Source organism: Grus americana, chromosome Z (genome assembly GCF_028858705.1).
Source record: "Grus americana isolate bGruAme1 chromosome Z, bGruAme1.mat, whole genome shotgun sequence".
In the NCBI taxonomy this organism is placed as follows: domain Eukaryota; kingdom Metazoa; phylum Chordata; class Aves; order Gruiformes; family Gruidae; genus Grus; species Grus americana.
The window spans coordinates 29037500-29098447 of NC_072891.1; the positions used below are offsets into that span (position 1 = coordinate 29037500).

General features: G+C 44.3%; 2 protein-coding genes and 1 long non-coding RNA gene across 3 annotated transcripts; 1 reads left to right on the plus strand and 2 right to left on the minus strand.

The window, feature by feature from the left end:
• Nucleotides 1–28775: 28775 nt before the first annotated feature.
• TMEM174 (transmembrane protein 174) lies at nucleotides 28776–36357 on the minus strand. Its single transcript, XM_054810896.1, has 3 exons — nucleotides 36042–36357; nucleotides 33542–34193; nucleotides 28776–32587 (listed from the first exon to the last, which is right to left on the minus strand). Exons 2-3 carry the CDS (start codon nucleotides 34171–34173, stop codon nucleotides 32497–32499), a joined length of 723 nt encoding a protein of 240 aa, XP_054666871.1. The 5' UTR covers nucleotides 34174–34193; nucleotides 36042–36357; the 3' UTR covers nucleotides 28776–32496.
• A 5258-nt stretch (nucleotides 36358–41615) lies between these two features.
• Nucleotides 41616–55603, minus strand: TMEM171 (transmembrane protein 171). Its single transcript, XM_054808887.1, has 5 exons — nucleotides 55477–55603; nucleotides 49590–49680; nucleotides 48399–49116; nucleotides 46565–46706; nucleotides 41616–42191 (listed from the first exon to the last, which is right to left on the minus strand). Exons 3-5 carry the CDS (start codon nucleotides 49027–49029, stop codon nucleotides 41963–41965), a joined length of 1002 nt encoding a protein of 333 aa, XP_054664862.1. The 5' UTR covers nucleotides 49030–49116; nucleotides 49590–49680; nucleotides 55477–55603; the 3' UTR covers nucleotides 41616–41962.
• A 72-nt stretch (nucleotides 55604–55675) lies between these two features.
• LOC129199091 (uncharacterized) lies at nucleotides 55676–57992 on the plus strand. Its single transcript, XR_008574582.1, has 3 exons — nucleotides 55676–55977; nucleotides 56343–56462; nucleotides 56945–57992. It is a non-coding gene; the product is annotated as an uncharacterized LOC129199091 (long non-coding RNA).
• Nucleotides 57993–60948: the final 2956 nt, after the last annotated feature.

Genomic DNA, 60948 nt, shown 5'->3' on the forward strand with positions numbered 1-60948 from the left:
TGCTCTCAAGTAGCACAGAGAATGTTTTTACTTTTTGTTGCTTGCTGTCAGATTTTTATTATATGACACCATTTCATAGAATCATCATAGAATCATAGAGTGGTTTGGGTTGGAAGGGACCTCAAAAATCATCTAGTTCCAAACCCCCTGCCATGGGCAGGGACACCCTCCACTAGACCACGTTGCCCAAAGCCCCATCCAACCTGGCCTTGAACACTTCCAGGGAGGGGGCAGCCACAGCTTCTCTGGGCAACCTGTTCCAGTGCCTCACCACCTTCATAGTAAAGAGTTTCTTCCTTATATCTAACCTAAATCCACCTTCCTTCAGCTTAAACCCATTACCCCTTGTCCTGTCACTCCATGCCCTTGTAAACAGTCCCTCTCCATCTTTCCTGTAGGCCCCCTGGAGGTACTGGAAGGCTGCTCTACAGTCTCCCCAGCGCATTCTCTTCTCCAGGCTGAACAACCCCAACTCTCTCAGCCTGTCCTCATAGGAGAGGTGCTCCAGCCCTCTGATCAGCTTTGTGGCCTTCCTCTGGACTCTTTCCAACAGCTCCATGTCTTTCTTGTACTGGGGCCCCCAGAGCTGGACGCAGTACTCCAGGTGGGGTCTCATGAGAGTGGAGTAGAGGGGCAGGATCACCTCCCTTGACCTGTTGGTCACACTTCTTTTGATGCAGCCCAGGACACGGTTGGCTTTCTGGGCTGCAAGTGCACATTGCTGGGTCACGTTGAGCTTCTCATCCACCAGCATCCCCAAGTCCTTCTTCTCAGGACTGCTCTCAATCCATTCTCTGCCCAGCCTGTAGTTGTGCTTGGGATTGCGCTGACCCATGTGCAGGACCTTGCACTTGGCCTTGTTGAACTTCATGCGGTTTGCATGGGTCCACCTCTCCAGCCTGTCAAGGTCCATCTGGATGGCATCCCTTCCCTCCAGTGTGTTGAATGCACCGCACAACTTGATGTCATCAGCAAACTTGGTGAGGGTGCGCTCAATCCAACTATCCATGTCACCGACAAAGATGCTGAACAGCGCTGGTCCCAATACTGATCCCTAAGGAATGTCACTCATCACTGGTGTCCACTAGGACAACGAGCTGTTGACCACAACTCTTTGAGTGTGACTGTCCAGCCAATTCCTTATCCACTGACTTGTCCATCCATCATGTCCACATCTCTCCAATTTAGGGACAAGGATGTCATGCAGGATAGTGTCAAATGCTTTGCACAAGTCCAGGTAGTTGACATCAGTTGCTTTTCCCTTATACACTGGTGCTGTGACCCCGTCATAGGAGGCCACCAGATTTGCCAGGGATGATTTGCCCTTAATGAAGCCATGTTGGCTGTCACCAGTCATCTTATTTTCCATGTGCCTGAGCATAGTTTCCAGGAGGATCTGCTCCATTATCTTCCTGGGCACAGAGGTGAGACTGACTGGTCGGTAGTTCCCTGTGTCTTCCTTTTTTTTCCCTTTTTAAAAATGTGTGTTTTGTTTCCCTTTTTCTAGTCAGTGGTAACTTCACCAGGCTGCCACAACTTCTCAAGTATGATGGATAGTGGCTTAGCAACTGCATCTGCCAGTTCCTTCAGGACCCATGGATGCATCTCGTCAGGTCCCATGGACTTGTGCACCTTCAGGTTCCTTAGATAGTTTTGAACCTGTTCTTCTCCTACAGTGGGAGGTTCTTCATTCTCCCAGTTCCTGCCTTTGCTTTCTGCAACTGGGGCGGTGTGGCTTGAGCACCTGCCAGTGACGATTGAGGAAAAAAAGTCGTGGAGCACCTCAGCCTTCTCCATATCCTGGGTAACCAGGTCTCCCGTTTCCTTCTGGAGAGGTCCCACATTTTCTGTAGTCTTCCTTTTATCACTGACATACCTATAGAAGGTTTTCTTGTTGCCCTTGTGATCCTGGCCAGATTTAATTCTATCAGAGCTTTAGCTTTCCTAACCTGATCCATGGCTGCTTGGATACAATTTCTCTGTATTCCTCCCAGGCTACCTGCTCTTGCTTCCAGCCTCTGTAGGCTTCCTTTTTGTGTATGAATTTGTCCAGGAGCTCCTTGTTCATCCATGCACACCTCCTGGCATTTTGCCTGACTTCAGGCATCCAATTTAAGATCCAGAGGAAACTATCAGGCTAATTTGTCAGACATATTAAGACTCTATTCCTTGCTTTTCTGCAGGGAATACAGATTGCCATGTCTCCATAAGAAAGTCAAAGCCTCTCAAGCCCGTGCTCCAAACTTTAAGCCAGGGATGAACACCATCTCATACAACAAGCTGTATGCCAGGATATTCAGGGACTGCGAGATGAAAGACTTAAATCACATGTTTCTGCAAAGAGGGAAACAGAGAGCACTGGAGATAGGACGAAGATTAGCTGAGGTCCCACTGCTCCACTGGGAGACATGGCTAGGCTGCATATGATGCTACATCACAAGATGACCTGACGGTTTTAGGCTCTTTAGCACCTATTGCCTTGCAGTTCATGGGAGATTTGGCCACAGCCTGCCACAGAGTATGAGGCACAGGAGATGCGCTTGCTGCTCACAAACTGCACAGTTTGTGAGTCACAGATTGGTCACTCTGCTAGGAAGCCATTGGTTTCCAAAGTCTCTCTTGTTTTTTCAAGCAATGTTATAATCAGAGAGAGCTGATGTCTATGACCTCCTTCTGTGTTTCTAAGTTGTCATTTCTGTGGGTAGGAAACCCTGGTGCAGACATCATCTTGATTTCAAAGCTGCACCAGAATAATTGCGTGCACAAATGTATTTCTTTGCCTAACTCAGCTAGCTGCGTAAGCTTGCAAAGTTCAGCTCCACTTGCTGTCATTCAGCCAGAATTCAGGCAAACATTTCAATAAATATTACACCCATTTAAAAAAAAAAAAAAAAAAAAAAATCAAACAAAAAACAAAGGAAAAATGTCTCCTACAGCCCTGGTGATTTTGAACTGAAAGTGCTTGTTGTCCTCCCAGCTTTTAAAAAGCAAAAGACTGCTTTGCCCTGTTAATCACTGAACAGGTTAGAATGAATCTCTGAGAAAGCTAAAGCCCTCATGGTGGCAAACTACTGAAAACACCAGCCAATGAGTAAGATTCCTTTTAATAAATCCTTTAAATATGTGTCCCTGTTTGCATCTTCATCCATCTCTGTATGGCCAGTACAGACAGTATGTTTGGAGCTGAAAGGAAGGCCATGAGTTGATACGAGTTCTGCAGTTGAATGTACAGGAGTGTCTGGGAGATCTGTATAGCCAAGCTATGTATTGCATTTGGGGTAAAAGGCAGGCTTTGGGGAAGATCTGTAGCTTTGTGCTGGGAAATGAGCATATTCTTTATAGTGTGCAAGAGGAAGAGATTTGATTTTTAAGAAATATGTACTTAAATAGAGGTATTTAAAAAACAGTACTGTTTCACACAGAACAACAGTGGAATAATAAGTGAAACAATTGGTAAAAATAATATAAAGAATATAATGCGTTTAATTAAGCTATATGTAAGGGACATTAAGCAAAAGATTCTGTACTAAGGTTACCTTCTGATATGGCTATAGAAAGCAGAATAGTAAAAGTGAGTTAATCTAAGCTTCTGCCTCTGTGAAGAACACACAATTTTGTACACATTACCCTGTGTCTTAGAAAGATACCCCATGGACAGGGACAGTGTGCCAGAAGGAAATAAGTACCCAACATCATGTCAGCAAAGGGTCTTTTAGCCACTGAGTAATGTCTGAGCCCATTGCTGTGCATCTTAACTTGCCTTTGCCTGTATTTTTTCAACATCATTAAACTCTACTGGCTAGCATTTCTTTCCCTTGCAGTATTTGCATATAATTACTTTTTGTGATTTCTTCTCTGCACCTGCTACAGGCTAGAATATTTCTGCTTTTGGGTCTCATAAGCCATAAAAAATAGTCTGCTAGAAAAGGCCTCTCTTAAGTGTTTGCAGATTTCCTTGAGATTATTTTTTTCAAATCCTGCTACATTATATCAAGATATACAGAAACATAATTATCTTACCTAGGAAAACTTTTGTTAAACAAGTAATAGCATTCCAAATATTTATCTTCACTTTAAAAAAGCCCTTATTATTAAAAAGCAAATGTAAGTCAAAAGCCAGAATTAACTTATAGCTAAAAAAGGTTTAATGCTTGGCAACTAGGTTCCGAATACAAACATTGCTCTGTCTTTGCAACACCATATATGTTGAATACTTGACAGAGCATGTATGGTTAAGTATTCCCACTATTTTTCATCCTTTGATGGTAATAAATGTTGAAAACAATTGCAGGGACCAATAGAAATATTCACAAGTAAGTAGCGTGTATAAAAATATGGACTGTGGGATTTGGCCCATACAATACTTTAACAGAAGAGTTCCCCTTTGTTCCTGCTGAGCAACAACTGAAGTCTAATTCTACATGGTCTAGTTATTGCTTTGAAGAATGAAGCATTTGTTGACCTATGGCAAAGAATAATGCAGTGGAGGGGACTGGACTATATAGCTGTTTGTATGTGATTAGATGGCAAATCTGTATGAGGAGAGAGAATAGTTATAGCGATGTTGGTTTCTGCTACTTAAGGGCTGGACAAAAACATGTTCAAACTCTTTCTGGGTTGGTTAGTTGGTCTGTGTGACCAACAGTGATCCTGTGATGTGTGGAGTTTATTTGGGAAATACCTGAATAGGAAATATTAATACGGCCTCCTTCCTTTAGGGTCTCTTTTGCTGAGTCTGGAGAGTGAGAGCTAAGACACTGGAAGTCCTGGAGTGAATGGGATGGAGATGTATAAGTTATTTATTTTTATATCAAGAATTTGGCCAGAGGTTGCTAGAGGCAAAACTCTTCCACATGTCAAGACCACAGAAGCTACTGAGTCAAAATACCTTTCTGAACCCAAGAACCTCAGAAGCTCCATCATTGTATGAGATACTGTGGGTCTCTCTCCTTTGGTGAAAGAGACTACATCTGCCTGGGATGTTAGTCTGTAACCATGGCTGAGAGCTGGTGTGCCACAGCTGCTGCTGGGACTGATAAAGGTGTTGCTGTTACACCACATTTCCACTGTCTGCTTGTTGGATCCAAGTGCTGCTTCTCACTGAGTATATAAATGTTAAGATCTTTGGGGCTGAACCCACCCCTTTAATTTTACAAATTGGATGCACACTATTTTATGTGGCAAACTTTCGAACCGTTCGGGACTTGCGGGCATTTCTGAAGTAGCAATGAAACAGCCTTGGCCCCAGATGTCTCGTCAGAGTTGCCAAATATATATATAAAGCCACTCTATCTACTCTAACAGGTTATTTTCATCCTATGTAAGCTATAAAATCCACATTGCAGCTGTTTGCTTCTATGGAGAGTATAAACCCTGCAAGTACTTGACAAGCTTTGCAACAGTTTAGTGATGACTCAGGCACTTCACCAAAGATGAAGAGATCCCATGCAATGTATAAATTCTACTGAGACCCTGCACAGCCTGTGAATTCTCTAGGATCCCTTGCAGAACACCCCAACAACCAAAACAGTCGGAACATTTAAAGCTATTATTATTCTTCCCAGAATCTCCATAATCCTCACAGGCCCAGTCAACAGTAAGAACTGAGTAAGTCAAAATGTGCATTTTGTAATTCCAGTTGTTGTTGAGATACTGTTTGACAAAAGCAAACAAAAAAACTCTACCAATTTTCAACTCAAAAACGTATTTTCCAATTACTATCAAGCCTCCCACTAAACAGTCTGCTGGCAAGAAACTTCCATGATACAATACAAGCTGATTCGATCCCAAACAACTTGGATTTTTGAGGCAATTTAATGTCACTTAAAAAGTAAAGGTTACTGTTCTGGCGCTCGTACTGCCTATGCAATTGCACAGGCAATTGCAGTTTAATCATAATATTTTAATAATTATAGCTCAAGCTTCTAAAAGGGAAAAAAAAAAAAAAAGATTACGTGTTTGTGTCCTGGCAAACACTTACAGGCATTAAAAAGCTCAAGCTTGGATCAGGAGCTGGGAACCCAAGGCATACCAGTAAGCAGCAGAGCACTCTAAAACCAACAATGTTCCTTCACAGGCAAAGATTTTAAACAAAGGACTTCAAATACATGCAACATTATTGGAGAGAAAAGGCAAATGTAATTAACTGGGTTGTGTGACTACCAGCATGCAGCGCACACTTCCCATAGCTCTGAACCCAGGCTTCCTCCTACAGCTGGAGCATCGTCCGAGGCAGCTAGCTGTAATGCCTCCATAGGTCGCTGCCTATGTTTACAGCAATCCAGCTCCCGGCCATGCTGATCTCTTCCCTCTAAGGCAGTTTCCAGCTGTTTTACCATCAAACTGTTTGCCTATCACCATATTGCCGCTACTTACACTGCTTCTTCATTACCATTGCAGGCTACTGTGTTGGAGGTGGTAATCTTTTACTGTCCACAGCTCTCACACATAAAATTATTTTATTCATATGTTTCTGGACCTTGAAATCAATTTTTTATTTCCTCAACATCCAGCTGACATGTCCTTTTAATAAGAATGTCCCAAAGTCCTATGTAATACCCATACAAATAAAGCTTGGCCCAAGCAAACATCTCTCCTTACCTGCCAGCAGATACTGATGCAGAGCTAAGGGTTTTTCCAGCTCAACAGCTTTCTGCAGTGGGTGCCACACTCTTGTCAGCATTTCTCTTGAAGTGGATTGTCTGTCTGATGGAAAACACTTATCTCCTCCTCTACTCCCCGGAAGATTTTCTTGTCTTAGGTCTTAGCCTTCCACAAGTAAATTCAGAACCACATCCATTGTCCCAGAATTGTCTCTAAACAAACACACATTAATTTATAAAATCCAGGTTGGATTGGAGCACAGAGAATCCCTAAGTCATAAGAGCAGCAGGAGCAGACCACCTTCACTTTTGCACACAGGCTTTTTCAAAGTCCCCATTTTGAGACAGTGGAAGAGAAAATATTCAACTAAATGTGACCCAAATTTTGCAATTACGGTGACTTTTTACCAACATGTGTAATTCTGAAGTCCAGGACACACACTTTGGACAGGTGGAGAAGAAGCAAATTTGAAGAATATGTGGTTCCTGTTTAAAGAGATCTCATTGAGGTTTCTGTTGTTCTTAAATATTACCTAGCTTTTCTTACACACACACATACTCGCGGCTGAAAGATCCGCATAGCCTCTAGCTTTTCTGTGAATTTCCTCATTCTTAATTCTTTTGTATATATGTAAGAAGGTGAATTATCGAGGAAATAACATTGAAGCATGAGTCCATGGATTGCTATTGCAACCCCACAAAAGCAAGAAGCAGACGTACGACAGGAGACAGCAGCAGAACAGGATTTATCTTGCGCTGGCCTGCGTGTTTATGGAGTTCTCCTCTGTGGGATTAAGAAAACGTTCCTCTGGCTTCCCTGTAGTTCTCCGGCTGATGTTGCTCGTCACCCTTGTGCGCATCGGTGTGTACCTCCGAGAGGATTTTCTGTTTTCCTTCTCCCACCCCTGCCAGTAATTACCAACACACAGTACTGGGGAATGAAGAAGAAGGGAGAGCTCTAAAGGGGCCTACCACCAATTCAATGGGGCTTTGATTTAACAGCTCCCAGTCCTTTGAAAACATTTTGCCAAGAAAAGCTTGCCATCAACACGTATAATCTCTTATCAGGGGCCATTGAAAGCCTGGGCTCCGAGGTTAATTCTCCCATCGCAACGAGTTTCAATCAGTTCAAAACTCACATCGAGATGAAAGCTACGAAGCCTTCTCGCCCGGTTTGTCCCGCAAAACCCACTGAGATCAACCGACTGGGGAGGATTAGGGCATGCTCATCTGCTGGCTCTCCAGCAGGACGGGCAGGCTCAAAAGAAAAACAATAATTAGGGATAATTGCTTGTGTCCAAACACAGGCATTAAAGCCCCTTTCCCCTTTGGTACTTTGTGAGCTGGAATGAAAAAGACACCCCCTGTTTTGACAGCTGGGCAGGCGAGCAGAGCTGGTGACAGATGAAGCGAGACGTCCCCGGGCATCGGCGGCCCAGCGGGGCGGGCCCGGGCGGGACGAGGCCGGCAGCGGCTGGGGCGGCCCCGCCTCAGGCCCGTCCCTCCGCGGGCGGAGCCGCCGCACCGCCCCGAGATGGCCGCACCGCCCCGAGATGATGGCCGCGCCCTCGGGCCGGCTCCGCCCGGAGGCGCTGCCGTTGCCCCCAACGGCCGTAACGGCTGCGGGGCTCTGCGGCGCCAGCACCCCGGCACCCGGGCGGTCCCCGGGAGACGTGCAGTCCCCGCGGCGGGGGGTGGCGGCCCTGTAAAGGAGGAGGCTGGGGAAGAAGACGCGGGTTTGTGTGTTGCCCTTCCGCAGCACCGCCGCGCTGCCAGCCCGCCGGGACCCCAGCACCGCGGGCGGGAGGGGGGCGATGGGCTCCGCTCCGGAGGGGGCCGGCCGCGCTGCCGCGGGTAGCGACGGCGGGCGTCCGGAGCCTGCCCGGGGCAGGGGCAGCGCCGCGCACCTTTCTGCCGAGGGGCGGGCTCGAGGGGCGGTATGCGGCCCCGGGGGGCGCGGGACCGGGACGGGGGCGGGGGGTGCCGGGTGCTCGGTGCCGCGGGGAGCCGAGTATCGGGACTCGTATCTACAAGTGTTACGTTTCTTGTACGCTTAATCGACAAATGCAAATCAGATGGGAACTGTAATGCGCTTCAAAACGACTGACTAAAATTACACTCTTGAGCTGTAATGTATACAACGGCATGAGTGATTAATTAGGGAAACCCACATCCGACAAGAAAGATTTTTGAAAGGAATCTTGGAAAACACTGCAAATACAGCTGGGATCCAGATTAATACATTTATCTAATAAAGCTCTTCCCGGTTTCCCTTCTGTCTCTCGCCTGGTCCTGTCTCCTTCTGCCTCACATTAGGGTCGGTTCAGCCAGCACTTCGCTGCCTAATCGGACGAGCTACACTTTTTAACAAGAGATTATGTTTGTGTGTTGATGGTCAATATGATAGCGTTAAGGCGTTGGACATTAAAAGACTGGAAACAAGCAGATGCTTTGCTTTTCCATTTGGGAGGTAAAGCAAGGTTATGATCTCTCCTCTGAAAGCGGTGATGAAAACGGAGCTATATTCCTCCAGAAGAATGAGGCACAGGGAGCATGTTTCGTAAGCGAGATCTTTAGCAGCAGCAGCAGCACTGCTGTGGCAGCGGCGCTTGCGAACATAAATCAAGATGCGTTTTTGAAGCTGTTGTGGCTTAGGTGGTGAGGTACTAATGCAGGCTAACCGAGAATACGGTTTATCATAAAAAACTGGTCTGAAGGGTGACGATAAAACGAGGCACGGAAAACAGTAACATATCTAATTCCAGCAGAGCAGACTCCATTGCCAGAGCTCACTTTGTTAAAAAAAAAAATTAAAGGTAATTTTATATTTTTTTTTTTTTACATCTGCGTAAAATCCCAAACACCGGGAAGCTGGGTGACTTCAGAATACGCCGATAAATAAAATGGATGGGAGGGTTTGAATCTCCCAGTCTTATTTTATCGTATTATGACGACCTTACAAACGATACCAGTTTTCTTCCCATTTATCCTCGACTTTAAGCATTCTTAGCAGCTAATCTAAATCTGTCTGCATAGACAGACTGTTTATACATAGAAAAAAAATATTTTTTTAACATATATAAAAGTGTTAAAGATATATATTAAAAATTACAGTCTGTTTCCATAGCGCCAAAACATAAAGCAAGTAAGTTGCCCACATCCGTGCTGCCGTTCCCCCCGAGCCGAGACAGGCTGGGCAGGCTGCCTCTGTCCCTGCGTTTGTCTACGCGGTCCACGCCGGCAACGCCGTAACCCCGTGCAAAAATCAAGCTTGCAGATAGCAAACTCTGCAAGGAAACACGGTGTATCACACACGGGCAATGCCAGCGAGAGCATCCTCGGGGTTATTTTTTTTTTTGTTGCTCTTTTTCTCAACTGCACAAAAATAATGAGCGGAAGTTTGAATGGAGAAACATTAAAATAAGTACATTACAACACAAAATGCAAGCCTGGTCCCACAGGGAGAGATGGAGCACGTCTCTGTACTTTCTCGAGGCGGTTGCGGATATCTATAGAGCTTTCTCTGTAACTAAATCTCCTGTTACCGGATGGGAAAATGGAAGAATTATTAAACCGAGCAATAATTAAAGTATATCTAAATTGGTTCAAACACAGGGGACACCTCTTTGAGAGCCCCGGGGGTCCCCAGTATATAACAGGTTGTCATTTAAATGCGGTATGTGTGGGTGTGTGGCGTGTGGTTTCTTTTTTCTTTCCCCCCAAGGGTAAAATCTTGACAGCTGTTTCTCACGAGAATCTTTCGGGTGATTTTTATGGATAAAAACTGACAGTGTATCGGCGCTATTTCCTAGCCCAAATGCCCGCTGCAGGCTCACCAGCACTCTGGCATGGGCAAATCCAATTCGAGTCGATCCCTAACCAGTCTCCCAGCTCCAAAGTTACACAGCGAAATCCCAATCCTTTTCCTCCCCACTTTCACTTCCTTTGATTAGACAAGTTTTGACAAGCTGCAGAGCCCTGATAGAGACCGTACCCTGCCTCCCGGGACGCGGAGGAGTCTACCCAAATCTTTTATTATGTTGGCGTATTACGGTGTTCTCTGCTGCTGGAATGATATATTTTACTGGTAGTCGTAGCAATATTCGTGGTTGTGATTATAATGGCAATAATCGTCGGTGACTTGCTGAACGCCGTAGTTCGTTCTGAAAACTCCTAGCAATCATAAGTATAATTACGAAAAATCTAAGAGCAAATAATGCACTAAACTACCTTTCTCCAGATACTCCTGGAAAACCTTCCAACCTGATGCAGGATCAAACCCCAAACAAGAAACGTTGAACTTCGGTGTAGATGGTAATCCGAAGTTTGAATGAGAGACACAAGAGTCATCTCAGTCTGCTGCAAAGCAGCCTCCGAACACGAATGGGAGGACACCACGGGACTGTGCCTTCAGCTCGTCTTTTCCTAAAAAGCTCCTGAATAAATCAGTAAGAAATTAAAAGCAAGGAGGATATACCACGTACACTGGGATAGGATTTGTCTTGTGTGGGCATAATTCTCTCCCGATCTTGTTGTACACATAGATAGAGAGGGGGGAAGTGCTCTTTAAAACGAAATTTGAAAGGATACTTTTACGTTTACTTTTAAAATGAGGTCACTTATTCTTTAACTACAACTGCGTGACAGCCTTCCGCGGCCAGGCGCCTGCACACATCTGATTACAAATATGCTAATCAGAACCCTAGGCTGGACGCGGCATCAGCGCCTGGGGGTTTTATTCTAAATGTTACACTTCGAGCTTTACGTTTTTGTTTGTCTAATACAATTTATGCCAGGTGGTTTTCTTCCAAATTAAGTAAGAGACGCCGATAGCTGTAAGAATTAGCTTGTGTCAATTTTTAGGTGGAAAAGGGAATTTGACTACGCTGCAGTCGAACATTTCAACAGCCATTTACCACTAAAGAGCGCAGCTTCCAGAGTTATATACCTTGTACTACAGTTCATAAACTTGATTTATAATGAAACAGAATTGCTGGGTTTTACTGCTCTGGCCCTCCCAGCTGGTAAGAATTTGACTGCAACATGTGGGATTTACAGTGAGCGAAAACAGCATTATATCGAAAGCTTCCTCTGTATACGAGATCCCAGTCAACAGGTAATGGAAAACTCTGCCTTGCAAAACCACACGCGCATTCAAAACCAGATTTTCGCGGTCAGATGGCGCAGAGGAGGTCTGCGTGCTCCTCCGCTCTCACATCTGCCCGGTGCCGCACCTACAGCAAAAGTGCCCCGGCGGTGCCTTTCAAGGAGCGGAGGGAGCCCACACCGAGGACCCGACTTCCCGGTTCCGGGGGCTACCGCCGGCGATGTGGATGGGAGCAGGAGCAATGCAGGAGGGCGACGGGGAGCCGGCACGGCGATTTTGCGCTCCCCGTTCTCGGGTGCGCACACGCGGCCGCCGGCGGCCGAAGGAAGAATGCAGGCGCTGAATTTTCAGAAACAAATCTTTTCCCGAGCATCCGTGGTTGTCCCGGTGCAATAGCGTGGATGCAGGTCGGGGAACGGAGTGGAATGTGTGCCAGTTTGGCAGGCTAATATTTGTGCCTGAAATAAGCTGTCGATGTAGCCACGTAACGTGATGTGTTTTAATACAACAGGGTGGACAATATTCGGTGTAAAACCCCATCTCCCGGCTCGGTCCCCTCATAAAATCATAGCCCAGCGCAACGATACCGGCAAGGGCGAGTGTGCTGTAACCAACGCATTATTAACAAAACGGTTGAGAAATCAAAATGCTGCCCCATAGGGTTACCTCCGCAGCCCCCCACCTTCCCGGGGGGCGCACGGAGCTCTCTTGGCGCTCGCTTCCCCCGCGGAGCCGTTCGCACCCTCAACCCCGACGTTACCGGCGGCTCCGCCAGCCCCTGCGGGGGCACCGGTCCCAGCGGCTGCCGGGGAAGGGAGCCCCCAGCCCGTCGCTCGTCCCCCCAGCGAGGAGCCCGGCTTTCCCCCAGCTCGACCCCGGGCTCTGGGGCGGCGGATGCTTTAGGAGACCTCGCCGCTGCGGGGCTTCGGCTGTGCCCGCTCTGAGGGCAGCGGGCTTGCAAGGGGACCCGCAGGACTCCCCATGGGCACACCCCTGCTTTTTGTCCTCCTCCGACCCTCTCCTTTCTACTCACGGACCGCTCTGCAGCCCTGTTCTAAAATGTGTGGCGTCTTACCGAGGCGCTTGACAGAGGGCTACCTCTCACCAGGAAAAAAAAATTGTTTTCGAGCCTGTGTGGAGGACACGGGGTGGCCCAGGAGAGCGGCTTTCGCTGCCTGTGCCCCGGAGGGGCTGCGGCCGTGCGGTGCGAGCGGGAGTCTCTGGCACAGCCCCGCTCGCCCGCCGGCTCCGAGCACCGCGAAGCGACACCCAGGGGCATTTTCGTGGGTGATTTGTACAAATCCGTGGAAAGCTCAGGAGAGGGAGGGAAGTGGAGGACATTTGGGATAGTGCAAAACCCGTGCTGGAGAGGGAGAAGTTGGCTTTGGAAGTACGGAACTATATCTTGCCAAGGTGATAATTGGAAAAATATCCCTGCAAGCCAGCGTTTCTATAGGTTTTGGGGTTTTTTTTCTTTCTTTTTTATTTTTCTTTTTTTCCCCTCCCGGTACAGCACAAGTTCATGTAAGCTTTCGACAGCTAGAGCCGTCAGAGTTTCCATCCCTCATCCAGAAAGCCACTAATCTGAGTTGCTTTTGCAGTGGCTATTTACAGGCAATTATAGGACAGGCATTTGTTACCGAAAAGCAGGAATGAATGTGGTCTTTCGTCCTCTTTCGTGCTTTTAACTAAATGGTTCTTTCTGTTGGTGCACACTTAAACACTTCTTTTCTACTTGGCTCCAAAGCTGCTTGCTTAAAAAATACTGCCATACCATAGGTTTTAAAGATTTAAATTTTTTTTACTGCGATCCTCTCTGGGCTAAATGAAAGGTGATGGTTTTACTTTAGACCATTCATACGCTGACAAGAAGAGTCAAATAATGATTAACGAGCGTATTTCACTGCAGGGGGTCCCAGGGAAGGGGAGGTTTTGCTGCGCGGCTGGCCGCAGGCTTGGCTCCCCCCGCTAAGCCCCGGCCCGCTGGGTGGGTGCTCGCGGGCCGTGGGAGTGTCGCAGGGGCGGAAGGTACTGTGGAAATAAAAGGTGGCATTATTATTATTATTATTATCATCATCATCATCATCATCATCATCATTACACTTACTGAGAAGCAATAATGTAAACAGGCACTCGGAGATGGCAGTGAGCAACTTCTAGTTTCAGTGGTTTTGCGGGATATATGGCTTCTCATATGGTCTTGGTATTTTGATTGTTGCTCCTCTCGCTGTAGAGATGTGGTCTTGACACAGCTGAGTTGATAAATCAAGAAGCCAGCAAGAGACAATCACAGGCAGGCTGTCTCCTTCGCTGAGAAATAATAACCGAACACACTGTAAACCCAACGTTATAATCTCAGCAGCAGTTTAATTTATGTTCACCAGTGGTCTTAGCATAGAGACACTATTTGTAAAAAATTCTCCGTAGTAAAATAGTTCGTTTTCGTTTGAGGTCTCCATGCATGCCATTTCCCGATTTTCTGTGGTGTACATTCTTTGTTTCAAGTTCATGAAATTAATAAAACTGGATTTAAATACTCCAGAATAGTCCCTTGCTGAGAATAAGTGTTGTGTTCTCGGGCTAATATCTGCTATTAAAAAATACTGTTCTTTCCCCCACATGAATTGTCCGGGGAACAGGATATCAGGCAACTACCCTTTGTTTGCAGCAACGTGGGGGAGACGAGACTCCCGCTTGATAACACTACCACTAGTGATCAGGACATTCAGAAATCTTGACGCTGCAATTGTGGTTTTTTATCCGAATCTCAGTGACTATCCCCTTCCATCCCACTTCTCCACACCTCTTTTTTCGCTCTTTTTTTCAGCCCAACCTAGCCTTCCCTTCTCTAGACCTAAAAGTTCCTTTTCCCTTAAGCTCTTCAAACCACCCCCCTCTTTTCCCTACACACCTTTAGGACCTTCTCCGTCACTCCTGAAAGACGCTCGTTATTAGAAGACATCCCTCAGGGCGGTGCATTCAGCCTTGACCGCAGCCTGTGTGTCTCCAGTCTGACATACTGAGAATTCAAGAGGCACATGGGATGAAGGTCCAGATCAAAAGGAGATAATCCAAACGACACTGAAGTTTGAGCTTTATCGTTTCCCTCTTCTTTCTAAAATATTTACTGAAGGCAACAGTTCATTAATTGGAGTAAGACATGATAGCTCTATTGATGCCAGTGGTATACCACAATTTATAGCAATTACATATATGTGTCACAGTCAAATGTCAACCTAACAGAGGCAGACACTTCAGCAAAGAAGAAAGCCTGTTATGGGGTTGGAGAGGAAGGGACGAGAACTAGAACTGGGACTTTTTTTTGAAATCTAAAAAAAGGAGGCAGATCTGATTCCATTTGAGGTTTGTGCCATTTCTTATTTTATCCTTGTGGTTCACCAATTCCTTGCTAAACAATAATAGACATTCCTACATAATTTGATATTTAGCTATTAAAATGATTCAACATGTTCCATACATAATTTAATTAAGATCCCACCTTAAATCAAGTGCTCGTGTGTAACAAGCCTAAGTCCAATGTGGGACAATTGCTCTGCTGCTTTGAAACCCCGGTGCGGTGTGTGCCCATGTAACGCAGGGTAATTCCTGGGCTGTTTGCAGCCAGTCCCTGCAGATCTGGGCCTTTCCCTTTGTTAGACATCTGCCATGTAATCTGTGTGGAGGACTGGAAAGGGCAGCCTTGTAACAACATTATTTCAGGAGGATAATAAGTAGCCATCATAAATTCCTTTTTTAATAGTTTATTGCCGGTTGTAGTCTATTGACAGTGCCTGTTTTATAGCATGGAGGAAAACAGTTCCTTGTTGGCACTAGTCACTAAAACTGTTTGATAGCTCTGGCCCTTTTTAGTGCCTTCAGAGAAAACCTAGTGTCTCATGAAATGAATCATAAATAGCTGAGTTGAAGTTGAACAAAAGACGGAAAGAGGGAGGAAAAAACCAGTCTTGCACTTACTGAAATATGTTTACTTTGGACAATAATCTATTAACTAGTTTAACAAAGATACTTTAAGGCTCAGTCCTGCTGTCTTAGCTGGAAGAAAAAATAAATTCCATGAGGATTGTGTCTTGGGCCTCTATGAGGAGACTGTTTAGCAAAGATTGTCTTTCTTCTAGCTCACTGAGTAGTATGTACAAAACTCTTATGTACTAGACTTCACCTTTTTGAAAGCAGAAGCAAAGCAGTCTAATGCTTAGAGCTGTCTTGTCATCACTATCCTGTTGTGTAACATTCGACAATTTAAGCAATCTCTTGGGGTAGGATACAATGAAATATTTAGAGAGGGCTGAGAAAGCACTGGATGCCCAGTGGGTCCCACAAAATCCCAGCTAGGCTGCTGTGTAACTCTCCAGATGTTTACATTTACAGTGCCTACCCTGAATCATTTTAGTCTGAACCCTAAGACAATCACTTATTAAGTCTGTTCAAAATCCAGAAACCTGGATATCCCAGTCAATACTGGACTTTGCTGGTCAAGTAGGAGGACTTACAGTCTTTATGGGCACCATTGTACAATTTTGTTAAAGGTTACCCAGATTTTCTCATCCCCCTTCCCTCTCCAAGGTCTGATGAGTGCAATATAGATCCCCAGACTCCAGTTTCAGCCTGAAATGTTAATTTAAATTTTTGCCAGTTTTCTCCCTAACCTGCCTTCCCCATATCACCTATCTAAGCAGGTGACTTTTAAGCTCATCTAGGACTCATCTAGTCAGCTCACCAGGAATATCTGACTTTGGACCTAATTTATTTTGAATGAAATATTGTGCCGGATGCCAGCTTGAAAGACAGGACTAAATGGTGAAGCCAAATATATATAAAACACTGAGAGAGAAGTGAGAAACTTGGGTTCAATGTCCTTCTCAGCCAGCCTTAGAGGCTGAAAAATCTTAGATGAAATGTATGTTTCTCATTTGTCATGAGAGTATCTAAGCTACTGCCCTTCTTAAACTGAGCTGAACTGCAGAAATTAATCCAAAACTCGGTGCAAAGGAGCACAGGTTTGGATTGTTGGTTTTCAGGCATTCAGTTATGCTTCTGGTACCTGCTCCTGGTCTGCTAATACTTTCAATCTAATACTTTTATTTGTAATTCCTCAGAAGAGGACTCGAAGTCCCAGAACTTCCATGCCTTCCAAGTGATGCTGGTTATGAGGCTAGAGCCATGCTCCTTTACTGTGTCGGTGTAAATTCTTCACTCCATACAGCTACAAGAGGAATGAGGAACATCTATGCTTTTACAAGTAGAACAGATGCAAGCATGAGCCACCAGCCACTGGGCTAAGACAGGAAATGAAGCCATCCTTCCCACTTCCAGAGAAAATGCTGTAATCCGCCTTTTTTTTAAAAAAAAACAAAAAACAAAAAACCAACCAAACAACCCCAACATAGCAAATGGCAACATTTCCTTCACCTGAGATAAACGCCATGGTCTGTGCAGACCATATGATCCAAAGGGGGTACTGGGCCATACTATACATGCAGGTGAAGACAGCTTTCTACAGAGATATCTGTCAGGTGCTTAAACTGCAGAAGATCGGAAGAGATTTCATGTGCTCCCCTGTCCCTAGCATTTTTTCTTAGCCCATACTGTACAGCTCTATGCTCTGTCTCATAACTGATAGGGTCCTCTCCCCAGGTGTGTATGCATTGTAGAGGAAACCTGGGCACTTTAGGCTGAATTCTGGATTTCAGTCCAGACTGACTGGTGTCACTCCTAGTTTGTGACAGTTTTCTTCCTTATCGTATCACACTCTGATGATTTTATGGGATAAGAATCTGTGATTTTTTTTCCAAGTAGGCTAACATTGCCATAGTTATCCCTGTCTTGTTCGTTTCAGGATTAGATTTCTCTTGAACCTGCTTTTTGGACACTCCTCCTGAACACCATCCATTTCAATCTACTTCTCCATCAGACAACATCATGCCTATGACTTATGATTAGCAGTGGTCCTCAGTTTTGTCCTAGGGCCAACACAAAGATTGGCCTTGTCTGATATCTGAAATCTTGTCCCAGTAAATGCCTCTCTCCTCATGTTATCTCTTGAATGTTAGCATGGGCTGAGGAAGAAAATCTAACATCTCTGATTTTGGTGCATGGAGGGATAGGTGCCTTTCTTTAGAACCTTTTAGCAAAGAGTCATGATGGTGGAAATTGTGTACCCCCTGTGGTATGATCTGGGGTAGACTGCTCTGAGGAGTGTACAGAGTCTGATCTGTTATGGAATGTGTTGGAAACCCGAGGAAGGGATAGGGAAGTCCAAGCAGAAGTTAACAGTAAATATCAGATCACTCCTTAATTTCTGGCACTTTTTTTTTTTTTAATTTGCTATATGCTTTGAGTAAGACCTAAGTGCATTAATTAATAAACATTGCCGCAATCCTGTCTGTTATTTGTCAACCATCTGAAACTACAGATGAAAGACATGACTGGTGCCAAAATGAGTATGCAATGCGTATGTTGCCTATTTCTGCTATGCCAAGCATGAGGCTCACATGAATGGATCGTTGCAGCCACACACAGGCCCAGAGAAATGAACTGTGCAGCTGTTTGCATGCAACAGGCTACAGGGTTAGGGCCACAAGTCTTGATTTGCACGCAGTTACATGCAGGTAACTTTGCACTGATGAATGGTTTCCTTTATTTTTACTGCCTCTGAAGCAGAGATAATTGTCTTCCTTATTTCATTTATGTTGTAAACGCAAAGTTGCTTGCATCTTTCAGCGCTTGCATGATCCTGGCCCACAGCAATAAAATAAACATATAATTTATTTTATGTCACTGTTTTTTTAAGGATTCCAGTCACCTGTGAGCATCTGGTGCAACAGCCCATGTTTTATTAGTGTGCTCTACCTTTCTTTCACTTGGGTTTCAAAGTTCACTTGCTAGACAGAGTCAGCAAATCCTTTTTTTCCACTGTCATAGGGCACCTACAATTTTCAGAATTCTGCAGAAATGTCTGTGTATGGAAAATGAATATTTTTTTTCCTGTGAGATACTCCACTTTACATATTCTGCCATAACATTTTGTATTTCCAGTTGGTTCATTCACTATTTTATTTGATATAAAGTCTTAATCCTTTTCAGCTTTTCATCCTGTTGTTGGGACACAGTAAGGTGTGCAAATGCTGTGCAATACTGACACCTGCCAATATCTGTCTGGAGAGCACTAACCAACTTACAAGTGTCTCCTCATGACTTGACTCTTTTACAGGGAGAAAAATCCTCTTGACTTAAATAATATTTGGAGAAGACAGGCAGAAATGTTGGGGTCTTCTACCCTTTTCTCTTAAAAATATTTTTTTTTCTTCATTTGGGGAAAATAAGAGTAGAAAAGTCTTCCAAACCAAAGAGAAATTTATAATAATCGAAGGAAAATACATATGCAACCAATCATTTTAGTGATATATTACTTTGCCTAATCATTAACTTAAAATGCCATATAAGAATTTGTAATCCACAGTAAATCATTTGGTAAGAGTGATTTAAATGTACTGTTGACTAATGTAAAACAGTCTAGTTTCCACACTCAGTTGGCTGCCAAACATTGTTTAAGAAAAAGGGGGGTGGTGATGTGATCCAAGTTGACATAAGTTATAGCAGATATAATGCTCCAATGTAGTGGTGGTTTGCAGATTATTAGGTTTAAGAGATAGGAAGAAGATGACATATTAAGTACCATGAGGATTGCCAGGCCTATTTTGTGCCTTAATTAGGATGCTTTGCAACTCTGTGTTTAATTCTTCTCAAAGCCTGCTTGGAAATGCCTTTATGTCCATCTTATCTGCAATGATATTGGAGAAGTGAAGTGCTGCTTAATTTACTAACACAACAGCAAAATAAAGAGGCTGCTTCTGTGGTAAAGGCACAAGGTTGCTCTTCTTACTGTGATGACAGAGGAGTTAGGGTTTAAAAAACAATTAAATGAAGCATACTCTGTGCTGAAGTGCAGAAGGAAACAAGGAGAAGTGATAGGAGACACATCAAGTGGATGCGCTGTTGAGGAGGGATACTGGGAATGGCCTTGGGCTTAAAGAACAATGATGTGAAAGCAGCAAGCAGTAGTAAACACTGAGTGTGAGGGACACATCCCTCAGTCCTTTAATTCAGATTTTTCTTTGAAAGAAAAGAGAAACCAAGGATATAGAAATACTGATTTTAATGTAGACAACAGTCATTTCAGTGAAGTGCTTCCTATTCACTATCTTGTAACAGATTGATTATTTCTGCTGTCACAATCAAAATATTCTAGAAAATGAGCCACTTCTGGATTGGACGGCATGTTGTATCTTTTATCTTTCCCTAGACTAAGATTGTATCAGTACCGCAGCGGTGCAAAGAGGGGGGAGGAGATCTGCTCCACAGCCACTGCAACATGATGCAGCACAGCTGAAAATCAACTTTGACACTCTTAGTAGTCCAGCTGTAGCATCATGGGTGATCTGTTTGAATATTTACTCAGCTTTTCAAACAGTTTGTTCAGCCCTCCATGTTGCTCCCGCTACATGATTGCCAGTACCTGAGACAACTCACTCTAGGCTCTTGTATTGCAGCCACAGCAGTGCAGTGGATCCCAGCAATCTGGGCAGGGTGCCTATGATCTCAAATCCTTTTGGTGCGTTGGAAAATATCTACCCCATGGTGCCTGTCTGCAAATAACGCTGTCACAGCTTTGCTCTTGTGTGAGGTATGAGAGCACGTTCCCAGCAGAGGAATGGTAGGGAGATTAGCTCATTCTGCGCTATGCAGTTCCTGCAGACCGCCCCCATGCCACCCCCTCCAATGCTCCTTTTGAAAATACATCATGATCAAACGGGTGTAACACTTCTAGACACTGTGTAGAGAAGAGCCTTTGCAGACTCAAGTATTAGTACACCAGACAGAATCAATGGGTTTACAGAAAATCAGAGATTAACAACATTGGAACATTGTGTATAGGAGTATTAAAAGCAAGGCTATTCCCTAGAAAGTTAAAAAAAAAATCCATTTAATTTATATATTTTATAGCCTAAATGGTCACAGGTGACTAATGACTTCTGAATTACTAATTTTTTGAGTACCCAGCTGTAATACCTTAAAGCTATGTGGTTTTCAGAGTGTTGTTAAGCATTTTATGACAATCTGGTTGCTTTTAGGCAAAGGTATTCAAAAAGCATATGCATCTTAAAGTAGTACTAGAAGGCAGACACCAAAAAGGGGAGGAGGTTTGTTAGAGTATGTTCAAGAGTAGGTGACACTGAAGGGGGAGGAAAGGTTTTGTGCAGCAGGAAACAAGCTAGCCAGGCAATTACAATGAAACTAAGATAAACAGTTTAAAGAGAACTATTTGACCTGTTTGGACCTACTTTCTCTTGTCATTATCACCAGCCAGCATCTGTATGCTTAGGGGTAACTTACCTCCCACATGGTGCAGCATCTAGTTCTGTGGAGCTTTATCCCTCCTGCTTACAAGACAGAAGCCCCCAGCAAGACCTGCTTAAAATAAGGTTCATTGTGGCTGTGGCTGCAGCAGCAGAGCAGAGTCATGGAGAAGCAGAAGCGAATGTGACTCCACTGGCAATATCAAGAGCTGTACTCGGACACAGGGATGAAGTATCAGGGCAGACCCAAAGGAGGAGAGAGCAGAGGACAGCCACCCTTGCCTTTGCGGCATCTGTGTGTCAGGTCAGACCCACTGGTGGATGTGAGCACCAGTCTCATGGAGTGGGGGAACCAGTCGCCTTTTCCTCAGCTTTGGGCGCTGCACAGCCACCTCATCAGGAGCTGGGGGGGTAAATGTCCCCCACATAGCTCCTGACTCATGTACATGTTAAAGTGTGAACTGACCGGTGGAGTTGTGGTGCCACTGCCTCTCCTCTCTCACTTCTCCTTCACAGGTGATGGTGCAGCAGAGCTCTGATTTTGGCTAGGCTAAAACTGACCAATGACATCTGATAGGACCTTGAAGGTCAGGAATTGGGCATCATCTCTGTATGCTACCCATGGCTGTAGAGAGAAGGTGTCCAGTAGGCATGCCAGCTTTCCCTGCAGCAGAAGGGACGCTCTCTTCCACTCTGGAGCACCAGCTTGTCTCCTTCCAAGTGTCTTGGGTTCAGGTTCTGCAGCTGCCTCCCGCACCATCCCCTCAATCCCTTTAAAACTTTTTTTGACAATTCCATAGCTTCTGGCTCAAAAGGAAGTCATCCACCTAAGACAGCTTCAAGGCTCCTCTGCTTGAAATTCTTGCCTGTCCTTCTCCGCCATTTTTTTAATCCTGTGGTTGAACCTGCCATAACGTCTAGAAGCAGAGGTTTGGCCTTTATGGTCCTCTGTCCATCCCAATGCATCCAGCACCTGTGATGCTCCTAAGTGCTTGAACTGTCCCAGTGGGCTGTACTCCCACTGCTGAGGGAGAAACCCCTGCAAAAATGGCACTTTGGGCCACAGCTTTTCTTTGGCTACCTCAGGAAGTCTTGTCTGCTCAGCTGATAGCCTTGTTAGCTGTGACAAAATTAATGCATAAAAGAGTCATATCTATATGCATGTGCACATCACTATTTCGTCTAAACAGCGACATCTCCTGACACCCGAGCTGCAGCTGTGTTAGTGGGTTACTACTCCAATAAAGTTGTTGTTGTTGTTACACACAGTAAATGGCCTCCCGAGGGCCACCCTTAACAAGAACCATGTCTGCTCCTGCGTTTCATTCAGTGCCAAGCATGCTGTCAGCACTTAACAGCTATTAATAATAACAGAAGAAATTACAAAGCTTCATGGGATAGAATAAAGCCTGCTTAAAGGCAGTTCTTTGAGGGCTGTCCTACTTTGCTTGTATTCATACATCCAAATTGGATCTATTTAAGATGGTAAAGTTAAAATTACCAATGTAATGTAATTCCGAGTTTGAAGCTTTGCCAGACACTAAATGCTAAGAGTATTTCTATAAACAAAGTGCACTTTCTAAAGGAACATTCACTTAAACTTTTAACTGTGATTTCCTAGGGAGAACAGTTGCGTTGGTGATAATTCAAATATGCAGTTTAGTTATATGTTAATTACAAATTGTTTATAAAAGCAGCAAAGATTTCTGCTTTGGGAATTTTCTGGCAGATGTTTGATTAAAACTGGTTTGAAGAGTTCATTATATTCTTTGGCTCCTATAGCTAGTTCATAAATGGCAACAAATACCTGATATGAAGATAATTATTTTACAGATCTGGCATAACTGGGGCAAGTGACATTATTTTAAATGTTTGCACCTAGGGAACCATGGCTGAATTTGTTTCAGTATTGCAGGTAATGAGCGTCTCAGAAGTTTTCACAGAGGGCTGAAAAACATATTCATATATGAAGCATGAAAGGCAGTGTGAAATTTTCCACTTTTGAAACAGATGGACTTCTCTCACTTCTCTGTGGCAAGTCAGGCAAAGTTAGCCATGCTGGTGAGAGGCAAGGGAAGTGGGTAACATAAAATTCTGCTGTTGAGGGGGCATCAAATTAGGATTAGATGGCTCTTTAGTAAACAGAAGATGGAAAATTTATCTGTGAGATACAAATTCTGAAATATTTTTATTACTATACAATGTATTGTAATTCCTATTACACTGAACAACAAAAATAATTAATACTCTGATAAACAATGAAAAATAACATCAACTTCTGAGAAATACCAATGGATATTTTTTTCCTAATATTTCCATTCTTGTTTCTCAGTCTTCAGTGACTTAATACAGACATGTGTTAATAGGTTAGATCAAGATGTGTATATTTTAGGCATGCCCATGTGTCCATATCAGCTACATACACTCATGTACCCCAAGATGCTCTAAATGGGCACTTGACTCGACTCTGCAATCAGATACTGTTTTCTGTCCTCATTGCTCGTACTGTGCATGTAACTTGACTAAAATATGTGTCCTGGTGCAGCACAGAAGCATACAAGTAGAGATCCTGTTCTATGTTCAGGATCCTGTTATAATCTTTATGCCTTTGACAGCGAGTTCTTCAGACTAGACTATTTCTCTTGTATTTCCACATTAATTTTCATACACTGTTGAAACAATAGCAAAAAAATAATAGCCAAACAAAAATGATTATAGTCAGTTCTGTTTGCTGGATGTATAAAAGCACATGATGAGTCTGGCAACCATAACATTTTTGTTAGTTGTTTTATGGCGTCTAAGAAAAATCTCTGATTTATATTGCTCTGTGGCAGTTTAATGGTGTTGCTTGTCATGAAAAATTGAACAACCTAATGCTCCCAACACCAGTATAAGCAACTAAGTGCCAGATAAAATGAGACTGAATTCATTAATTTACACCTGCACCAACAATACTCAGGCTGATACTCATTCTGAGCTGATGATATTACAAGTGAATTGTTATCCAGCTAGACCACAAGCCTTGCTTTGATTATGAAAGCATGTTTATTCACATTAAGGTTTCATTTTTTGTTTGGAAGCAGGGACATAGTTTTGCAGCTCATTTGGATTTTTTTTTTTTACTAAACAGATGGAGGACAGCTTGTTTTTTGTGAAAATAACAGAAAGGTAACATAAAATACTTGAACATGTAATGTAAAAATAAAACATCTTAGTAATGGTACCCTGTGGGTCACCACCTCCTGTTCTGTATGGCTAAGTAAACATTAAAGAGTAACACATTTGTTGCTTGATTTTGATTAACCATCAATATTAAGTGCAACACATGGTGTGGGCTGAGAAGGTAGAGGCATGTGAAACAGGTAGGAGTTATTTTTTTCCCCTTAGCCGTTATCTGGTTCTCTCTTTTCTGTCATGTTGAGTCTTAATCTCTCTTCTTGACTTTTTCCTACCTTCCATTAAAAGCAAGGCCAAAACCTAACTAATTTTTAGTTGGAGCTTGAACAATTTATGAAAGGGCTTGTGCAGTTGCCTACCACAGCAGGAGAAAATCTTTTCCACTTTGATGCTCCCAGGGCTGCAGTCTCTCATCAATTGCCGCATTAGTCCAGTTCCCACTGCCACAGCCCTACAGTAGGTGATTTTAAACAAGTTATTCTGCTCTTTGAGTGTGCATGCTGGGGTTCATGTGTATTTATGCTTGTATATTCTTGTGCCTCGCCTATCTATCTAGCAGCTTTTTTGAATATAATGGAATTTATTCAGAAATGCAGTTCTAGGAGGAAATCTCAAATGCGCTTACTTGGAAGACTTAAGAAATTATTTTAAACTGAAACATTGCTTAGGAAAGTATTCACTTGCATCATTTGATGGGGTGAATAGCTCCCCATTTTTTCCCGTCCCTGTCACTGATTAGTTATGCTTGCTCTTTTTTCCCTGCCTTTCCTTCTCATTATAGAAGTGTAAGAACAGAAGCCATCCTCCTCTGTCTTTCCTGCAATTCCCCATTTTTCTATCTTCCCACTTTTCTGGACATTTATGTCTTTGCCCTGTGGCTTTCTTGAAGCTGGATGGAATTTGATGTCGGTAAGTTAAGGGAAGGATTCGCAGATGCTATTTGTACCACAGCTTCTTCTTTCTGTTCCTTCCTGTTCTTTCCCAGCCTATCCATGTTTTAACAGGCTGAACAAAACCTCGCACACAGAAGAATCATTAGACATTTCATACTACTGCCTTTATTCATCCTATCAAGCATTCTGTGCCTCTCAAGATTTGTTAGATACAAATAAAGGCCAGATTCAAGGATCTTAAAAAACAAGAAAAAAGTCCCTATCTGATGTGATTGATTTGTAGGGATGAAGCACGTGCATATTTGTGCAGCTTTTATAGACACGACTGTGCTCATTCTGTCTGTGAAAAAAGGCATCTGGTCAAAACCCAACCCTGATGCAAAGGTGCTCTGTGCCCCTGAGGCAGCACAGTGCTGTCTATGGGTGTCCTGATCACTCCCTGTCCAGCCAGCTTGGGGGGGGAGGAGGAGCAAGCACCTGTGTGTCTGCAAAAGACCAAAAAGACACAGAAGACTATAACAATGAAGGGTGTTGGCACATTGCAAAACACTGAAGTACCTCTGATTTTGAGGGCAAAATCTGGGGAAGTGGAATATATAAGGCTTATTTGAGTAAATATGGTAGAATAATATTTATTTTCCCTTAATGTTTTATAAGGATTAGTAAAGCCTCAGTGTTGACGGATTACGTGTGTACAAATTTGGACCTATGTGACTACACTATTTAGAATAATTTGTTTGTCTTTTTCTGTCCTTTTCCATGGAAGATTTTGCAGGGAACTGTTGTTTTGTGGCAAAAATCCTATTGCACCTCTACAGTTCCGAAGTGATTAATTTCTGCCGAAGTCTTATTAGTTTGTTTTCCTCCCTCCCTTAAGATGGCATAAGCAGAGTGAGGCTAACTGATTATCTAAAGAATGTGATTTTTGAAAAAGTTAATGAAACAGTTATCATGATGCATATGCTGTGGTAATTGCTGTCCTGTTCTACATAAATGTGGAAGGTGGCATGGTGAAACACAAGTGGCAACAAAAAAAACCAGCAAAGAGGTGCAAACCACAGCTTTCTAATGCTGCCAGCTTTTGCCAGGCCTCTATGTGAGCCGACCGCAGTGATGTGTAGCAGGTGCCTGGGGACACAAGGCTGTGACAAGCCAATGCTGCCTTGAATGCTGGCGTGGCCTGTTGCTGGCTGGGTTTGGATTGCAGAGCAGCAGAAAAACAAGAAGAGCACCCCAAACGGTGTCCGTTAGCATGGAAGCTACCACCAGTTCCATGGTTAGAAGTTTAAAATGCACACCTATTTCTTTTTTGGCAGTCACCTACTCAGACTGCATTATTGTTCAATATTTCCTTAGATATGTCTTCAGGCTAACAAAGCTTGAGGCTTTACCTTAAAGCTAAGCTCTTGATAGTACCCACTGAACCATAAGTAAAGAGGAAGTTGCAGCTATGCAAAACACAAGAATATCAGGCTATCTGCCCAGGGCTGTTAAATAGCATGCCCTGTTTGTCAGGTAGCAAGCACAGTGTCTTACATATAGACTGATGATTCACCTGCAAAAATAAACAAAAAGCATTCACTATCTTTAAAAAATATGACATAATATAACCCAAACAGGAGAGCAATAATCTTACCCTAGGATTTTTATAAAATATGTGCAGCAGCTACTCTGCTACATCATGTGCCATGGTGTTTGCTAAATAGCATATGTAGCTGCAGTCAATTGCTCATTAGAGTTGCCACACATGGCACAATACAAGCAAACAAGGCATTACTGATTTCCCCTTGACACTGTGCTGTTATCACATATGTGGTGAGGCTTAGGAGGGCATTTTCTGACAGATCACATGAGCTAGGGAGCCATTTTTGCCTGTTCCCTATGGAAAATCTTCTCCATCACTTGTTGTTCAGGAAGACACAAGCCTGCTACATCTCAAAAGCAGACTCCACGTAACTTTGGAGGTGTTGACACTGTGCCCTGAAACCTCTTGAAGTAACCTCCATCAGTACTGGGAGAGGGTCTCCCATGAGCTCACTGGCATCAGAAAGCTGACGCAAGGCTCTCATGTAGGTCCACACGGGTCTGCTCCACCACATGCAACTCCTGCAGCTGCTGCAAGTCACCCCATGCCTGCAGGGAAATGGGTGTTTCTAAATCAGGCAATTTCAAAGAGAGTCTCCCTAGAGTCCCCACTTGCCCTAGCGAGGCTTTGCATCACATCACAGGTGTGAGCCGAGTAATGTCTATGGATGATGCTGAACCAGAAAATATACCCTAGGAGAACAACTTGTATATTTCAACTGCTAATTGGCATTCAGTCCCCAGGACTAAGTCTGATGTAAACCTCTCCAACATGCAGTGAATGTGGACATCAGGATCTCTGCACCTGCTGTTTCACTTTGCAGACCCACTCCTGCTGAGCAGCACTGCTCAGCTAATGCAGGCACAGCCCGTGAGATCCCACCTGGCTGTGCTGTGTGCTTCTCTGCCAGACACACTGGTGCACACTTGGGGATGGAGCGGCAATAGTGACGTTCAGCACATCCTGCTGATGTCTATTCACTCTGACAGCTAAAGTGGAGCCAATAATGATGCTTGCAGCAGGCACAGATTATCTTACGTGCTGTATACAAACAGCATGCCCTAGTTCTTCGCAAATGACCCTTGGACTCCCTCCCTGCTCCTTCATGCAGAGAGAAGTCTGTCCCATTAGGTCACAGGGGTGAGGACGAGGAGGAGGGTGCATGTGAGTGCACTGTGCAGCATGTCTCCCAAAGCTGAAGTCTTTCCAGATGTCAGCTCTTCCTGTGACAAGTGAGGATACTCAGTTCTTTGATTTCACTGGGTCTTTCACCACAGGTATTCTTTTCCTTAAACAAGCCAACTGTCAGTTGTGTGTGAACTCGGGGTACTTTTTAATAGCATCTTTAGCATTCCTCGTAAGGGAGAAAAAGCTTCAGCTCTCCCGGCTCAAAAGCCAGGCGGCATACCGCAAGGCAGCAGGTTAAAACGTACCAGCTCTGCATCCTTGCCACCTGCCGAGTCACTGGGGACACACACGATCGCGTTAACGCCGTCCAATTTCAACTTGGGGCGGGTGAGCAAAACGGGCGCCCCGGCGGCGCCTGCGAGCTGCCGCGCCGCGATGCGGAGGCAGCCGCCGGCACCGCAGCTCCGCGGCCCCGGGCTGCACCTCGGAGGCCCCGTCCCTCGCCCCGGCCCCGTCCCGGCCCCGTCCCGCCGTTGTCGCCCCCGCCAGCTGCTCCGGGACGCTGCGGCGCCCCCTGGCGGCGGCGGGGCGGCGGGACGTGGCGGCGGGACGTGGCGGGGGACGATGGCCGGGGGCCGGGGAGGCGTCCGGTCAATCTGCTCCGGCCGCTTTCGGGGTGAACCTGCTCGGCCGTTGCCCAGCTGGGGCAGGGGAGAGCGGCGCGGCCCCGTGGGAGAGGGGTCTCGGGCTCTGCGTGGCACGGAGGGTGCGGAACAGCATCCCCGAGCATGGAGCGGGGACCCCGCTCTGCAGGCCTGCCGTGTGCGTAACTAGGGCTCTCTGGAAAGGAACAAGCCCTACTTACAGGTTTATTTTTTGCCAGAGACCCCAATTTCCTAACTCCCGATTCAGTCTAAAATAACTCTTTGGAAAATTTCAGCACTACAACTTTTGAACACCCGCTTGTACGGACTCCCTACTTGGCACTGCTGTGTGCAGGCACTTGCGCAGGGGCATCAGTGCCAGAAACAGGTGCCTCGAGTGAAATTTGGCTTTTGTGAGAAAGTGCTACAAAAGCAAAGCAAAGCAAACCTTGACTTGCATATCCCTGTACCTCCTCACAGATACAGCAGCCCTAATGTTAAAAAGCAGACTTCAGATTCAGATTTTACCTGGGAAGAAATTCGCACCCTGCAGCTGCATTTCACACATGGCATTTAGTGTTTTGAAACAGCTCCTTGATCCTAGAGCAGCTCTGTGCAGAATTTTTACTGCTATGAACAGATCATGCTCAGCTTCATATCAATAGATGTCTCTGCTGATTTCATATGTTAGCCAGCTTATGGTCAAAATCTTATAAATGGAGTCATATTGGGACAAATCCCAATAACCCATTCAAAGTTACATAGCTGAATAATCACATACAACACTCTGTTGCTACTAGAATTCCAGACACATCTAACCACAATAAAGCATCATTCTGCAGGTCTGCAGTAGCATTGCAGGCAATGTGGTAATTTTGTTTAAAGAGAAGTAGTTTAAATGAAAAGTGGATTGAGCAAAATCTCAAACACAATCTTTCAGGTGCTCTGAGGAGTTAAATCAGTATAATGTAGCAGAGCTGTGTCAGTTCACCTTGGTTGAAGCTCTGGTGAAATAAGTTTGTTCTTTCACTCATCACAGGGCAGAAAAAGATTATAATGCTGAAAGGTGAATTCTTGTCACAGTTCTATGACTGAAGATACAGTGACAAAAGCAAAAAACCCCATACAGATAAAAAAATTGTTAAAACAGAAACAAAGGATCAAAGTGGAAGGTGGAAAGAAGAGGAGGAAGAAAAGTATTTATAGAATATTGCTCTATTGAAAACACTAATCAGCAATCAGTACAGCAAGGAAATATAATCAGGCTGGAGTTTCTCAAACATCTGTGCATCAGGAAAAGATTCCTACAGAATTCAGGCAGAATTAATCTGATGGGTCAAGATCATTTTAATACACAGTTATTTAAATTTATTTATTCAGCCTTCTCTCTAAAAAGAAACCCAGGGCTCTTTCAATGAACTTACTCTCTACAGAAGTAAACTTTAAAACCAATATGGACTCCACAGTGCAGCCGTCTGGATTTCTCATATTCAGCCTGACGGTACAACTTGATAACATAAAAACAAAGCTGTGATCACCCCACAAAACATGCATATGCCACGTATTTGGGGAAAAAAAAAAAAAAAAGAGCAGCAGCAAAAGTCTGTGGTTTCTGACTGAAGGAATTTTCTTGTTGTGGGAAAGGGTGATCGGGTAGAAATTTTGACCCTGGACCTGCAATTGGATCCATCAAGCCTGACCTCTGTGCTCCTGCAGTGCTTGCTGGAGTCAGCAGAACTACATGCTAAGTGCAGGGATCTGTCCGTGTGGAACTAACTGGGGATTTGGGACCTTCCACTTTCCTGCTGTGGAGGGAGAATGAGTTCACCTCCGTGTAAATTCTGGAAGAGGAGCAAGAGATTTCCATAAGAGAAACTTGCATTTATTTTTAGACTTTCTGTTCTCTCACTCAATCCCGTAGAGATCATGCTGAACACAGAGTGCCTGCCTTTCTCCAACTACACATGCCTACCTGCTAACACCAGCTCATCACTGCTGAAAATCAGTGTGCGCTGTATTTCTCTAGTGAGAAAAACCTCACATATAGTTTGTAGTCCTTGTCCCATAGATGCTGCTGCAGTGGCTAATCCAGCTTTGAGTCGGTTTAAATGTTATCTTCCAAATATGACCTCTGTCAGTGGCATGTCTATCACTGTGGAGCCCAGTGGTTGTCTTGTGCCCCTCCAAAAATGCTTTATTTCTTGGCACCCTGTAAGTATACAGGACAGGGAGGTCAGTGCGCACCTGCAACTCCATGCAACTGGACAATGTTCTGAATGCACTTCTCCATTCAGAGCTACATATCCTTGTTGCTAGCGAGGCTGCATGGATGCTCAGTGACTTCCAGCTGCCAGGTACATCCTGTACCACCTGCCCATGCTCAACACCAGGCTTCTCCAGCCTGCAGGAATGAGATGAATGAGATCAACCACAGATCGATGACAACTAGCAGGAGCTGAGACAGCTGTGTTGGCAAGTAAGAGAAAGTTCATGCATTTCATAATGGACACCTGCTTTTAGCTGTGCTATTCCAGGTGAGGGGACTGATCTGCAGAATCACCAGCAGCACAGCACTCAGTTACTTTGGACAGTGACCATGGCCCTCTAGGCCATTTTCTGTGGTGCCTGCTTCAGCAGGTGTGGGCTGAGAACAGCTTTTGGTTTAAGCGCTTTGAAGGAGATATGCAAAACTGATGGGATCCTGCATGGGATCTGACTTGTCCTGCTGTGTCAGGGCACTTCTAGGCACACTCAAAAGCAGATCTTGAAGAATATGTGGAAATACAAAATAAAAATGAAAGAACTCATGGCATTCTCTTTGCTCTGAGGTTTAGACCTGAGCAAAGCTTTTTGGGACCTCCATTCTGGATTGCGATATCTCAGAGCTTATGCACCTCATGCTTTGTTAGACACAGCAGTAAATCCATTTGTGGATACAATACCTGGAATCATGTTGACTTTGAAAGTTGAACAAGAAAGTTCACTGCAGCCCATAGTTGCCTGGATGCTTGGTGGGAATCTACAGCCTGAGTTGTGTGCCTAGGGCCCACATTCAATCAAGAAGGGACCTCAGGAGGGGTTCCACCACAGCTCTCACATAGGTGAGGGTGCAGCAGGGAGAAGCTGTGACTGTTAAAACCCTTAAAACTGGTAGGACCACAAACCTCTGTCAAGGCTTCAGAAAGGTGCAACTTTCTTTAGGGACATTAACCTAGTAGTTGTTAGGACTCCTGGTGGGAGACGGTGCTTTGCATCCTGTCAGCTGGGGAAGGGAACTGAATTTGATGCATGCAGGATCTCTTAGAGGTCTGTGTAAAAATGGGCAGAGGTCACTATTTGTATTTTCTCTGTTCTGGGATGCTCTGGTTCAAGCAGGGTGCTCCAAAAATGCCTACAGCACTGGTTGTACAGGTGAACCAAGCAGAGGAAGGATGTCTGATCTGCAGACTGGACTTATTATTGAGTGAGCTGGTCTAAGGAATCAGACAGAATTAAGACATTATAGGTACTTTCATGGACAGACACTTGAGTACTTTTGAAGTTTCCCAAGCAATCAAGAGGGAAAAATATATCAAGAATAAATCAAATGTTTTCTAATGATGTTGAATGTCCAGGAGCAATCATGACCTTCCACAAACTTCTTGTGCATTCACAGTTCATACTGGTTTCAGCAAGTCTGAAAATCAGGCTTCTTGTGGGGGAACCCTAATATGGATTTAGATTCTTGAATTTAATAGCTTTGCTATTAATAGTTTTGCCATTAAATAATGAATAGCTCTGCCATTAAACTGCACAGCAAAGGGCTAATGAATTTTGAGGGAGAAAAAGAAGGCATTGGTTAAATATCTTCAGTGATACTGAACTCTGTATCAGCACCAACATCTTGCTCACACTTGCTTATTATGCAAGTGTTTAAAGAAAAGATTCTTGAGGATTAAAAAGCTGGTATCTCTTGGAATTGTCGTCTGTCATCCATGGTTATTTTATGAAGACAGTGGGTATATTTCCTCATAACGTGGAGGTGACAAGGCATAGTCTTCCAGCAGTTCTGGCTCATCAGAACTGTCCTCTGACCTGAAAATAGGAAAAGGAGCAGGCACAAAAAGAATTTATGAAACACAAAGCATGCAAGTAACTTCAGTGCTGCGTCCTGTCAGCCTTATCTGGGCAAAGCACTTCCTGACTTCTTGAGAAAATGCTACGAGATGAAGTTTTACTGCAATTCAACCGTTTGCTGTGTTATTTTTGTGAAGTATAAAAGTGTCAGGATGTTACCTTTGTTTTCAGGCTGTCTATACCTGTCACACGTTGCTGAGGATGATGGGTCAGTCAGCAGTTTTTCAGACAGACTTTGATAAATGAGCTTAAAGTGACTTGCATTCTAGGAATGATATAATTCTAAGTAATTCATATAATTAGAATATTTTTCCTTAGAGGAAAGAACAATATAAAGTCATTTTGTATCTGATTAAAGCAGTTTCATACTGCTCTGTAATATCAGCCATCTTGTTTACGCCCCAAAACTAGGAAAAGAGTAAGGGCTGAAAGGTTGCTACAGGGGGAGGGGAGTGTGTTGTGACCAGGTATAATCAGGAGAGAGAGCATCTGGTACCAAACTGATTCTTGCATTGTCAGAAAAATGGTGTTTGTGCACTGTCTTGTGATTGTGTTTGAGTGGAAGCCTCTGGCTGTACCTATAATAACCTTCTGGTCAACAGCCTAAAGGTAGTAAGATAAGCATAAAACCCCCCATGGACAGGAGCATATATACTAATATCTTCAAAAACCCCAAGAGATTTAGTAGCCTGAATATTGAAATAAGTTAATTTAATTTGGATAAAAGTGCTTTCCAGAAAAAGCATGTCTCCATAATCTTTACTCAAGAGATGCTCCTAACAAATTAAAAAAAAATAGTCTGAAGAAGGATAACACCCTGGACTAGTTTTTGTTTCCTTTGAAACCACATATAGCACTTAAAATACTCAGAAGCCTGTGTCCAAACACACCAAGGCATTTCAGAAGATGTACCTCTGATTCCTGGTATTCTCTGCAGGATAAGCAGCATAGTTCTCATCTCCAGTAAAAGCCGGGTTATCCAGGGGATAGGCAGGGCAGAAGTGAGTGGAGCCCAGGGTGGGAATTGGTGAGGCACTGGGGGAAACAGGACCGCAGCAGCTGAGCACCGGGTGAAGGTATCCAGGACTCACAGCAACGCCTTCCTGGGCTGGGTATGGCGGAGGGATGTACTGTACCACTGTGGCGCCGTGGAAAGTTATAGGCTGGTTAATGCCGGTGAAGACAAAGGACTGTCCACTTGCAGTCTGGTCGAGGTCTGATGTATTTTCCTCTCTTTCTTTACAGGGCTTGCATGTAAGCATGTTAAATTTACAAACAGCAATCAGAATAAAAGTCACCCCAACAGACAGCAGAATAGGCCCTAGTAACTGAGTCCACTCCAGGTGAGTAACGCCATCGTATTTTATCCATCCCATCACAGTGAAAGTGATCCCTACCAGTCCCAAAAACACACCTGAAAAGAGCAAAGTGGCACCGGCTTTATCCCCATCTGACACCAGGACATCAGATCTGTTCGGCTGATAAGGAGTGACAGAAAAGACATTCAAGGAGAAATCTTCCACGTTGTTGTTGTTCTGCTCCATTAGTGAGTATAACCTATCTTCTGCCTCAAGAGAAAGGGGGCTTGTAAGGGACTTGGTAGAGCATTTAAAGTCGAAGGTTCAGGTTAGTTATAAAAGAACTTTGTGCGTGTGTGGTTAACAGAGTCCATCATGTGAAAGAATAAACTTTGCTTAGAAGAATAAAGGTCTGGGAAGTGAAGCCTGAAGCAACCACTAAAGACTTTGTGAATTACCACCATCGTTTCCGAAATGGCTTCACCCTTGCATGGCTGCTTATCTCTTTGTTTACGCTCTTCTTTAATTTGGCACCCACTGATATTTCCTCACTGCCCATGCCAGATGGGAGAGAAAGGAAGCTGCAGCCACTGCAGCTTTTCCTAGGCACCCTGCCAGCTGATGCATCCAACATATGGACAGCATACGTTTAGCAAAAAGCAGTACAGCGACTCTGGCTCTCCTTGGGCCACCACTCCAACAACCCAGACCTCCAGGAAAATGCACGGCCATTGCTGGGAGGGCTTTGCTGTGCTCTGAACCATGACATTTATAGCCACACCTGGACTTCTATTGCAGCTTGTTCTGCAGTCCAGAACTTCCGTGGTTTAAAAAATATCAAAGTAGGCTTTCTGATATTTTGCCACGGGGGTGCAGTGTGTGGGTGGGAGTGTAAGGGCAACAGGGTGATGAGCGCTGAACAGCCTGGGAGAGCTGCTGGTTGTGGGAGGAAAGTTATTTCAAGCAAGCCAAAGCTTTCCAGGTGTTTGAAGGTAGTATAATTGCTCTGTAATTTCCCCTTAATTGTGGACATTTTTTGTTGTGGGATCTCTACCCCTTCCTCAAAGTTTATACTGAATAAAGCCCACATACCCTGAATAGCACACCACTGCAGGAAATGAGAAAGCATCTCCTGTAACGTTAAACCTGGTAAAGTGAGAGATCTTATCCTGTTCTCAGAAGTACCTAGAAGTTTTTTGGGGTTTTTTTTACATCACAATGAATTGTTCTGTTGAACATATGTCCCATATATTAAACAGACAGATAAATTGAATGTTGAGATTTTTCTGTTTCCTAACAGTTTCAGACTAAAGTAATTGCTGTCAGAGGGTTCTGGTAGAACGTCTTTGTATAATTCCTTAAGGAGGAAAAATCACCAGCTACTCAATCTGTTTTGGCTAACATGGCAGGAGTACACACAGGGCAGAGATTACTCCTCAGGTGGTAGAACGTATAATGCTATTTCCTGCTACCAGCAGCTCTGGGGAAGCAAGCTTATCCTGTGATTTATAAGATGAAAATAGCTCTAGAACTAGAAAACTCACCTTTCAGACTGCTTCTTCAAAAATCAGTAAAAGTGCCTTTAGTCTACTCTGCATTCATGTGTGTATTTCTCATTTGTTAGCAGATAGACCTTGAGGAATATTAGTCCTGGACTTCTTTAAAAAAATGTCTGGGAAGTTTCCAAAGCCAGTATTATGTCTCTTCTGTTACTGAGGGTGCCAACAAGTCTTCTGACAAATATACTGAAGATCAGCCCTTCCCCCAGCACCAAGTCTAGTCAGGACTCTCTGCACCACTTGAGCACTTGAGTGTTAGGGCTTGCAATGCAGTGGTTTCATATGATGACAACTAAATTAGAAAGTGCTGAAATACTAGATAAGCTGTCTTTGTATTGGTAATTACAGCCAAAACCTAAGTTACCTTTAACCTTATATTTGGTAAACTTAATGGAATGAACTTCTGTTGCTGCTCTCTGCAAGTCAGGTTTTTCCATTCTATGAATCATTCTTGTTGCTGTTTGCTGAATCTTCCAGGCTTTCCAACATTCTTTTAAAAGAAGCATTATATCATAATAGCTGTCTATCTAATGGTATATACAGATGTAGTATTACCTTCCTTCTCTCATTCATTCAAATACTCTGCAACTGCTACTTGCAACAGGATCGTGCTGGAGAATTTCCTCAGTCCTACGCAATGGTCCTTAGATACTGGCTGGAGTCAGAGTTTTCCAAGTGGGGTGTTAGATCATCCCATGGCTATCGCTCTTTGCCTCTGGCCTAGAACACGACTTCATGGTTGTTGAACAAGTGCACAGTAGAGCTGGAAAATACAGGTGGTTTCTTCCAAGGCTACTTGTCACTTGAACTTTGAAAATAGGATGGAAAACACTTACTATTTGCTGCAATAGGATCTAAATTAAAATTACACCTTTCCCTGTAAACTGCCCCCTCTTTCTAAGACATAATTTCCTCTAAGCCTCCACATATTTCTCCCATTATTTCCCCAGACAGTGGCAATGCTGCATTCAGGCAGCTGTCAGGGTCTTAAGAGATTACTGGATCACACTGATTTTTTAAGGCCAGTACTTTGCTTTGCCAAGTAAGCGTATGTTCTGGGAACTCACTTAAAGATGCTGATTTACTAAATGCATCCCCTTTTACCTGGAATAATTCCTAAACAAATGAAAACAGTTTCATGAAACCTAAGGAATTGGTCAGAGTGAGGTTTTCAGAATGGGTGCAGTTTTCAGATCTCATTACAGTTTTGTTCCCATCTGCTTCAGGGACCTTGCCCCTGAACACAACAACTGCTTTGCTTTCTGTTCCTCTACGTAATTTTCTATCACAGATGCAGACTTCCCCTGCAGCACTTGCTGCTGGAAGCAGGTTTTCTGTAATGCTCTGCACCTCCTCAGTTGTCTAACCTGTTTCAAGAGTCATCCTAGTAAATACTGACAAGCCTTCACTTAATCCTTTTCTCCTCTCCATTTGCTATTAATTTTTACATAGTTGTTCATATTATCAGCTTATTGTAGTGAGGTTTTATTTTCTTATGTGCCTGTAATATAGTCAGGGACTTTTAGTCACAGAACATGCAAAAGATGCTGTGTAAAAGAAAATTATACCATGGTATTGCACACCGATTGGCTTTAAAAAGAGTAGGTACACAGCATCACTCCGAAAGAAAACATTCAATTGTAGGGAGATTAAGGAGCCAATGATTTGACTGAGAGAGACCTTTTCCTAGAGACAGATGACTGTATGTGGCATGTCTAGTGGAAAACACAAAAACATTATGTAAAAGCAGCACCTAAAGAACCACCATGAGTGGGCCTTGCACCCTGGGGCCCTGTACCACTGCACTGCCAGCCTCAAAGTATAAACAAGCTGCAAGGAGCAGGTTCAGCCAGGTGCCCACAACTGCATCTACCTGCAAGGTGGTTTTATATGCTCCTAGGGAATGTTGTCTTGTCAGCAGGCACACCAAATTGAAGGTATTTCCATACCTAATTAACCAGATACATGCATGTATGATAGAGGGAGGGGCAGAGATCTAGATGAAGGCTGACACGTTCACTGCAGAAACATGGAGGTATTGGCAAAAATGTCTGTCTGGACACAGAAATGTCCCCTGAGCCCTGACTCTGAGAGGTAGGATGGAAAAGGGATAGATGGATAGATGAATATATGGATTTGATGGATGGATAACTCAGTGGATAAGGAATTGGCTGGACAGTTGCACTAAAGGAGTTGTGGTCAACAGCTCGTTGTCCTAGTGGACACCAGTGATGAGTGACATTCCTTAGGGATCAGTATTGGGACCAGCGCTGTTTAACATCCTTGTCAGTGACATGGACAGTTGGATTGAGTGCACCCTCACCAAGTTTGCTGATGACATCAAGTTGTGCGGTGCAGTCAACACACTGGAGGGAAGGGATGCCATCCAGAGGGGCCTTGACAGGCTGGAGAGGTGGGCCTGTGCGAACCGCATGAAGTTCAACAAGGCCAAGTGCAAGGTCCTGCACGTGGGTTGGAGCAATCCCAAGCACAACTACAGGCTGGGCAGAGAATGGATTGAGAGCAGTCCTGAGAAGAAGGACTTGGGGTGTTGGTGGATGAGAAGCTCAACGTGAGCCAGCAATGTGCACTCGCAGCCCAGAAAGCCAACCGTGTCCTGGGCTGCATCAAAAGAAGTGTGACCAACAGGTCAAGGGAGGTGATCCTGCCCCTCTACTCCACTCTCATGAGACCCCACCTGGAGTACTGCGTCCAGCTCTGGGGGCCCCAGTACAAGAAAGACATGGAGCTGTTGGAAAGAGTCCAGAGGAAGGCCACGAAGCTGATCAGAGGGCTGGAGCACCTCTCCTATGAAGACAGGCTGAGAGAGTTGGGGTTGTTCAGCCTGGAGAAGAGAATGCGCTGGGGAGACTGTAGAGCAGCCTTCCAGTACCTCCAGGGGGCCTACAGGAAAGATGGAGAGGGACTGTTTACAAGGGCATGGAGTGATAGGATCAGGGGTAATGCTTTAAACTGAAGGCAGGTGATTTAAATTAGATATAAGGAAGAAATTCTTTACTGTGAGGGTGGTGAGGCACTGGAACAGGTTGCCCAGAGAAGTTGTGGCAGCCAGCTCCCTGGAAGTGTTCAAGGTCAGGTTGGATGGGGCTTTGGGCAACCTGGTCTAGTGGAGGGTGTCCCTGCCCATGGCAGGGGGTTTGGAACTAGATGATCTTTGAGGTCCCTTCCAACCCAAACCAGTCTGATTCTATACAGCAATACCAACCAGAAAAGGCAAGGATGGGGTGGGTGCAATTTAGTGAATGCTGCTATCCTAAAAACATAGCATCAATGCAGAGATCTGAGCAATCTCAGTTTTTAAGATGAGTTAGCTTTCCATTTTTTTTAGCTGCTGGTGATGCTGGAAGACTTCTCCTAGAGAAGAGGCATCCATTCATATTTTTGTGAATCCTTCTCACATCCAAAGGACTGTAGTGTTGCAATTAGAAGCACAGCAATGTCAGTGCACGCAGCGAGAAAAAGAGACCTTAACTTCACTTACAGAAGATAAGCAACCCTTACCTCCCACTTTGCCTGTTTAAGTAAGTGTGAATCAGTAACCAACTTGGTTTGCTCCCTAGCATTTGTATGTCAAGTACTTAAGCTAATCTTAGGGTAGAAAGAGGGTTATAGCACCATTAATGTGACAGTAAAGTATCTCACTTCCTCAATAAAAATGCTATTCCGTATTATTTTAAGCTACTTTTATAGTTTTACAAGGTGTTGCTTCCTTTCTAATAGACATTTCACCCCTACTCTGCACATCAAAAATTCCTCCCGCTAATGCTGTTCACTCAGTGGTAGCCCTCAGCGTTGGAGTCAGATCTGCTAGCCTCTTACATTTTCTGACCTTGCTGAAACAGGTTTCGACAACACAGTAAGCAAATACTGTTGCCTTATGTTAGCTCTTTCAGAGCTGAGCAGGTTACGGAGATGCACCCAGCACATCAGCTGAGTTTTCAAGAAATGATTCTCCAAGTCAAAAATAAAAGATGCTAATACAGCTATACATTGAACCATTTCCTAAGCATCTTCTCAAAATGATACAGGGAGAAATTCCGCTTTCAATCCTCATTTTCAGAGGTAACACCCACCCTTCCCAGGAAATTCAGGTGCTGACTCTGAAGAGTCAGGTCAGCAGCTTTTTAAAGCACAAAATAAAGTGATCCATACTGGAGACTCTGCAGTAGAAGGTCAAAACACAATAACCTTCAAGAAAAACAAGACCACGTTTCAGTTCCATAGGACTCAGCTCAGAGTCAACATACTCTACTTCATTTGTCTGGTCTCTTGGGCTCATCTTGGTAACAACAGATTGAGCAGATTGCAGGCTGCACAGAAGGTTAATACCTTTACAGTTAGCAGTCAGACAGGACTATATTTTTTTAAGATGGTGACATATTTCAAGACTTATTTGTTTAAACACTTTTTTATGTTTAACCTTTTCAGCAAATGAGTGTTCATTTGTAATTGAAACCACAAAGCCAACATGGGTCTTTGTTTGCATGGGATCCTTTAGATAAAATAACCCAGCTTCTGTACTTGCTGTATAATAGCATGACAAATCCAGAGAGAGAGAAGCTTCTTCGACATGTGCAAGGCTGTGTATGCACGAATCACGCAGGGCAGTGGGCACCATTAAAAATCAGGTTAGAAACAAAAGCTTTAAAAAAAATCAAAAAGATGGTAACCCATAACTTGGATTACAAAAGTCATTTCAAGGAACAGCATCCTTGAAAAAACCCACTAGGTAAAATCCGCATGAGAGAAAAGAGGACAAAATGTTTGCTGGCTTTTGTGGATCCCCTTTCCTCCTATAGATGCTTCCCATGGCTGAGTCATGCCAGTTTAATCAGCTCCCATGTACTAAATCCCTCTCTGTGCTGTGTTTGCTCATTACTCTGCATGCATAAGCCCCTCAGCTTTGTTGCTGGCTAAATATACCTCCGTCTGGTTTGGTTCTGTGTGGCTGCAGAGAGCTGCCCTAGCACGACTGAGGAAAAACAGAGAGGTGGAAATTAATGGCCAAGCACAGGAGCTCCTGAACATCTTTCAACAACTCCGCAGGTGACAAGCACACTCATGGAAAGATGACATGAGGCAATCGTCTTTCCATAGGCACAGGAGGGGACTTGAGTGCTTAATTCAAAGCTTGACATATTGTTACAGTCAGGTTCCCTGAAATTTAGCATGGCAGAAGGCAAGTTGACGCGTAGCTGGGGTTCCAGAGCATCCAAGTGTTCAGAGGCTCAGCTGAACAAGACCGAGATCGCTCCTGCAAGATGTTTTAATGCTGGTAAGTTCACCACACTGAACCAAGCCTAAACAGTAGCTCTGCCACCTTCTGTTTCTGGGCTCAGAATCAGGTCTTTTTTTCGCAAACAGGGCTCAGAGCAAGTCATGAAGTGTCAAAGGTCAGCAGTTTTCAGAAAAGCAGAACTCAGTTCCTGCTAATTATCCTTACCTACTACAAGCAAATCCTTCAGTTTGGGAATGGGTGCAAACATTTGCAAAACAGAACTAGAACCTGTTATCACTCCATTCTGAAGGCAGGCAGCTACTGGTAAGTGAAGGGCTGAACAGGGACACAGGAGCTGAGAGGACTGTATTTTTGAAGGGTCTGTCAAGTGCTGTGACAGTTAAAAACACGTCACATGCGTTTCCACAAAACCGCCTCTCCTGCATTTGCTGATAAGGAACATCTGCAACTGGAAGATACCACTGCTGAGTGGCACTTGCTCTCAGAAAATAAGCACTCCTTGTACAAACCACGAATGATGACATATAAGAGTAGTATAATCCCCCTGGAATCAGTCATTACGACAGTTAAACTGTTAGCCTATTAGCTATCCTCAGTGTTGCCTTAGGGCTCTTAACTGCTGGCTAAAACTGATTTTCATAAGGATTATACTTACATAAGGACCAAAGAGGGTCTAAATTAAGCTATGGAGTTTTAGTTACCAGGCAGACCAAAAAGTAACCATTTAAGTTCTCTGTAACATATTTGGTCCCGATCTTAAACACTCCTATTTGTGATGCTCTCAGAGTACATATAAAGTCAATAACTTTGCAAACAAGTATTTTCCACAAAAATCGTATAAAAATATAAATAAAAACACTTCCTAATTATTTCTTTTTTGAAGCTCCAAACAGATTTAATTAAAATAAGCAAAAAAAGTTGGTCTCTACTTAGCGCCACCATTATATAAAGAACAACTAAAAATAGAAACTGAAGCTGTAACAGAACAAAATGAGCATTTAACATTCTTGCAGTGAACTGAATCCCCTCAGACTGCTTGCTCAGAAGCCTAGCATTATCTACTATTTCTCGAAACCCAAATTCATCATTTATACTTTTTGATGAAAAATTAGACACAGACAACATTATTGCTTTTATTACAAAACATAAATAAATTCAAAAATTGTAAATCTGAGTGTACAATTTAATTTAAAAATTAAGTCTAACTGACAGTCCTCTATGAGCTGGTGTCAGATGTGGCTAAAGAAATAGATGAAGAAGATGAAGAAGAAGATGGAGAATATTCATTATTTGTTATTGACGCTTTGTCTTCATATTTTGGAGGTGATTCAGAGGCGAGGTATAGCATTGGTAAAATATCTGAAGGTGAGCTGCTTCCAGAAATTGTATATATGGTTTCATAGTCTCTAACAGCAACTGTTCTTTCATCATCTGCAAGCTGTGCTCTATAAAACACAAAACTGCATATTAGCATAATTCATTTCTCTACAGTGAGTGAAATTCCACTTGACTTACATAAACATACATGTATACACATACTCCCTAAAAATCCCTGAAGCAAAGAACTTGCATAAGCACTAGGATTTCATTCTGTGCTCTACATTACGAGTCATATGAAAATTCTCTTACTTCAGAGGGGAAGGGCAAACAAGCTCCCTTCTAACCTTTTGCATCACCAGTCATACCCTGGCTTATGGGTGTTAGCTGCTTCTGGAAGGGCTATCTCACAATCTTATTAAACCTTCTTCTGATCCTTATTTCCTAATGTATCTTCCCTTTTGTTGTCTATCACATACATACTGTCTCCTTCCCTTATGAAAGACAGTCACTAGACTTAAAAATTGCATTGCAAAAATCACAGTCCTTAGCCATTTGAGATGTTACATAAAAGGCAACTTGAAATTTTTATTAAGCTTTCCAGCAACCCATGACAGACATAAGGAGTGACACTTCTGCTCAGAGATGGAGAACCAGAAGCAACTGGACACGACCAGACTGCTAAGTTCCCAGTGACAGTCAAGGAGGGCTGACCATCATAACTGGATCCCAGTCGGTTGCACTCACATGGTTCTGGTACTCTGCTCGTCTCGCCCTGGAGATGGACCTCAGCACATTGCTTTAACCGCTTCCCAAGAGAGGGGAAGAACTCCTTGTTCCTCATGACTCGCTCCCAGAGCTAACTCTTGCCTTTGTGCATGCATCTGTACCCCTCACCAACACCGTGTGAGAAGCAGCAATATAGAGCATAGTCACCTCATCTTCAGTGCCGTTACTGGTGTGTGAGGGTGTGTGTTTAAAGGAGAAAGAGGAGAACATACTACAGACAAATGCTGAAGTGCTATAAAACAGATTGCAGGGAAAAAACAACCACTTCTGGGATCAGACCATGACTCAACCTTCTACAAGCTCTCTCATCAGCACAGCCTCAACCACAGCACTTGCTGACTGAACATGGAGCAGTGGACTGAAGAGGCAAATCACATTTGCCTAGTAACCAACCACGTATGAAAAGGGTATCCCCTTCCAGCTTTGGGATCTTTAACCATGGCACTATGTTAGGAGGAACAAGGCCACTGCTTCTCCTCCATGAAAGGGCTTGGGAACCAGTTTGCACTAATCAAGACACCGTGGCTGCTACCAAGAGCTGAGCTGTGCGAGACCATCATCGAGTGAAATACTCAGAGGTGGCATCAACTCACAGGGTCTCTGTGAGGACCCTGGAGAGCAGGGAAGGGCAACAGCTAGAGCACCCCCAGCCACAGAACAGCAAAGCAGGAGATAAGGTTTCTGCATCCAAGGTTGAGGTGTTTTGTCCACTCCACTAGAAACTGTCCCAACAAGTTGGGCTACAAACTACCTCTTTGTGTACACATATTCACAAGACAGAGAAGTCCAGACAGGCAATCAGTGATGACTGAGTCGATGGGATCACACAACGTTCAGAGCACGTGGGTTGGAGGCAGTTGATCCAGCAGCAGGAGATTTTGTAGGAGAATGGGTGAAGGAAAAGGGGTCACCTGGCATGTGCACCAGCAGGGAGAGCCCACAAAAAGTCTGAGGAACTAGCTTTTTTGCTGTTCCCCCACTGCCCTTTGTTTTTCCTTTTTCAGTGCAGGATGTGCTGCTTGCATTCTTTCATATCCTTTGAAAATCCACACATTTTACCAAGCACGTGGGCAGGCAGCCCACACCTGAACTCAGGGCCTGAAAATACAGGGTAGAGAGAACTTGTGGCCCTGAGTTTCGTGCATTGTACTTTTACAAACAGGTGGTATAAGAGTGACCCTGTCTCTCAGCTGCTTGTAAGGCTACAGCAGAACATGTATGGTCTCATATTTCTCCCAGTTATGCACTCCATCTTGGTCTTCTAAATGTATTTAAACTGAAATGTTTTTTTGAGGGTGCCCTTGGACAATATTTGAATTGGCTGTCTCAGGGCTACCAGAGGTCCAGGTTCACCCTCGGGGCAAGTCATTTCTCCACACACATCCCTTTGCTTTGTACGTACATCTGGGATGTACACGCCAGAGGGGAGTTACAGCACACGTGAGGAGCTGTAGCACAGTGAGGCTCAGTGTGGTGCCTAAGTCCAGGACTAGCAGCAGCTGGTATGAAACACCTTCCAGCTGTGGATGCCTTCACCCAGACCACAGAGATTTCATGTAAATTCCTTCTTTCAGCAGCAGGAGTTTATTTTCTCTCCTGCTTGCTCTGGGTGTCCTTTGATTGCAGTAGTATAGTTCTGAGAGCTGATATATTTCACTTGCAATCTGAGAACAGGCACAGACTTTTATACTTAAGAAAATAAAATGTTTCTTCACACAACAATTTGTGCACTGCTCTTTGGAAAGCACTTTTGCTTGAACAACCCCAACATCTCATCCCCACATCTACCTTTGTCATTCTGAATTGGCAGATGTTTAAGGCACTGAGTAATCAACAGATTCTCATCAGCTCTGCACAAAAGGTCCTCTCTCTGAAACAAGTTAAGTGGAAAAACAGCAGATTGAATGAACTGTGCATAGCTAGGGTTTATTATGCATTGCATCCCTCAGCACAAGCCATCAACCTCAAGCTGGACCTCAGTGGGAATCAAACACCGAGTGTCTCCCTTTCCTAGATGCATGATAATTTTTTTTGTTTGGGGGCCAGTCCCACTGTGGGCTAGAGTGTTACGTTAGCATCAAGGAAGAGTGAGTAAGGGGTATTTTCTATGTTAAAAAAGTGATTTTGAGAAAAGGCAGGAGGACAGTCTGGCTTGTGATAATAGCAACAGAAGGAGGCATCTGCTGTGTCCAACAGAGATGGGGAGAAAATGTTTGGAGGAGGGCACTAGGAAATGGAAGATAATATGAAGAGCTGTTGACAGTGATTGACTAGAGAACAGAGCGCCTTGCACAGTGCGGCTGAGCCTCAAGAATCCACCAGGTATACTTCAAAGGATGACAAAACCACAGACATGGCTCACACAGCTTGGTAACAAGAATAAGCACTATTGCTAACACAAGTACCCTCCTCCTGTAGCATTTAGGTCTTCGGGCAGGAAGAGGGTTCGTGCTTGCTTGGTTCAAAAGGAAGATTAGCACCAAAGTACCAACATCAGGCACACAGCTGGTACAGCTGGTCACAGAACATACTGCCTCATGTGAGCGAAGTCTGGAGTATAGTGGAAAAGCTATTAAAGCAATGGCCCAACAACTACTATGATTGGACACAGCCAGGCAGCCTGGGGCTCTTGCTGCAATGATGGTGCCTAGGATACTGCAGGTACAGTCTTGCAAACTAGTCATCCAAAGAAAAAGTCTTACACTGACTCACAGTTCAAAAAACAAGCTGACATAGGACCTTCCAAAAGATAAAGCCAACTCAATTCTGGATCATTAAGGGGCTGAAAGTAAGTTGGGGGCTCTAGGTGTGTGGCATCTAGCACTCCTGGCTAGATCTAATTCTGGCTCCTAGTACATGACTCTTGCAGTGACCTCTTTTACCCTCAAGTTAGCAGCCTGCTAGTAGTAACCCACAGGGGATAAATAACCTTGCAAGTTTTGTGGTACAAACAACTCTTTTTGAGTCTCCCTGAGTTTAGTGGCAGCAGCATCTAGCAAATCAGCTGTACTCAATGTATGGAAGAGTGGCTGCATGGGTAAGGTACAACATCTTGAGAGGAAGTTGGTATTGCAACCTCCCTTTTAAGCTCCTTGGAGTCTCCTGCTCTTCTGCCATATCAAGGTATCCTTTTATCTTGACACACTGCCACAGCAGCGACAAGGCAGACCAGCATGGCAGATCTCATTTCCTCAAGACAGTGAGGCAGTGAGATAAGGGTCACAGGGAGAACAGGACACACTAAAGTGGCACTCCCAGGGTCACAGGGCCTGTAGATAGATGTCATGAAGGGCTTGCTGCATTGGTTCTACAAAGGGTTCCTAAAATCTGGCAATGTGGTTATCATGCCACTGGGGCACTGCTGTCAGAGGCACCTTTGCTTGGACAATCTGTGGAAGAAATCTATTCTAAGTACATTTAAATAAAGGCCACTGATTTAAAGCTTTGTTTTCACTTCAAAAGTTCTTTTCGGTCATCATAAACTGGTAAGAATTTAACCCTCATGAAGGACACTCAGTGGTTTGTGATTCCCCTTTTATACTAGGATATTTTAATGCCACTTCAAGTAAGATATCTGCAGTGAGTCAAGTGATGCAGTAGAAAACTTTGTAGTGCTTAGAGAGCTAATTCACAATGATTGTTTAAGAATATGCTTTTGGATATGTTGAGAAACATATCATATTTCCCAAGACAAAGAAGGAAACAGTCTTACCCATCACTGAAGATAGAGTGGTATGGTGGAGGATTTTCACTTGTAGGCAAACCACTTGACATAAGACAACGTGTCACAGTTGGTGACACAGGGTCAGCAAAATAAGGAGGTGGTGGAGGAGGGAATACCATTACAGCATCACCTAGGAAAAAAACACCAGTTACTACCTCTGAAAAATTGAGCGCCATTGTTTATTCTAAGTGTATCCTAGAATATTTTCTGTCTTTGGAATTACAGTATTTGTACTTGTCCACCTTTTAAGATAAAGTGCAATGATCTCACATACAGAACTGTTATGTTCTGGGCTGTTAAAGTACATTGGAGGTACATTCAAAACGAAAAACATCCCAAAATATTCATAAGTGGAAGATTGCATTTAGAAAATACAGCTGGGGAGGGGAAGTGTTCCATCTAGCTAAGAGACACAAACCTCTTCACTGTTGACTGTCTTCAGAAACTGGAAGTGCAAAGCATACAGTTACTGTTGGCTCACTTTGAGAGTAGGCAAGTATTTAGTTTTCCTCACATATCTAAAATAGGGCAGTTTAAGTTTCTCCACATATACTGCAGTGTTATAAACAAAACTATTCAAGTCATTAATAGTTCTGATGATTGATTTTGTGTGCCTTGACAACTTCCCTGCTAAATTACTTATAGCTGAAGGCACACTACTAACATTAGTACTACGACACTATTATATATAATTCCCTGTTAAGGGTACTGTGCAGCACATCTGCCAATTTCAACTTTGTAATTGAGGAGTTTCGTATTTTACTAAACAGAAAGTTCATATCAGTCACTGAGCTTGCATAATTTATATAAACATTCACAGCTGCCTGGCACCATTTTCCCTTTCTAATTTGTCTGCAGGGACAGGTCAGGGAACATCAGAAACATTGAGTGAGGTGGGGAGTACTTTCTAGCTGAGTCACCGTTTCAGAACGTCACTATGCCAACTAGACCTCAGCCTTCAGCCTTTCAGTTTTACTTTTCCTGATGGAAGTATAAAGGAATCCACTAATTTTGCTTTCTCACCTTTAAAGACAATCTGAATTCCTTTCTACAACCCTTTGATTCATCCTGGTGGAAAACTGACTTTAAAGCTTCTAAGGATCACTAAGTTATAGGTCTGTAAATTGATTTGACAGGCAGAAGGAAAAAAAATTGCATAATGGATTTCAAGTCCAATCAGTCAGATGACAGTCAAACAATACTATGATTGACTCATTAATCCTTTCTGAGAGCTAGAAAGTTATCAGAATACTCTATGCATAGAATGTATTCATGGGGTATTAAAAGCAGTGCTATATGCAGGGGAGCATTCCCTGCGAGCATACCACATTTACTCAAATACTGTGCAATTAACAGAAGCATCTTGCAATTACATCTCTGACTGATGGAAGATGTGGCCATGATTAAAAAAACAATACACTGCTTATGAATCAGATTCTCCTGTTTAAGGGGTCAGAGCTCAAGGCTAAAATAAATCTAAAATAAATCACGGAAGTCATTAGACCTGTGATTTGCAGTGTCAGCTACATCCTTTGGGAAAGGAAGTGGGATTGGACTAATTTGTGTCAGATTACATGGCTTTTTTTGCCCAGTCAGACTTTTATTTTTATGCCAAAGGAGAGGTTTTGTCTTCGAGAAAAAGGTAGCTGAACTGACCATACCAAAAACATATGAGACAAAGCAACATTTTTCTGTTTTGGCTGGTTTGACATGCCAGAACTGACATGCTTAGAGCTCAAATGAGTAATATTCACAGGTAAATCATTAGTGGACCCCCCGGCCACTAACTCTCAAATGTAAAGTTCACACATTATTTACCCACCTACTGTAACCTGAAAAGATTCAGGGCTCTGAGGATGTTCTTCGGTTTCACAAGATTCTTGGTTGAGATTTAAGTTTTGTTTCTTTTTAACATGAGCTATCACGAAGAAACACAACCCAGTGAGCACAATCAAAGGTCCCATGATTTGAAGTGACAGGAATCCACAGCCCTGGATATCCACATCAGAGCTTTCGGTGTGGTTGAGCTGTATGCTGTGCCAGCTGGGGCTGCAGCCAGGAACCCAAATGCCCAGGATGCTAATTAGCATTCCACTAGTTAAAAACAGGAATCCAAATATGAGAAACTGGGCAAACTGGCAGCTCCCACAACAAAAAACAAGGCTGTACACCTGCTCATTTTGCAATTGTCTTTGTCTTATATACAGCCTGGCCCTTGATCGTGCCAGTAAAACACAAACCAGTCCAGCTACAGCCAGCACAGGTCCAGCAGCCTTAAGGACCTCGTTACAGTCACTGAAGGTTCCAGATGGACATGACTGGAGAATAAAGACTGAAAGCAGGAATCCAGCACAGAGCAACACAGCTCCGAAAACAAAAAGGAAAAAAATAAGTTTCCCATGTTGTCCATTATTTCCTTCACCTCCTGGTGCAGGAACAGCCACTGGATACATTACAACAGAATCTCCTCAAGCAGATGAGTTGGGGTTTTTTGTTTTTTTTTTCCTGTTAGCATTAAGTGGCAGAAAACTACAGTAGATCTGTGAACATGAAAACACATGAATCAAAAGAAGGAAAAAACCATCAGTGGGACTAGCTACATAATAATATTTACTTCTGCATTTGCTACTCAGCCTATATTGTATACTCTCAGTATACTTTCTGTTTTGTAGTACCTCCACTATGAGTTAAAGGGCCTCATCAAGTTTGCTGCTGTTGAACACCAATGAAAAGACAGAACTTGTTTACAGTTAGACTGAAAACAACTCCAATTGCTGTTGCACTGCTAAGTGAATTGTTTCTTTAGATACACAGCCTTATGATTAGGGGGACATTACTTTCAAAGGCTGAATCTTGGGAACAAGGACAGGGTAGCTTTCTCCTTGAAAACAGAAAGCTAGGGGAAATTTCTGTAGTGAATGGCAGAAGTGACAGCTCTTGAGAGAAAGAACCTTAATGCAATGCGTATTGATGACTGCTGGACTTTTTACCAAGTAAATCTTCTAATACATACCTTTTCAAAGCATATAAATCTTGCTTGTCCTTCCGCAGGCAATAAAGACTTTTCTGTTTCTGTCCTTAAATCAGCTTCCTGTCCTATACAGCTGCAAGAGCAAATACACAGAAGATTTTTGGTTCTGTTCCGAAAAAACAAAAAAAATAAGAAAAGAAAACAGCCATACTAAAGACTGTGTACTTCAAGTTTCACTGATTCCATAGTTAGAGTTGGTAAGCATACTGCTCTCACACTTCCTCTCAGCTTCCCCTATTCCTGAATCCTTTGTCTGTGCTCCAAGAACACTTTTAAAGAAACATAACAAAAGTGGTTCCCAGAAGCTTCTGAGCCCACAGGAGTCTAAATTCACAAGTAAACCAGAAGAAAATAGAAACTAATGCTGAGGCCAATAATAGTCCATATTGTAGCATGGATGACAAATCTGCTGGATGTGGACAAGCTGGGGCAGGGAAAGCCTGACTGAAAATTAGGACAGAGTACCATTCAGTGAGCTCTAGAAAAAAAATTATTTCTGCCATTACTCACATAGAAGTTTGTGCTGCTCTGACACTCTGGCCTATGGGGCTCAGATGGACACCTGTACTCCATACCACAGTGACTAGCAATCACGGAGATCTCGGTCCAAGTGGCTACCGTCCACCAAAAGCCAACCCAAGACCCAGGGGAATTTTAGAGTATGGAAAATAACAAGTCCGGATGGACCATGAGAAAGCTGTTCCCTACCAAGTGTAGGAGGTATTTAAACATGCTCATATTGCACCATTTTAACACTGCCCTCTTCCCCTCACCAGGAGTCTCCTGTGACAGACAACTTCATCTACCACTTGGATATATCAAGAAGGATATAAAGGCAATGGAGGAGTTTGTTACAGATGGAAGCAGCTTAGTTACTGCTGTTTGCTAGTTAAACTTCAGCCTTTCAGCTACCAGCTTCTACTGCCCTGCTACTAATTCAGATGACTGGAACCTAAAAGTCAAGTTAGATTGATTCCTCCATACATATGCCTCAACAACAGTTACTCCACAAGAAAAACAAAGTATTATGTGATTTCTGGAAGGAAGCTATTGAACATGTGTCAGCCACAACAAGCTTCGTGTCACTCCCCACTAACTGCAGTGGCCCCACTGAGATGAAAACAAAACATAACCATGAAACCCGCTAGTCACTCAAATACATAATTATCTGTCTACAATGCAAGGCAATCTATCAAGTCACTATAATTAGCCACTTGTAAGAGTAGGACCCAATTAAAGAATCAGCTGAGCAGATACATGAATGATGAAGTTATTAGAAGTTTTACTGCTGAACATCAAACCAGACCTCCAGCAGTATGGGAGAAGGCAGAGAGCAGTATGCAGGTAAAAGACAATAAACAGGAGACTTGACGGGCAAGGCAACAGGCTGCACCACACACCAAGAAGGGCACTGCAGGAAGCCAGCTGGAAGACTTCATTGCTATCTCGAACAGCAAAATCAAGGGACCTCCCTTAATACATCCCACTACTGTGGGTCAGGTAATTTGTAAACTATGTCTGCTAAGTGTTTCTTCACTGTTCTGAATTCAGTCTATCCCTCTATTAAGATAGGTTTGAAAAACTGCTAAATGAGGCTCCCTTGGTAAAAGAGTCACAGCTTCACTCTGGGGGAAAAAAAAAAAGTGTTATAGAGCACTAAACTTAGGACAGTATCTCACTAAAAAAGAAATTAAAGAAAATCTGATAGGTTTTGAACCGAAGACCTTTAGCCAAGCACAGTTTCAATACTGCATGAGCTGAAGTCAGTTTGAAGGCTCTACTTCTGAGCAGAGGAAATGGATTAGGTTGCTCACTCCTCCTTCCTTGATTTCACTGCTCTTTCCTAAGTTAATAAAACTGGTTCTTATAACTGCATATGCTCCTTCATGTCTAGACATTTTCTCCATTTTCATAATTGATTGAGGTGGTTCAGATTTACTGGCCTACCAACAATGCTCGAAACTGAGTAAAGAGCCTCTGAAATACTAAAAAACCCACCCCAAAATCCAACAAAGTCCAGTTTCAGACACAACTGTCTTGAGATATTTTTCTGCTGAGGCACATTAACCATTATAACAGCAATACACTATAATTAGAGAGAACTCTGAATCCTTTCTTTGCAGTTCCCTCTAGGGAAGAAAACATGGACATAAGTACAAGTAAGTTAGGACAAAAGGAAATAATGTGAAGGAAAAAAAAGCAAACATTTAGCCCTTAAAAAGAAAAATCTAGATATTTGTTCTCATTACTCCAACACAGCGCCTGCTTCTCTTCCACCGATCTTCTTGTTATGACATTAAGTTAAAACACACATTAGAAATGAAGCATGTGCATATTTTCTTAATTCTTTCAGACCACAAAAGAAAGAACATTCAGAACACTCTGTTGTGGCTTTGAAGATGAAAGCCACAGATTTTATGCTGCAAAATCCAAGGGAGGACTAATTTTAATTTACACTACCACCAAATTTTAATAGAAAACCCAATGCAAGATTAAGCTTTATTTCTTGCATTTCAAGAAAAAATATTTTAAGAAAGAAGCAAGCCTTATATTGACTATGTACTTGAAATACTGCCATTAGATCAGATATCTCCACAGGCATATTAACATAAGGGAATTTTCCCTTCATATTGACCCCAAGTCTGAGAGCAGACATGGAAATACCAGGTCAGAAACTGCTAGAACAAAATGCAGTGGTGTGCAGGCATTTAAGTAGGAGGGAAGAGGGAATTGGAAACATAGCTTGTAGAGGAAGTCTGGTTATGAGCTTAACTTAAATGATATAGTGCTTTACCCTTTTGTAAGTCTGGCCCATGCCAGGTATACAGAACAGGAAATAACATCACAATTTCTTGTCATTTTTCTGTGTAACACTTGTAATACTACTTTCGCATTACAGAAACTCCAAGGATTTTAAAATACAAGTTTTAATGATGAAACTGGGACTTTCTGCTTTCTGTTTGAACCTTCAGAATTCATACTGTTCAAGATTTCCACTGCAAACACCAAGGCTATAAATTTACTCCCCCTTACTCATATGAAATTTGATAGCCTCATGCAGTCATATGAATTCAGGAACTAAGGATTAAAAGAAAAAAAGCATTGGAAGAATTAAAAGACTGCTGTCCCTCTGTTTTATGTTTCCCAGAGTGGGCCCTGCTCCTGCTCTTTCACTTGCAAAAGTACCCAAATAATTTCACGCAGAAGTTTCAGGTCTAGTCTGTGTTGTTATTTCAAGAACTACAATTCCCTGTCAGTTGTAGTCTACAATGGAAGCCTCACTAGAAGTCACAAACCATCCTTTTCAAGAGTTTTCCACTTAATGTTTTCACCCATACTTCCAATTTTTGAACTGCTACTGGAAAGCTGTGTGATATTTAAAAAAAATTTTTTTTTTTCTTCCCAGGTTTCAAATTAAGCCATGACTCCTGATAGAATAAGCTACCTGGAAGGAAAAGTCCTCTCAACTTCATTCAGTTTAACTTCCATGTCAAATCACAACTGGCTCTTCACTTCCTCTCACTCCCTGTATCTAACATCTGCCTCTGTACCCATGCCATATTCTGTTCTTTATCATATCACAGTTTCCTCCCTGGATTGTACTCTTAATTTGACACTCAGCAGGAGCACCCATCCATGAGCACAGCTGATTAAACTGAAGTAAACTGGAGTTTGCCACCTTCATCCCCCCACTCTTCCCTCCCCATGGTGTTTTTAATCACTCATATGAAGAGCTAGGGGAAATGTCCAACAGGATCTACTTTCAGTTTCCTACTTTCAAGCAATATCAAGACTACAAGCACTAACAAGTTTCAAGATCCCAAATATATCCAATTTGACCTCTCGTGTATGTGGTCTCTAATTAGTGCCTGCCAGTGCTCTTATCTCACAGAGCACACAACTCCGATATCCCAGGAGGAGTATTTCCAAGGTTTAGACACTGTGTGTAAAGATCCCTAAGCAGGCAGCGGATGCCACAAACTCTGCCCATGTGGGTTGACAAAATGATTGTGTCAACTCACAGTACAAGAAGGGTAACACCATGCTCTTATTTATGACCACTGCAGGTAGGGCAGCAGTCAATGTCTGGAGAAGTGCTGGAAAGCAGATGCAGTAGGAATTTCCAGAAAATGGGATTAATCCTGCCAGTCTTCAGACACACGTGCGCCAGGGATCCTTCTCACCAAGAACCAAGAGAGCCAGGGATTCTGACCTGTGCCAGGCAGAACTGTGCTCTGAAAAAGCTGCAAACTACTACCCCTGTGGGCTACAAGATAAAAACAGCTAGAGTAAAAGCTGGTCCACAAATGTTCCCCGCTCACTTTGATGGAGAAGGGAATCCTGATGCCACAGTTGCATGCAGAGACCCCAAAAGGGTGCCTAGACACACACAGGAGCTTGCAAAACGAAGTTTGGTAACCCGCTTGCAAAGCGAAGTTTGGTAACCCGTTGGTTGGATGCCATGAAGGGAACAAGGTCAGCACCTAAATTCAGCAACAGGCTCTGAAGGGTCCCATGTGCATCAGTGGGATGCTCTGTCCTAACTATACACTAGTGGCACACAAGACCTAGGGACAAAGCAGCTTTTATTTTCTAGAGTACCTGAAGGAAAACTGGGGAGACAGTAGACAGATAGAGTCAAAGCCAGAGTTGACTTTTTTCAAACAGGTTACGCAAGGCAAAACAATTTCTGGCAAGTTCTATGAAGGTCTGCCCCACGGGGCTGATGTACCTTAAAGCAGCAAATGGTACACAGACTTACAGATCTTTGAGAGGATACAACTGTGTCCATCAGGAAGACATAGGACTCCAAAAGCTGCCCAAAGCCTTCCTGTCCCAGTTTCTTGAGGCTGGTCTGTGGTATTAAACCACAGCCAACTCATGGACAAGCAATTAAGCTCTACTTCATCTGAGAAAACAGCATCCCATGGCACACCCTTCCTCATGCACCAGCCTGTCAGACATGCTCTCTTCTAAGTCACTATGTCTTGTAAGTCACGCTAAGGTCTTCAACAGGATGGACTGTGCCCCAAAAGCACAGCTCCCATGCATTGTGCTGGAGGGCAGACTGTCCACCACATCCCTGTGGGGGAGCAGCACCTGGCCTGCACAGGGCCAGCCCATGACCCCAGCAACAGCCTCCTCACCAGTGCCCTCCCAGCTGTGTGACACCAGCAGCAACTGGAGCATTATATGTCAGCAGAATAATTTGTAGAGGCCCCTTCAGAGACATCTCATCCTCTCACAAGGATGGCATAAAGGACACTGCAGGGAAGAAATGTAAGGAGTGGTGGGCTCTCCAGGGAGGAGACAGAGGCTTTTCTTACCCTAAGACATTTATGCCCTGGATAAGTGACACGCAGGTGCACGGCCCCAGACTCCGCCCTTCAGGGGAGTGAAAAACACGGCAATAACAGCATCCAAGCCAGCGGCAGCCGCTGGGGGACACGGCACAAGCCCACCCGCTCGCCGCAGTCCCCTCACTGTGGGCAGCCGGAGGACAAGCCGCCCTCCAGCAGCGCCCGCCTCCCGACAGAAAGCCTGCCCGCCGGAGGTGTCCCCCTCTCCCCACCGCGCCCTGCCTCTCCTGACACCGGTATTCCCGGGCTTTCCCCCCCACTCCCGGAAGAGCGGCTGGGCACTGCCCGCCATTTTCGCGCCCGCACGGCCGCTCTTCAACCCGCGACAGGAGCTATCCCGGCCGCAACGACCAGGGGAAGCTCCTCGCCATGGCGGCACACAGCGGGGCAGCCTCCGCGCACCACGACACGGCCTCAGGGCTCCCGCCGAACGCCCCCGAAGGGCGGGCAGAGCGGAGCAGGTGCGGGAAAAGGTCGGCAGCGAAGGGCTCCCGGCACCCACCCCTTACCTGGCCGCGGTGTCAAGGACTACCAAGGCGCAGCTGGCGCCGCTATTTAAGCACCCGGGCCAAGCAGCGCGCACCTGGGCGGTGGCGGCGGAGGGCAGGCCTGAGTAGAGCCGCCCCGGGGGACCATGGGCGCGGCGGTGGCTGCTACGGCACCGCCTCCCTCGGTGCTCAGCGCCCCGCCCGGCGACGGCCTCGCCCGACCTGCGTCGTTTCTCAGCCACCCCGCCCTCCCGCGGCTCTCGGGGGGGGGCGGCCGCTGCGGGGGGCGGCTCTGTCGCCTCTTGCCCACAGGCCCGACTCGCCTCGAGGGGCTGTGGCGGCGGCCGGCTCTGCGATGGGATCCTGCCAGCTGCCCTGGCGGGTAAAGAGGAGGAGGTGCGACGTGACGCCATGTTAGTCACCCCCCTCGAGGTGCTGAGGTAACCCGCCTCCCCTGGACGCTGACGGCCAGGCTGAGGAGATCCTCCCGGCTGGTTGTAAGCCGGCTCCGCGGCCGTGCGGGTGTGTTTTCTACTCGGCTGGGAGATTTTCAAGCTGATGGGCTGGAGTGCAGGCTCAGCTAGCTGGGCAGGGCCATTGCAGGTGTCTCTGGAGGCATGTGTACGTGGCCAAGGTCTAGTGTGCCCCTGAAATAACCTGTGGCTTCGAGGTGAGGCAGGTGAGCAGCCCTGTCATAGAGGTTGCACCACATCTCCCATTTCAGGAGTCATTACTTGTTGTCACTTTAGCCTTACCAACATTAGCCTTACTTGGGAACTTGCTCGGCATTAAAGACAGGCCAAGCCTATATGTGACTGATTTCCTTCAATGGTGAGCCAGTTCAGCCACTGGAAACGGGAGAAGATGCTTTCTGTCTTGCTTGCTAGGTGCAGGCAGTGTGGAGGAAGAAGCTGGCTTTGGTGGGGCAGACCAGAGAGCCGTGAAGTGCAAGAAGCAGCTGTGCAAGAGGACGAGGAGCCGGGGAGGAAGGTCAGGATGTGCCACTTGTAAGTGGGTGTAGCAGGTGTAGGACCTGAATGACAACAGGACTAAAACTGTCCCACTGGTTAGGCATAGCCTGCTAGCTGGTGAGGTGTGAGGGAAACAATTTGGGTTTATGTGAGTCAAAATAAGAGGGGCCGGAACGGGGTAAAAGGTGGAGTGATGCCCAGGAAAGAGATGGCAGGAGGAAAAGGGAGTGGATTAAAGTCTTGCTTGACAGGGAGATAGTTTGGTTAGACGATGAGATGGGGAAAAATGGGATATGTAGGGTTTAGGAGGGGATCAGGATTTGGGTAGAGAACTAGGGAAAACTTGGAATTGAATGAAGAACCAAAGAGTGTGTGAAACTACATATGGGGTGTAGGAAGGAGCTTGTGATGGGGTAAAAGGTGTCAAGCTTTCCAGAGTTTTAGATTTCTGGGTGTTCGTGACCCTTTGCTGTCTTGACTCTTTTTTATGTCCCAACTTGGCTGCCTCTAACTGGAAGGTGGGGTTCAGTTGTGAAACACTTGGATACTGCTGTGAAGAGTCTTATGGTAATGAGAGACTGGGAAGTAACAATTCCTGTATTCTGTGAAGAGTGAAGTATTTCAGTGAAGAAAAAAAGCAGGGCATTAAAAAAAAAAGCCTGAACAAAAGATTAACATTGTCATGAACACAAGCTGAAGTCTTGCAAAGAGTGAAAGAGCATTCAAAATGTGTAATCAGACTGTTTTGTCACGTGACATCAGTGATACGAGATTTAATTATGTTTATATGGCAGTTTTCTAATATTTGATTCTGCTTCTGTTGTTCTTCCAACACAGAGCTTTAATAATTAAAAAATCAAACATTTCTGTGGTGCTCATTTCTGTATGAAGTATTTTGTCAGGCTAAACTTTCTTCAGTCATCTCATACTATTAAATGATTGCACCACTGCGTGACATATGTTCTCTCTCTTTTTGTATTACGTAAATACATTTTTCCTTTTATGTAAATGCTTCCTGTACTAAACCTAATGTGTCTTAAGAATTTCACCTTTTTTTTAAGTCGCTCTTGACAAAACTTAACAAGCTTGTTGGCTAGCATCGACATGAAAATGATTTCTCTTTCCAAAGCTTGTCATCAGCTTTCCCCCTCCATCTACCATTTGGGTTTCTTGTAGTGTTGGGCTTCAGGATTTGACACCAATGATGAAAGAAGGGATTTCAGGAATATCATTCTTCAGTTTGTGAGATTCTGACTCAACCTGGTGTGAGTTTTCAGTGGATTAAGTGGATGTTGATTCGTGTCATATGACTACAGTCATAAAACTGTAATCTTGAGCCATATCTTGTGATTTAAGATAAGAACTATTTTTTTAACTTTTTTTTTAAACTTTTAACATAGTAACTGTTTAACCATGAGTAATGCATATTTTAATTCCAGACCCTAAGTGATAATATTTGGCAAAAATAGAGCTAAACTGTTTTTCACCATACAGAAGAGTACTGAGAGAGTTGTTTGTGTTAAGTCTGGACATAGTTGTATGACAGTGTTTTTTGGATGTTGATAGAAAAAATAAAGTATTTATTTTGGACTAGCATGGAAAACAATTCTAGAGCTATGTAAAGCTACAGTGCATTCACAGCTGGAGTATGACAGGGAACCCAGAACTACCAGAAAGTCATTGCTTTTAAAATTATTTCTGGGGTCACAGTCAATAACACTTGTGAAGACACTGACAAGATTACCATCTGAGATGATGAGCAGAGAAATATAGTTGTTGATAATTTATTGGTTGGGAATTAGTCCAGGCTGTTTTGATGGAAGCCACTATTTACAGCAATAATCTGATAAAATATAAATGAAAATTACTAACTTCACATTCCTTTTTTTTTTTTTTTTTTGGTAGATTAGCAAACATGCTTATAAATGGCAAAGCCATTTATGTGGTTTGGATGTTTGCCTAATGATGATGGTCTCTAGAATCATAGAATGGTTTGGGTTGGAAGGGACCTCAAAGACCATCTAGTTCCAAACCCCCTGCCACGGGCAGAGACACCCTCCACTAGACCAGGTTGCCCAAAGCCCCATCCAACCTGACCTTGAACACTTCCAGGGAGCTGGCTGCCACAACTTCTCTGGGCAACCTGTTCCAGTGCCTCACCACCCTCACAGTAAAGAATTTCTTCCTTATATCTAATTTAAATCACCTGCCTTCAGTTTAAAGCATTACCCCTGATCCTATCACTCCATGCCCTTGTAAACAGTCCCTCTCCATCTTTCCTGTAGGCCCCCTGGAGGTACTGGAAGGCTGCTCTACAGTCTCCCCAGCGCATTCTCTTCTCCAGGCTGAACAACCCCAACTCTCTCAGCCTGTCTTCATAGGAGAGGTGCTCCAGCCCTCTGATCAGCTTCGTGGCCTTCCTCTGGACTCTTTCCAACAGCTCCATGTCTTTCTTGTACTGGGGCCCCCAGAGCTGGACACAGTACTCCAGGTGGGGTCTCATGAGAGCGGAGTAGAGGGGCAGAATCACCTCCCTTGACCTGTTGGTCACACTTCTTTTGATGCAGCCCAGGACACGGTTGGCTTTCTGGGCTGCAAGTGCACATTGCTGGCTCACGTTGAGCTTCTCATCCACCAACACCCCAAGTCCTTCTTCTCAGGACTGCTCTCAATCCATTCTCTGCCCAGCCTGTAGTTGTGCTTGGGATTGCTCCAACCCACGTGCAGGACCTTGCACTTGGCCTTGTTGAACTTCATGCCGTTCGCACAGGCCCACCTCTCCAGCCTGTCAAGGCCCCTCTGGATGGCATCCCTTCCCTCCAGTGTGTTGACTGCACCGCACAACTTGATGTCATCAGCAAACTTGGTGAAGGTGCGCTCAATCCAACTATCCATGTCACCGACAAAGATGCTGAACAGCGCTGGTCCCAATACTGATCCCTAAGGAATGTCACTCATCACTGGTGTCCACTAGGACAATGAGCTGTTGACCACAACTCTTTGAGTGTGACTGTCCAGCCAATTCCTTATCCACTTATCCTTATCGTCCATCCATCATGTCCACATCTCTCCAATTTAGGGACAAGGATGTCATGCAGGATAGTGTCAAATGCTTTGCACAAGTCCAGGTAGTTGACATCAGTTGCTTTTCCCTTATACACTGGTGCTGTGACCCCGTCATAGGAGGCCACCAGATTTGCCAGGGATGATTTGCCCTTAATGAAGCCATGTTGGCTGTCACCAGTCATCTTATTTTCCATGTGCCTGAGCATAGTTTCCAGGAGGATCTGCTCCATTATCTTCCTGGGCACAGAGGTGAGACTGACTGGTCGGTAGTTCCCTGTGTCTTCCTTTTTTTTCCCTTTTTAAAAATGGGTGTTTTGTTTCCCTTTTTCTAGTCAGTGGTAACTTCACCAGGCTGCCCCAACTTCTCAAGTGTGATGGATAGTGGCTTAGCAACTGCATCTGCCAGTTCCTTCAGGACCCATGGATGCATCTCGTCAGGTCCCATGGACTTGTGCACCTTCAGGTTCCTTAGATAGTTTTGAACCTGTTCTTCTCCTACAGTGGGAGGTTCTTCATTCTCCCAGTTCCTGCCTTTGCTTTCTGCAACTGGGGCGGTGTGGCTTGAGCACCTGCCAGTGACGATTGAGGAAAAAAAGTCGTGGAGCACCTCAGCCTTCTCCATATCCTGGGTAACCAGGTCTCCCGTTTCCTTCTGGAGAGGTCCCACATTTTCTGTAGTCTTCCTTTTATCACTGACATACCTATAGAAGGTTTTCTTGTTGCCCTTGTGATCCTGGCCAGATTTAATTCTATCAGAGCTTTAGCTTTCCTAACCTGATCCGTGGCTGCTTGGATACAATTTCTCTGTATTCCTCCCAGGCTACCTGCTCTTGCTTCCTTTTTGTGTTTGAGTTTGTCCAGGAGCTCCTTGTTCATCCATGCGAGCCTCTTGGGGGTTTTCCTGACTTCTTTGTTGGGATGTATCACTCCTGAGCTTGGAGGAAGTGACCCTTGAATACTAACCAGCTTTATTGGGCCTCTCTTCCCTCAGGGCTTTGTCCCATGGTACTCTACCGAGCAGATCCCTGAAGAGACCAGTATCTGGCATCTCCTGAAGTCCAGGGTAGCGAGCTTGCTGTACGCCCTCCTCACTGCCCTGAGGATCTTGAACTCCGCTGTGTCATGGTCACTGCAGCCAAGGCGGCCCTTGAGCTTCACATTCCCCACCAGCCCCTCCTGGTTGGTGAGAACAAGGTCCAGCATGGCACCTCTCCTCATTGGCTCCTCTGTCACTTGGAGAAGGAAGTTATCATCCATGCATTCCAGGAACCTCCTGGATTGCTTATGCCCTGCTGTGTTGTCCCTCCAACAGATACCGGGGTGGCTGAAGTGCCCCATGAGGACCAGGGCTTGTGAACGTGAGGCTGCTCCTATCTATCTATAGAGGGCCTGGTTGGGTGGCCTGTGGTTACCTGTCCCTGCGCTCCCTTTTAATCCTGACTCAATGAGGGCACAA

Excerpts from the sequence above, each read along its gene's own strand:
- TMEM171 (XM_054808887.1), bottom strand. The coding sequence starts at position 49,029 with ATGTATCCAGTGGCTGTTCCTGCACCAGGAGGTGAAGGAAATAATGGA. Across the intron at positions 46,707-48,398 it reads ATCTTTTCAGGTTACAGTAG|GTGATGCTGTAATGGTATTC; the intron begins GTGGGTAAATAA and ends TTTTTTTCCTAG. Across the intron at positions 42,192-46,564 it reads CACTCTATCTTCAGTGATGG|AGCACAGCTTGCAGATGATG; the intron begins GTAAGACTGTTT and ends TGTGTTTTATAG.
- TMEM174 (XM_054810896.1), bottom strand. The coding sequence starts at position 34,173 with ATGGAGCAGAACAACAACAACGTGGAAGATTTCTCCTTGAATGTCTTT. Across the intron at positions 32,588-33,541 it reads GAGAATACCAGGAATCAGAG|GTCAGAGGACAGTTCTGATG; the intron begins GTACATCTTCTG and ends TCCTATTTTCAG.